The sequence below is a fragment of the Solanum verrucosum genome, unplaced genomic scaffold (genome assembly GCF_900185275.1).
Source record: "Solanum verrucosum unplaced genomic scaffold, falcon-dt-bn FXZP01000115.1, whole genome shotgun sequence".
In the NCBI taxonomy this organism is placed as follows: Eukaryota; Viridiplantae; Streptophyta; class Magnoliopsida; order Solanales; family Solanaceae; genus Solanum; species Solanum verrucosum.
In genome coordinates, this window is record NW_026020680.1 from 1,333,518 (window position 1) to 1,401,940 (window position 68,423).

The 68,423-nt window shown below is 29.3% G+C and overlaps 5 protein-coding genes across 5 annotated transcripts in view; 3 read left to right on the forward strand and 2 right to left on the reverse strand.

The window, feature by feature from the left end:
• Positions 1–39,222: 39,222 nt before the first annotated feature.
• Positions 39,223–41,544, forward strand: LOC125812199 (CASP-like protein 1E2). The gene is made up of 2 exons (XM_049491724.1): positions 39,223–39,500; positions 40,847–41,544. The coding sequence occupies exons 1-2, from the start codon at positions 39,259–39,261 to the stop codon at positions 41,187–41,189; spliced, it is 585 nt and encodes a 194-aa protein (XP_049347681.1). The 5' UTR covers positions 39,223–39,258; the 3' UTR covers positions 41,190–41,544.
• Positions 41,545–43,391: 1,847 nt separating this feature from the next.
• On the forward strand, positions 43,392–44,183 carry LOC125812197 (uncharacterized). The gene is made up of 2 exons (XM_049491722.1): positions 43,392–43,696; positions 43,821–44,183. The coding sequence occupies exons 1-2, from the start codon at positions 43,394–43,396 to the stop codon at positions 44,181–44,183; spliced, it is 666 nt and encodes a 221-aa protein (XP_049347679.1). The 5' UTR covers positions 43,392–43,393.
• Positions 44,184–46,061: 1,878 nt separating this feature from the next.
• Positions 46,062–47,603, reverse strand: LOC125812185 (UDP-glucosyltransferase 29-like). The gene has a single exon (XM_049491706.1). The coding sequence runs from the start codon at positions 47,343–47,345 to the stop codon at positions 46,233–46,235; it is 1,113 nt and encodes a 370-aa protein (XP_049347663.1). The 5' UTR covers positions 47,346–47,603; the 3' UTR covers positions 46,062–46,232.
• A 1,778-nt stretch (positions 47,604–49,381) lies between these two features.
• LOC125812193 (E3 ubiquitin-protein ligase MIEL1) lies at positions 49,382–53,802 on the reverse strand. The gene is made up of 12 exons (XM_049491717.1): positions 53,734–53,802; positions 52,936–53,023; positions 52,630–52,686; positions 52,500–52,532; positions 52,328–52,405; positions 52,145–52,188; positions 52,008–52,048; positions 51,024–51,106; positions 50,857–50,948; positions 50,688–50,757; positions 49,702–49,743; positions 49,382–49,595 (listed from the first exon to the last, which is right to left on the reverse strand). Exons 1-12 carry the CDS (start codon positions 53,781–53,783, stop codon positions 49,470–49,472), a joined length of 804 nt encoding a protein of 267 aa, XP_049347674.1. The 5' UTR covers positions 53,784–53,802; the 3' UTR covers positions 49,382–49,469.
• Positions 53,803–67,949: 14,147 nt separating this feature from the next.
• Positions 67,950–68,423, forward strand: part of LOC125812196 (uncharacterized) — a 1,704-nt gene continuing 1,230 nt past the window's right edge. Inside the window, exon 1 of the mRNA XM_049491720.1 lies at positions 67,950–68,423. This exon is cut by the window's right edge and continues 162 nt beyond it. Coding sequence (XP_049347677.1) covers positions 68,105–68,423 — 319 coding nt within the window. The 5' untranslated portion in view covers positions 67,950–68,104.

A 68,423-nucleotide genomic window follows, 5' to 3' on the forward strand; every position in this document is an offset into this window, starting at 1 on the left:
AATAGGAAACTCACTATATCAATTATTGTTTTCTTAATAGGTGTATCACTTTAAAAGTGGACAAGTAATTAGGGGAGTATTAATTTTCACTGAAATCTTGTTATCCCAAAAACTCCACTAACTATCCAGTCGATAAAATTTTCACACCTATACCACTACTCTGCACTACATAACTTCCTTACACCATCAAATCATGAAATTAATTATGATACAATCATATACATATAACTAATGTAATTAGAAGAATTGGCGGAAAAATCTTACATGAAGTCACACCTTCCTTTTTCCTTTACGACCTTACGCCTCTACTATTTTCTTTTCTTCGACATATTATTTTCTATCCTAATTTATTTTCTCTAAATTAATTATCAATCAAATTTCCTTAATTCCACTAATTTTATTAGGAAAATTGTATGAAATAGCAAACATTTGATTCATATTAAATGTTATAGCTATAGTATACTTTATTTTCAATTTACATCTACTGTTTCACATAATTTGCTATCTACCGGGATACACTATTTTGTATTTAACTTAAATAAAAAGGCGAAAGGTATATTTGTATAAAGATATATACAAATCAAAGCAGTTCTTTTCTATCGCTATTTACACCATTTTCTCCTAAAATCTCTCACCCAAATTAGTTTCCTCTCACCCATATTATTTTTGAATTATGAATTTTCGATTTCTCTTCCCATTTACACAATTTTCTCCTAAATTTTCTCACCCAGATTAGTTTCCTCTCACCAACATTATTTTTGAATTCTGAATTGTTGTCATTACCCTCCCAATTGTGCTATTTAAATTTCAGGTAACCGTCAAAAACATGTTGAAATCAACTTTATATTTTTTTATTCTTTGTATTTTTTATAATATTTTTAAATTTTTTTCATGAATTTTCATCTACATATACAGATTCAACTAATACAAATTTTTATTTATATGCATATACAACTGAAAAGCACAACAAAAAGAATATATACTTATACAAATTACAGCTAATACTATTTCTTATTTGCATATAGATTTCACATATACATTTATACAAAGAACACATACATATACAAATTACAGCTACATGTACATATACAATGGACAAGCCTAACAAAAAAACACATATACATATACAAATAACATATAATAGACAAACACAATTATCATAATTAAAGACGAACATCACTATATACATATACAAATATAGAACAAACTGAAACATTTTATATACGAATTATCCAATTGTATAAATGAATTTATACAAAACTGACCAATTTGTATATAAATTGGATGTATTAAGCAAATTATACAAATCAAAAGCTCAATAGCAAACATAAATATAGCTATGGAGCGCAATTATCTAAATTATAGCTATAGAGCACTAATATGGATATTATCTTTGTCATACCTAAAATTTTCTCAATTTTATTTCTACATATGGGCCAAGCGACATAGAGTTTAAATAAATTTCAGACTTGACCCATTTAAAATCAACTAAAAATTAATTATTTAATAAATACCCACCAACTAAATAACTGTAGTTAAACAAATAGTTCAAAATTCTTATTTCAAATTTATGAGAAGCTTCTTTTATGAAAGAAATAGATCTAGTGTTCAAACGACCTTACGGATCGTTACAGAGTCCGAAAATATACTATGTTTGCGATTATAAATGGTATGGTATCTGATTTGATAAGTGGTGGTTACTAGGTCAAGTTGTTGGCCGTGAGTGTGGTGTAGTTTAAATATGAGACTAATTATAGTTGTCCAGTGTTAGAACATATTTGATAACGGGGGATTTGAGTTGTGTAGGAGGGTCTTATGTATGGTTTTTTAAAATGGGTTAGGGGTCAGGGTGTTGGCATGGAAACGTGAGGAAGATTAATAGGTTGGTTAACCGAGTCAGTAGTGCTTTGTAAGCGGAAAATCTCTATGTGATAGAGGGGTTAGGTTATAATGTGATATGAGGAGACATGACTAGTAGGCTTGGAAGCCTTAGAGTGGAAATGTCGAATGTTTAATGGTAGAATTGGCAGCGGAGTAGGGTAGGAGACTGACATTAAAGTGTATTAATTTATGAAAATTATACCTGAGACGGTAAAAATAGGTGGATAAAGACTTGTGGTGGTATAATCTTATTATTGCATGTTCCTTATGAATATCTATTTTATATTTTGTGGCAAGTTCGGATCGACGTATAATGCATATATATATACGTGTTGTTTGTTCCCATCTGTATGGATAAACCTTAAATTACAAATAAAGTCCTTCCTTTCAAAGAAGAAAAAAATAACTTAATAGATATGGAACTCAAAGTACATCATATCATTCTTAACTTAAAAGCATAAAAAATTAGATCTTTACATGTTTTTTAGTAAGTATAAAGAAAATTTAAAACTTACATAATTTCATCAGTAACTGTGAGCATGGACACATGGCTTAAAAAGCTTAAAAGATCTCTTTGGTAAATAATTTGATAACATGTAAATCTTAACACAACAAGGATAAGGTGAGGTCACTCATTCCAATGAAACTCACATTTAATATTTATAAACAGTTAATTAAATACTTTATAGACATGACTTTGTGAGAAAAGAACTTTAGTAAGAACAAGTCTTAACCCACTTTAAAGCTTTAACAACTTAGTCTACCTCAAATAATGAAATCAATACTTATCTTAATCTCAAGAAAATTTAATTCCGCCAAATTCAACTTTTGGCTAACTAACCCAGTATTTGTGAGGTTCTTAATTTCTAAAGAATCGTTTGGTAGATTGATATGAAATAATTTGTTTATGTAGTAATTTTTTCATTTAATTACTTGTATACGCCGTTTGGTAGGTAAATAGGAAATAAGTTATATATATATAATCAATACAACGTTTGATTGGCAATTTAGAAATCTGCATAACTAATAAGTTATGAGGGATTCTATGTATTATTTTATGCATGCATGATAGAAGGTTGAATAACTAATACTACATGTATAATTAAGATCATGAGAAAATCAAGTGAATAATATATCAAAAGACTCAAAACTTTGGGAGGAGCTCATATCTAAATTTTGGGATTGTTTAGAGGAGATTTGAGTTAGTTCATGAGATCAAAACAAATTGGTCTGCAATGTATATTTTATTGTATAGATAATGTATATCCAATGTATACTCTAGTGTATCAACAATTTATATAAATGTATATGCATGTTTGATATATAGTTATACATCATTTACAAATGAGTATATACCATATATATATGTCGACACAATACGTATACATATGGTCATTTTGTTGAAAATAATTGTTGTTGCTTATACATATATCGCTAAGTTTAGATTATTTTTTATGTAAATAAAAATTTAGCTATATTTGGTACAAATAAAACTACTTTATTGTATATTTATGAAATTATCCTTTAATTATTTTTTATGTAAATAAAAATTTAGCTATAGTTGGTACAAATAAAACTACTTTATTGTATATTTATGAAATTATCCTTTATTTTTAGATTCCCTTTTTAGATTGCTGAAACGTGAGTAACACAAAGGTGGGCCTGGCCCATTTATTAAACTAATTATTCCTTAATCAATTGTAAGTGTAAATTTCATATATGGCATTTATTATAGTACTATTTTCAGGCTATAGCAGTAGATTTAGACTTTTAAGCTATAGCATTAAAAATTTCAGGTTATAACAAATTCACAAATAAAAGAAATGTTTTATTAATTTGAAAAAAGTTTAAGAAAAAAAAAAAAGATAAATGAAAATTTTAAAAAAAACGGAATTATAGATAATAAAGTAAAAAATTGAAAGTGTGGCTTGTAATATAATTTGAAATTTATTGTAGATAATTAACGATTAGCATGAAATAAGTGATTCAAACAAATTAACAATATTTTTATCCTTAATTCACTCAAAATCAGTTAAGATAAACTAAAAAATCAGATCATATCATTTTTTTGTAGAATTAATAAATAGCACGAATTAAGGGATTTAAACTAATTAAGATTATTTAGTATCCTTAATTCACTCAAATCAGTTAAAATCAAATAAAAATTCAGATTTTATCTTCTTCTTTTTTCAACGTTTCTCTCTCTTCAATTTGCAACAAAAAAAAATCAACGTTTCTCTCTTCAATTTTCAACAAAAAAAAATCCCACATTCGAGTAATTGAAGTTTTTTTCATCTTTGAAAATTCTTGATTTTGTTGTGATGGACAAATACGTATCAGTTTTAATCAAACATGGTGAAAGATGGGATCCTTCGGGTTAGTATTTATTATTGTTTAACGTTTGTTTTAGAATGATAGCGAAATGAAACAAAAATGATCAAACTGATGATTAATTGAAGGTGGGATCATATTTTGTTAACTGTTGATATCATATTATGTTTACTGTTGTGAAATGTAAAAAATTTAGTGTTTTTTTTGTTTATTTTGTATACGGTTGTTATTTTGTGAAATTATAAATTTAATGTGATTTTATGAATAAATTTGATAGAATAAATTAAATGAAATTTGTATGAAAGTGTGCTAATTATTCTGTAAAAATAATTTAATTATAATGTTGACGAATTTATGAAAATTTATTTTATTTGATAATGAATTTGATAGTATAAGTCGAATGAACTATGTATGAAAAGTGTGTTAAGAAATATGTAAAAAAAAATTGGAATTCTTGACGAAGTGTATTACAAGTGTTTTAAATGGGTATTAAATGTGAAATTGTTGAGTTTATATTAGTTTTGTTATTTCTGTATAAAGTTGGGTGACAATAATTAATTATTTGGGACGAGAAATGTATATAGTTTGAATAAATAATTGTTTTGTATGAAATGTATATTAAATGAGTATGAAAATGTATAAATTTGGTATGAATGATGATTGTTGTATGAAATGTGTATTAAGTGAGTATTAAATGTGAAATATTATGTTTTGTATGAAATTTGTTTTGTAATGTACTGTCTGAATGATATTTGTATGAAAAAATAATGCGAGTGTGTATAATTTTGTTGTTATTATAATGATTTTTATGGATGAAATTTGTATTGTCTTTGGAATGAAAAGTTAATATTATTTAACATATCTATAATTGATTTGTATAATGTTAGACTAATTGTTATTTTTTTTAATGAAACAGAGAATTATATTGATTTTCAAATTAAATGAATTATATATGAAAGAGGGTTGCTGATGTGAAATTCAAAAGGTCCAAAGTTACTTACAGTAAATGTTGTCAAGTTGGCCACAACATAAAGCATGTTCAAATTATCCTGTGCAAAACTAATGACTGTTTATTTGTTTAGATTATATATAATTGTTATTTTATTTTGTCGTTTAGATTAATGTTTTGTTTTGATATGAAACATAATTGGTTTGAAGTGCATTATAAACTTAGTGTTTAATATACCGTTCATTCTTTATACATTGTTCATTCATTAATCATACAGATTGCATACTGTTAAAAATAAATTCCAGCTTAATACATAAGATAGTGTAAATATTAGTGATAATTATAAAAGGTAATTATGGTATCCTGAGTATTTAATTTAATATAAGTTTACATGGATATTAATTTGGTTTTCAACTAGTGTCCTACTATAAATAAATTTAAAACAAATTGCAGTTAGTGTTTCATTCCACACTAACTTCAGTTAGTGTCATACACATATTAATCAAAATTTCATACACGTTTTATCCAAACAACATGTATAAAAATTGATAAATTCATATAATCACACAATTTATACCATTTGTCTATCAATATTATATCACAATTCATACAATATCCAACAATAAAATATTAAGCTCATAGGCATACACGTATTAATCAGATTTCATACACGTTTCATCCAAAAACATGTTTAGAATATAAAGTAAGCATACTGTGATTTTTTCTAATTTTTTAGAAAAAATCAGTAGTTTGACAAATCATACCATTTTCATACCAATTTAATAATTTATACCATAAACACAGTTAATAGACAATCACACCAATGTTAAAACGCAATTCATACCATTTGTATACCATTATTATATCATAATTCATAAAATTTTCAAAATCAAAACATTTAAGCGTAGTCATACACATATTAATTAGATTTCATACAGATTTCATCCAATAAATGTACAGTTTGGAAACACACTGATATTTTCAAAATAGTATCTTGAAATTGTAATAGGCAATCAGTAATTCATATGTAAACGGTATCTGCCTGAAAGAAAACATATGATATTATATATCATCAATACTTAAACACAAAAAAATTGTCCAAAAGTTTTAAAAAAAATAACTTTTTGTTGTTCTTCATGTTGATGGTTTTGAAGATGCTCCAACTTCTACATTTGTTTTTTTTTCTTTTTTTCTTTTTGATTTCAGTAACAAAATCAAAATCGGAATCAGAAGGGGTTTCAACAATTTTCCCCTTCCTCTTCTTCCCCTTTTGATTTGCAGGGGTGACCTTTTTTTTTCTTCATTTTTTCTCTCTCTATCGCTCCTTCAACTTAGATGAACCATCCATCGCCGGATTTTCAACAATTTTAGGCGAGGGAGGGGGGGGGGGGGGGGTTTGAGTTAATATATTAAAATTTGAAACATGAACATCATCATTAGATGTTCCTTCACCCAATCTGGGACTTTTTTGAGGCGTTTCAATGGGTTCTTAGACATAATTTTGTTGGGAAAAAAAATTTGGACGAAAGATTGAATGTTGGTGTAATTGGCTAGTGAGAAAAATGGGAGAGAAGAAGGTGAAAGTGGGGTGATAGCGTGTATAGTTGGATATGTGTGGGGGAAGGGTGGTGGGATTGACTAATGGGAGGTTATGAGTATAACATTAAATAAGAAAGTGTAATCAATGTAAAATCCCTATAATTGTGTAAGAGATAATTATGGGGTATTCTTTATTTAAATATTTTAATAATAATATAAAATTATAAAAAATTACTTATTTAATAAAGTAAAATTTAATTAATTTAAAAATAATTAGTGATATGTTATAACCCGTAATTAAACTGTTATAAGCAAGAATTTTTTAAAAGTAGATTTAAAACATGTAACATTAACTCTTAAATGTGTATATGAGGTGATTTTTCCCAATTGTAAATATGAAATTGACCCGTTAACTACTTAATTAATTCCCTATATCATACTTTGTCTATATGGGCTTCACAATATTTTCCCCTTATATGATAATCGTCCTCGAATGTTAAATCCAAGCTATACATACTAAAATAGCTCATTAGACACCTTACATTTCTTGCTAATTGTTTTTAGGAAACAAATCTAGGATTTAATTTTTTTTTATCTATCTAAACCTCATGATTCCCTTTATTGGTGACGTTATCAAGAAAACATAGTCACCCTCCTTTAACTCTAAATATTTGGGCATACGATGTATAATCATTCCTCATATGGGCTTCAACAAAAAAAGTTAGATTGAGCCTCAAATAACTTACTTTAATGGTCTTATTGTGTATTAAGGTGTGTATTGCTAATACCATAGATGTTTAGGTATTAGCAATGTAATGGTTTTAATTAGCGGTGTACAAGTCAAATCGTAAAGTCAAACCAAACCGACGAACCAAATCAAACCGGAAAAAAAAATGATTTGTGGTTTGGTTTGGTTGGTTTGGCGGTTGAAAAAAAAACCGACCACTCTTGGTTTGGTTTGGTTTGATATTAAAAGAAAAAAAGTCAAACTGAACCCAAACCAAACCGAAATATAATATATATATATATATATAATTTATTTTATTTATAGATAAAAAATATTATTTATATTCTACTTTGTTAATATATTTTAAGTTAGTTTATAGTTTTCAATGTTTATATATTTTATTTCAAACTTGGGCTTATAAAATTTTGTAAATATTATATATATAATTTTATTTTATTTATACATAAAAAATATTATTTATAATCTACTTTGTTAATATATTTTTAGTTAGTTTATAGTTTTCAATGTTTATATTTTATTTCAAATTTGGGCTTGTAAAATTTGTAAATATTTTATTTTGTATTAAGATTCGAAGTTACAATTATATTAGTAAATATTTCATTTTGTATTCAGTTTAATTGTATCCTTTAATCTTTTTAATTTAACATAATGAATGTTGATATTCAAAAAAAAATTGTACTCATGTGAATTTTACCGTCTTTACAAAAATTTCTATTCATTTAACATTTCTTAAGTTTAGCTTATCACACATGTAAGTGAAAATATATTTGATCTCTTTTTCAAACACCGTATAGTTGTAAAAAACTGAAAAAACCGAAAGAATCAACTAAAACCGAAACCGAAAAAACCGACTTTCTATGGTTTGATTTGATTTTAAAATTTAATAAACCGACATAATTGGTTTATATTTTTTTTAATGAAAAACCAAACCAAACCAACTTATGTACACCCCTAGTTTTAATGCACGCATTAACTCAATAAAAGACTCAATTGCCCCTCAATACCTTTTTTATATATTTTCCACCATAATAGTGAAAGGGTTATCTTTGTAAATAATTTTTTTAATGCATTAGACCAAACAATGCATAAAAATAATCTATTTATAATTAATGCAAGCATAACTAATATGCATTGTTAATGCAAGCATTACTAATACACTATATTTAGCATTATTTTTATACATTCTACCAAACGACCCATTAAAGAAAAATACTTGGGGTAAAATAGCAATAGTGATACTTTTTGAATGTGAAGGACTACAAAACTTATGTATTCTCCCTTGTAATTAAGTATCTAATACAGTAAAGTAAAGTAGAGTAAAATAAAGGAAAGTAGAGTAAAGTAATATGAAAAGATATTTAATTTTTCCTTTCAAATTATTGTACTGATATTTGCAAATGGCATGAACTTAGGTCTAATTTAATTTTTAAGATTAAGATGTATGAGTTCAAATTCATGTTCGAATCATAAAAAATGTTATTTCTAGATTTGAATATGCATAATTAAGATGATTTGTTTTTTAATATCTATTTATGTATAATTTATTATTATTTTACTCTCTTCATCTGTTTTACTTATCCAGATTGAATTTTATATGTTTCTTGACAAATAATGATTGAGACAAAATATTTTATAATATTAACTGATATTTATTTTGAAAAATAATTTAAAGACTTGAAAATCACACATGCATAGCAAATATATAGCCATTACTTCCTCATACTATAATAATCTAATAAAGAAATAACATCCAATAGTATCTAGAAGGAATGAGTGATGCTATGATTTGCATTACAAGTCTCTTTGACAGTGAAGCAAAAAACAAAAATGAAACCTTTTGAGTTACAATGCACCAATCTTTAGATGGTTAGATGTCTCAAAATAGATAGACCGCTCTGCAAAATGCTTTGCATATGTATTCTGAGTTTACAGCTAAAGGAATGATTCACACAACGTGGTGGTGGCTGCATTAAAGGAAGTAGCTTGAGAGAGAGAGTGTGTGTGTACTATTTGTTTGGAATGATTTGCTCCGTGCGTTTTCTCTCAATTTGGCAAAAGAAATTGACCAAAAAGCCAAGGTAGCTAGCTACCTCGCTCAATAACTCCTCCTGTCCGTCATGATTATATATGAGGAGAAGTATAAATTCAAATCTGTAACAAAATTACAAGATAAAGGCCACGGATGGTGTTATCATCAGCCGGCACTGAGAAGCAAGAAACATCTGAGAGCAATACCTGAAAACAAATTTCAAACATACCTATTGGTATAAGAATATCGTAAAAGATATACTTGTGAACCATTGCACCAAGAAATTTCTACATTCATTAGGTTGGTCCTCTTGCTAATCATTCCCTAAAAATAAATTATATAGTTGAATAATGCCAGCAAAATAAGATTGAAAAAATATATAAAATTATAAGTGCTAACCGTATCAAACATCCGGATCTTCACAATAATTTTCTGTTTTTTCTCTTACCTGTGGAGGATGAAAAAGACCTGGAGGGAGGGTGCATAAGAATCAAACCCAACTCCTTCAAATATTAACTTGACGTCTTGATAATCCAATCATCATTTTGCAATTAATTTGTGAACAACAAAACTACTCCATCATGTTGTTCCACAAGAAACCAACACTAACAAACTTCTATGTCTATAGAAACAAAGATGTAAAAGAAGCACATGAGAATTGAGAAACTTACCCAGAGAAAGATGAAGAATGGTAAAGAACGTCGAAGGAAAGAGAATAAGAGGAACGAACAATTCTAAGCGTTCTAAAATAGTACGTAGTTTGCTAAAAGAGAAAGTAACATTACATGATTCTGATTGTGCAAAAAAGTTTTGGTTGTAAAGGACGTACAGATAACATAACCCAACAAATAAAGCATCTTATCTCAAAGATATATTCATCAAGAATCAACAAATAGTCTACATAATCAGTCACCCCTTGCTCCCAGGCGAAATAAAAGAAAGCGTGTTACTTTGAAAACAGAGCTACTCCTCTCGTTGTACATTTGAAATTCGCATAAATAAATGTCAAAATCTTGAAAGTAGCGACAACAGTGGATGGTACTCATCAAATAAGCCTATCATTAAACAACTTGACTGCATTAAGCATATACAATTCATCCAACACCTACCAACTTTGGCTTCTTCTTTGTAAATTTTGCGCAAACTTTCATCATATTTGTGCTGCTCCGCTCCTCTGCTTGTTCTTGTACTATTTATAGTAGATTCTTATTCTTTCTCTTTCCTTTTTTATCAGCGTTTTCTTCTTCTTCTTTTTTTGTGTGTTACTTTCTTGCAGTATCGTTCTTCCTTTTTTCTCTGCATTTTTTGACTTTTTGTTCTCTCAATTCCTAGTTATGCTGAATTTTAATTTTCAATTTGATGACACTCATTAAATATTGATAATCACTCTGACTAACTAAAAATCCACTACGAAGTACTATTGGATAGAGAACCAAAATGCTGAAATTTAGTTTATAGCAAAATTCTCAAGTTCCTAACTATATAATTTAAGCGTCAATACATAACTTCAATATTAATTGTTTTTTCTATTTCTCCTAACCTTCATTTTGTGTGAGCATACTTCCTTCTTATGCATCTTGATTGCCTTAGAAAAGTTCGGTACAATTCATATTCTAATTCTAATGGAACATTGTTCATACTTGAAAAATTCAAGGTTTGAAACTATAAATATTAAAGAGTAACCTTAACAACTTAAAGCTTAAGCTAATTCATAAAAATGGTGCCATATACTGACCTCTCAAACATTAAATAAGAGTGTTCTTTGATAATTTCTTCTCAGGAACTCCATAAAAGAAATGAAATTATCTAGAAGACACTCATAGCATCCATAAATATCAGAGAAATAATATTCCCACATCTATTATAAAAACAGGACAGATCAAGTAAATGAAATATACATGAAAGGCAATGAAAATGATTTCAAAAGTCATTCTTTACCATACCGACGTATTGCTTAATAATATTGCCTAGTAATAGTAAATAATATACCTACTGGGTTGTTGAATGATATGCAAGTCATAACACTCCTGCGTGGAAAAGAAAAAGAAACAAAACTTGTTTTAGTTATTTTAGGCATATAATCAAACATCTTAGTTGCATACAAATTGCACCGATGCCATGATTTTTTCATCAATTTGAAGACCACTCTTTGCTTTGGGCACAGTCAATAAAAGAAGAAATCCATTAGTTAAAAAATATAGAAGGCAATATGGTCCGTGAGGAGTTCAGCTAAAAACACCTATAAGGACATTACTCTTGGAGATTGTATGACTTTCTAAGTGTCTTAAAGTTGTGGTTTACTGATTTTAATATAACTTGATTAACATATGGTCATCACATCTATTGTGTCGTAATTGTCCGCAAGAACTTGAAAGTTAAGTTTTCTGAGGTACAATTATGCAAATATATCAATAAAAAGAAACTAATTAGAGATGTGTAATCAATCTAAAGACTAAAATTTAAAACATAACTTGTCTCATTATATTAACTTTCAAATAGTAAAGTATCAGCATTTTCATTCCACAATGTTATGTCATTTACCAAAGTCAAGAACACAAGGTTGTAACTGATTGCTAGGGAAAAACTCATGTAGTTTGTAATCACTTTCAGCTGGCGGAAGAGAATATATTTTCAAAGCTACTCATCTATGTAAGGCTAACTTAGAAATTTAATTCAAAAAGAGAATGTATTATCTTCAGATATTGTTTGTCCTTCCTTGACAGCTTTTTTTGTTTCACTTTAATCAATTGAAAATTCCTGAAATCTAGTCCTTTAATGAATTTTGAAGTTTAATTAAATGATACAGACAACTACTTCGATGTTGTAGTTCATAGATGAGAAAATATAGTACAAATCAACATAAATATACAACTTAATGGGGTTCAATTTATGTTCTTAGAAAAAGAAATCAAGAAGCCAAAAGATTGAAAATATTAAAATACTACTTACTGTTCATAGGCATTCAGAGCATAGCATCTATAATTCCTACAGTGAAACCAGCAATAAATCTTTCCAAATGATCAGTAAATTCGAGCAAATGCTCTCTGTATTTTTTTCATAAGAACATAAATTTGATAGCCTTAAATAGAGCAGCGCATAGAATACGACAAAATTCATTTTTCAAAATTTGTTCATGCCTTAGACTCATTATCAGTAAATTTGAGTAGGTGCTCCCTGTATTTTTCATAAGAAAGAAATTGGTAGCCTTAATGGATTCACCACTTTCTTCCACCCTAGTGAACTCTTCCCTTCTTTGAAGGACCCTAGTACTGTCAAAGGCGACGTCTAACCTCCAACATATCTGTGAACTTTTTCCTCTTATCTCACATCAAGTAAAGCAATATCATACAACTTTATCAGAAAACACACCTCTTAAATTCCCCATTACTACATCAACAGAAAATGATAACTCTAAGTTCAAACCACAATAATATATTTGAACTCCGGTTTCTAAATTCGAGAATACAGATCCTATTGATATCTGACATTAAATATTTTTCTCTAAATGACACATAAAATATTTATTGTAGAAAAGGAAAAAGTTCACAGCATATCCCTAAATATTACCCAGCACAACAATATCTCCTAAAATATACCTGAAGATCTCACAATAAGTAATCTACATTATACCCAGTTGAATTCTGAGGTCTTCATTGGTGTGGGATCGAAATTTCTGGTTACCTCTTATAATGGAATTCAAGACTGCAAAATTGAGAATAGGACTAACACAGGAATTATGTACATGCAACATACTTATAACCACATACCCACAAAACAGCAAAATGAAAAGCAATATCAAAACAATAGAACATATAATCAACAAAATAGGATCTAAACCCAAAAAAAGACTTACGAAGTCCAGTAGATTTCACCGCTCATTGAAGAAGATGATGAGAAAGTGATCAGAGGAAAAAAAAGAGAGCGGAAAAAGCAAAGTGAAAGAGGGAAAAGGGGCAGAAAGATGGAGAGAGAAAAAGTGAAGGTTGAAATACACTTGTTAAACAAATAGATCATCAAAATTTTAAAAGTGCTTACACGTAGTTCTAGCAATTGTCAGTACAATTAATATTTCTTTTAGTACAATACAACAATGCAGAGTTTGTCCTTTCTTGAATTGAAATGGGCCCAATACAGAGTACAACTTGCATTGAATCAGGTACAATTAGTCACTGCTGTGTTGGTCCTCTCTTGTTGGCTTATAAATAAGAAGAAGATAAGAAATAAGAAAGAAAGAGAATATTAGTAGTATTATTTATTACATGGAACTAGGCTTCCCTCCTATAATGAATTTCTTAATTTCCTCCTGTGGTACCTTATATTTCTTACACCTATCCCCTCAAAAAATTAATAGACTATATTAATTTATTTAACTAAGTAAATTTTGACTTAGGTAATTATTCTTCTCTCTCCCCTTTTTCTTTTGTTTTGCTCGCATATTTTTCCATATAAATATAAAAGAACATTTTATGAAGTTAAAAGAGTACAACATGATCAATATATAGTAGTTGAAAACTTTCACAAAAGCTTATACCATCCAACCAATTACTACTAAGTTAAAAGAGTATAATATGATCAATAGACCCACTACCTTACAAAACTCTTAAGAAATCTAAATAAATAGATTTCTATACAAAATCTTACTCCCTCCGTCCCATTTTATATGTCATCTCTTTCTATAAATAGTTGGTCCATAATACTTGTCATTTCATAAAATCAATGCATAAATTAATATATTGTTCCTTTTTTACCCTTGTGAGTTATTAGCATTGAAAACATACATTTGATCAACGTAGAAAAGTTAAGCAAATGATTCATGTTCATTGGTTAAATTAATTAATTAAAATAAATTAATTCATATTCATTGATTGAAAACTTGAGATCCAAAAATCTATCTATATATAAAAGGAGAAGAAAAAGTGTCACATGTCAGCACCACACTAAATCATATTTTTTTAAAATTAAAATTAATTATGTGTATTTATTTATTTTTAAAAAAAAAACTCTAACATTGTGGTCCTTTTTTTTGTGGAAATGTATATTTTAAATTTTAACCATCTTTCCACAATCTCCTCATTTAAAGAAAAACAAAAATGTAGATAATAATAATAATAATAATCTATATATAGATATATAATTAATCTGAATGTTATAAAAATCAGAAAAAAACTTACCACAAAAAAGAATTAAATTAAAATCTAACAATGTAAAAATAAAAAATATTTTTTTTAAATAAACCCTTAAAAAACATAAGTCATCAAATATTGAAAATAAAAACTTATAAATAAAAATAATTGTTATATATTTTTAACACGTTTTGGACTCTTAAAAAATTTATAAATGTATATTGTCAGCACTACCAAAAAAAACAAAATTTGTAAATTATTAAAATTAATTGGAATTCTAAAAATAAAAATAGAAATTTCAAACACTAAAAAGAAAATTAAAAAATATTTTAAAAAAAAAGCTCAACGTTGTGGTGCTTTTTTATGGAAAGGTATTTTTTAAATTTGAACCATCTAACTGTATATTTTTTATTTAATAATAGTGAGAAAAAAAATTAACTGCACATTAACTTTCCACTTCTATCCTAAAATAAAAGGAGTGGTTAGTGATAAAATATTCAAACAAACAGATAATTCTTTCCCAATCAATGTAACTGTTTTCCAAAAATTTCTTTATCCTTCTTTTTAAGAAGGCACAAATTTATGATCATAATCGAGTCAAGAGAAAATGATTGAGAAAAATCAAGAGAAATTGAACAATTAAGTGAGCAATTCATATCTCAAGAAAGAGAAGTTCGTTGCAAACTATGGTACTGAACAGACTTTGTGGTAATTATGGGAAAATCTCACTTTTTTGAGGCCTATGTGTTTTTTCTTCCTATTTTGTTAGGAAATATGTTGTTTTTTATGTACTATATAGAGAATTAAAAAAATGATAAATAAATTATGAAAGAAATTGAAAACTCTCAAAAATGAATGTATTATTTTGTTTTTTTTTAATTATGTTGTGACTATGGATTATTTTTTGATTTTTAATATTGAGTATGATAATATTTAGATGTGAAATAATTTATCTTTAGGTTGAATATTTACAAGATTTTGCATATATGCTTGAAAGTTTTTTAAAGCAATCATGAATTCACGTAAGTTTTATCTTTATTTTTTTAAAAATGGAAGCAACCAAGAAAGTAAGTTTATTGATCAAAGCATAAAATCAAAAGACATCAATGAAGATAGTTCATGAAATAACATTAGTGGACTAGATAGTGACGATGAATCTCTCAGTAACATTGAAAAATTACACGAAGATCATCTCCATATTTCAATGTTAATCTTTCACTCTTTCAACGAGTAGATAATTAGTCAAAAACTTTTAAATTGAGCATTTTTTTCCAGGAAAATATATACATATACGTATGTACATATTAGAAATTAAATATATTATATTTTAAATAATCTGAAAGTTAATTATATGTTTTATAAGTCCATTACTTTTTGTTTTATTTTTTAATTTTTAATACTTTTTTTATACTTATTCATATATATATGAAACTTCAGATTATGATCACTAATTTAATAATTACGTAAAATTAATTTTACATAATCTATTAATTAAAATTAAAATACAATTTACAAATTTTAATCAATCTTTTTTAATCTGTATTTAAAAAATAGACGGAAAAAGAATGCTTATTTTAAAAATATTTATGCAAAAAAATAGTGAAAGCATATATAAAAGGTGTTATAATGAAGTTTATTAACATTATCTACTTCTACTAAATTACACGTAAAAAATATTAAAAAGAAAAAACTAAAAAAATTCTAACCGTAGACGTTAACTATCTACTTCTAAAATTGTTTTAAAAGCTGTTATAATAAAGTTTATTAAAATTAGTTTATAAATAACTAAAAATTAAATAGTTTGAAATTGCAATTTAAGATTATAAAATATAAATAAAAAAAGAAATAATTTAATTAAAATTTTAAATTTGAACCATCTAATTGCACATATAAAAGAGGAGAAGAAAAAGTGCCACATGTCGGCACCACAATAAATCAGATTTTAAAAAAATTAAAATTAATTATGTGTATGTATTTATTTTTAAAAAAAAATCTAACTTTGTGGTCCTTTTTTTGTGGAAAGGTGTATTTTAAATTTTAACCATCTTTCCACAATCTCCTCATATAAAGAAAAAAAAATAATAATAATCTATATATAGATATATAATTTATCTGTATATTATAAAAATCAGAAAAAACCTTACCACAAAGAAGAATTAAATTAAAATCTAAAAGTGTAAAAAAAATAAAATTATATACCCGTAATAACATAAATCATCAAATATTGAAAATAAAACTAATAAATAAAAAGATAATTGTTATATATTTTAACACGTTTTGGACTCTTAAAAAATTTATAATGTTTATTGTCAGCACTAACAAAAAAAAAACAAAATTTGTAAATTTATTAAAATTAATTGGAATTCTAAAAATAAAAATAGAAATTTCAAACACTAAAAAGAAAATTTAAAATAAAATAAAAAATATATTTTTTAAAAAAGCTCAACATCGTGGTTCTTTTTTTGGAAAGGTATTTTTAAAATTTAAACCATCTAACTGCACATTTTTATTTAATAATAATGAAAAAAAAAGAAATATAAAAATATTTTAACTGCACATTAACCTCCCACTTCTAACCTGAATAAAAAGAGTGGTTAGTGATAAAATATTCAAACAAACGGATAATTCTTCACCAATCAACGTAACTATTTTCCAAAAATTTCATTATCCTTTTTGAAATTAGTTTATAAATAACGGAAAATTAAATAGTTTGAAATTGCAATTAAAGATTATAAAAAATAAAAAAATTAATTAAAATTTTAAAAATATGTGTAAACTTACTCAGTAACCACCACAAAAGATAAAAAAAATTTAATAAAAACTGTAAACTCAAATAAAAAAAATCAAAAAAAAAAGGTCAACCTCTGCCCCCAACACAATATACATATACATGCGTAATCTCAGACACATTAAAAAAGGGCAAAAGCTTTTGGAGAGAACAATTAAGAAAAATAATTGATTTCGAAAATATTAAGACACATTCGTATTTTTAGATTGCATTGTATCATTATTAAAATACATATTAACTAATAATAAATAAATATTAACTAAACTTATATTGAATTGTTCCATGCATAATGGAGTCTTTTAAAAACAAAACTTATATTGAATTCACAAAATTAATTTAAAAAATTTAACAATTTAAGTTTTATAAAATAAAAATTTTAAATCTAATAATTACTAATATGGACAACAATGAATTTGAAATACATTCAGTTGTTTCCACAAAAATGTAGGCAACAATGAATATGTTAAAATAATAGTATTTATAATTAACATTAAAATAATTTTAACTGTTATTAAATTATTTTCAAACTTTTGAGAAATATTTTCTTTAACATTTATAACTTTTTTTCAAATATATCATCTCTCAACTCTTAATGTGCCTATTTTTATGGAAATGATTAATTACATTCCCATAATATATGGCTATATAATCTAATGTAATGCTTATTAGTTATAACTATCACATATTTTTTCAACTCAAAAATATTTTTTTTTATAATTGAAGAGTATGTCCTCCTTTTTTATATATATAAAAAATATTTAGCTTACTTAGATAACACTTAGAGGAGTAGAAGCGTAGACACTTGATCAATATGAAATGAATAAAGAGATGTCATGTATTTTTGTACACAACTTTTAAATTGACCATTAACATGAGGAATTTATTATTCAGATAAATATTTTAAAATCATTATGAAATTTTTTTGAAAATGAATAAATTATTTAGTTTACGCAAAATCTCTCCATTGAAAGAAAATAATAAATAATTTTTTTTTCATCTATTAATTTGAGAGAGTGTACCAACATATTCTCTTAATTCTTTCATTCTTATTTATTTTTAATCATAATATATTTTTGAAACGTTTGTATAAGAAATATATAATTATAATATTTAGTTTTATAAAAAATGTTATTTGATGATCGTGCGCATGCATTTATATGATTTGTTCCTTTAGTTATATAAAAATTTATGATAATAAGTATATTGCATGAAAAATATGATGATAATTATTATATTTTAATAAAATCAAAATGATTGTAATATATTTGAACAATTAAATAATTTTTAATAATCTCCGCGCAACGCACGGACACGTATACTAATATTAAATAAGAGCAAAAAAATAAAGTTACATCATTTCTTAGATTCGAAATTGCCAAAAGACAAAAATCAATGTAGATAGTAGGCACGGGGGACGGGGGGATGTAGGTATTTGAATGAAGGTGGGGAAAATGAGAGGATGAAAAGCACTTAACTTTAGTGAGTTGGGGTTTTAATTTGTCCAATAGGGAGTGATCATGTAAAAAAATATAATAAAAAGGTGCTATGTTAGTTTTAATTGTAAAAATGAGCTAAAAAGTGTATAGAGGTGTATTTTTAGCTAAATAAATAAATGAAGAGTATATTTTAATCAAAAATATTTTTAACTTTTTTCCGATTCAAAAATATATATTTTAATATTGTGGGGCGTAAATAGTAATAGTCAAACAAATTATCTTTTGCGGAAAAAAGGACCACTTTGAAATATCATTACTTTGAACTTTGATAAGCACCATATTAGGTGTGAATTATCATCCAATTTGCTTGGCTAAAAGTTTCATGCTTTGACATAAATTAGTTTTCAACTCCTTTGAGATGCTTCCCCTAATCCCCTCTCACTTCTCAACTTTTGAATAAAGCAAAGAACGTCTTCTTATTAGAAGTTATAAACTATTATTATTATTATTATTATTATTATTATTATTATTATATTATTATTATTATTATTATTATTATTATTATTATTATTATTATTATTTATCATTTCTTTTATTTCTCAAACTAGTAGTACTGTTTCTTTTTTTTCCAGAAAATGATGACTACATTAGTCGGAGGAATGCTTTTCGAATTTTTTCATGGATTGATTAAAATTTTTGAATAATATTTTCTTTACAAAAATAAGCTCTTTTGAAATGAAAAAAATGATTTTATAACTAAAATAGAAAAAAAAAATCACAAGTAGCATTTCTTATTAATTGTGTTCTACTCACCCATAGCCTCCATCCATCATTCCACACCGCTACCTTCCACCCTCACCTCCTATAGTATATTATTTTTAGATTAATACATTCTCTTTTACTTGTCATAATTTTTTTAGAATTAAACAGTATAATCTTTGATCAATATTTTACAATATATTTTTCATCACATGAAAATGATTAAATTTTAATTCATAATACTTTTCATATAATTTTTAGATCTCTAAATTTTAATTTTAAAATATCAAAATTTTATTAAATTTAAATATAAAAGCTAATCAAATTAACTCTCGATGATTGCATAAACACTATCTTCTTCAAAAATTTCACTTATAAAATTATGATAAAATATATTATTAAGATTCGTATTTAATATTTAATTTGTGTGTATGAATACGGCGACCAAAATGTAGAGATAAGGCATGGGAAATTGATATTTTGTACTCCATCGTGTGAAAAAATCTGTGTATTAAAAGCCTTACAACTCAAATAGTTGACCAGAATATGTGGTTAATGGTCAAACACGACGACAAATTAATTATTTTCTCAGTTTTATATTTGCTTAACTTTTGTTATTATAATGTTCTTTAAAAAATTAATTAATTAATATATTTTAATAAAAATATCTATTTTTAATAGATGAGTTATTAATAAAATAAAATGTACTAAACCATTAGTCTAAATCAATTGAGGACACTCGATCCCTCCATTCCATTTTACATATACAATATGCATTTTACAAGCACTAATTAATTAATTGATTTGCTAATTATTCATTTTTACTTTTAACAATTGAAAGAAGGGTCAAATTGTCCTTAAATTATGTGATAGGAATAAAAATGTCATTCGTTTATAGTTTGGCTCAAAAATGTTCTTACCGTCAATACTTTGGTCTAGAAATGCCCATATAGTTACTAAATGGGTCAAAAATCCCCTTTTTTGAATAATTATATTATTATTTTTCCTTTTTAAACACATAAACTTCCTAATTAAAATATTAAAAAGAACCATGTTCTTGTTTTCTTTCTTTTAAAATCACTTTAACAAATAAAAATGTAGGAAATATTTTTTTTCTTCTTCATCTCCTTTTATCAATTAAAATAATTTCATGTACCCTTTCGACATATAATATATGTCATATATAAAATATCATAATATATCCACCATTAATTTATATTTATATAACAATAAAAAATAATTATAAAAAAATAAGAAATATTTTCATTTTTTATTTTTTTCTGAATTGAAGTAAGATAAACATTCATAATTTAAAAAAATATTATTAGAAAAAAGAATGTGTTAAAAAGAAAATAAATAATATATTTATTTGGAAAATGAGTATTTTTGACCCATTAAATAACAATAAGGACATTTTTGAACCAAAGTATTGACGGCAAGGGGATCTTTGGACCAAACTATATATAAACGAAAGGCATTTTTATTCCTTTCACATAGTTTAAGGGCATTTTTGACCCTTTTCCCTTGAAAACTTAATCTAAGTACTACATATATACTGAAATTTGAGAAAATGTTACTTAATAATAATGGTTTTCGGGAAAAATAATTAATCTTCCTAATTTTTTAGAGTGATTAAATAAAATGAAAAATTATCATTAATATACTGAATAAGTAAAATAAAATGCTGGGAATAGTATATCTCTTCGTCCCTTTCACAATAAGTATTGAAGACTCTTTCGGGTAAAATTCTATTTCCTCATGAGATATTTGTGGTTTTAGCATAATAATTTTTTTTTAAAAATATTTGATGTATTAAAAAAATAAAAAAAATTTCTTAAGTTTCGTTTCTTCTTTCAAATCAACCCTTACTTTATAATCAATGGTGGTATTAAATATCTTCCTTAATTAAGACGTGTTTCTTTACCGACGAAGTCCAACTAAACTTGGATTCGCACTGGGAAGTCCCACATTAGGTGGTAAAGTGCTCCGGGCCACAAAAGACTCTTTTTGCCCAATATCTATATAAACATATACTTCCTCTGTCCCTAATTACTTGTTCACTTTTGAATTGACACACCAATTATGATACAATCATACACATATAACTAATGTAAATAGACGAATTGGCGGAAAAGTCTTACCTGAAGACTGAAGTCACACCTTCCTTTTTCCATTACGACCTTGCGCCTCTACTATTTTCTTTTCTTCTACATATTATTTTCTACCCTAATTTATTTTCTCTAAATTAATCATCAAACAAATTTGCTTAATTCCACTAATTTTATTTCTACATATGGACCAAGAGACATAGAGTTTAAATAAATTTCAGACTTGGCCCATTTAAAATCAACTAAAATTAAATATTTAATAAATATCCACCAATTAAATAATCGTAGATAAACAAATAGTTCAAAATTCTTATTTCAAATTTATGAGAAGGTTCTTTTATGAAAGAAATAGATCTAGTGTTCAAACGACCTTACGGGTCGTTACATTAGATATCAATTTACCCATCGTTCGTTCTCAAAGAAGGCAAGGGTAAGAAAGGGTACCTGAATCGACAAAAAATGTGTGGATATCTTCTGTGCATATAATCCTCAGTCTTCCAAGTGGACTCCTCAACCAGACGATTCTTCCATTGGACCTTCACATATACAATATCATTTTACCTCAATTTTTATAGACCTCCCTATCTAGGATAGCTACAAGCTCATCTTCATAAGACATATTCTTATCAAGTAGGACCAAATCCCAATAATAATGTAGTTTCATTACCATGATATTTCTTCAACATAGACACATGAAACGCTGGGTGCATTTCTAGATAAATTTCACGTTTTCTAACGATTCCCTCAAAGTATCAGTACACAAGGTCTAACCTCAAATGCATCAAACCAACCAATTGGAGACCTACACATCCTCCCATACAATTTCTCAGATGGGTCCATATCAATACTTGAATGATAAGTATTGTTGTATGTAAACTTAAATAACAACAAAAATTATTCTCAATAACCACTAAAGTTTAATAGTACACACGTACGCAACATGTTCTCGAGGACCTTGACACAACCATCAAGATGAATCTTTTCTCATATAACCATGATAAAATTCAGAATCAATACAGGCTACAACCAGAAGTGAACTTGAACCAACCACCACACACTATAATGCACAAGCCATCACAGATCTTATCAATATTTCCTTCACACAACATAAACTTTTCACAAGCTTAAGTTATAAAAAAATTGATCTTCAGACATCATGTACTCATCAAGGGAGAATCAAACTTATCCAACACACAAAAAAATGAAATGATTAATTAACCACCCATCGAGCGATATATCCAAGCATACACAACCTCTAACAACACTGTCGAAATTCTAGATTAGTAGTTGTGATTGCAGACAACCCTTAAGAATGATAAAACTAGACCCAATGATCTCCACATTCAATCACACATAATCGGAACATGACCTCGATGACTAGATGAATATTAACATTGTTGGAAAACTATAAATTCTCATGGTAGCTCTTCTATAAATTCTCATAAGTAAAGTGATATATGTAGAACCACTTGAATACTGAAACAACTCCAAGACATTACCAAATATGTCATCTGAGATAACCAAGTCTGCCCAAACATCCTATTGAACCAAGAGAAAATCAAAGGATCGGTACATCCGATCCACTATTAGAGATCCACCCACAAAAGTGAAAACACGCCTAGGCATAACTAATGAATCATACTCCAAACCATATACAAAACAAAATAGGTAGTCACATAAGAATGTACGGAACCAAGGTTGAATAACACTAAATGTTTCCTCTAAAGAGCCCATATCAAACATTTCCATTTAGTTGACTTCATTTCTTAGATTTTTAGCTACCCATAATCCACTGGTCTGGTCCCCATTACAATCGTACCAAAGCATACATATTATTCACATCATTCCACTAAATCCCAAACTCTCACTACTAACAATCATCATAGCCACTCCGACCATTTACCTTACTCTAAACCAACACTTTTAAGTGAAACCCTTCCTTAGGTCCTTTAACAATCAAAAGTAACAAATTTTACAATCCAAATCATGCATAAGTCATTCCAAATGATCAATACCCAATGCAATCGATCATTTCTTACCTTAAAAATCCATACCTTGACAAAACCTACCACCACAAATGTTGACTTACAATAAAAAAAAAATTTGAATTGTGAGTCCAATTATGTAACCAAATTCCCTTATCTATCAACATTAGCTCATCATTGATCGTCTCTCCATCGACCATACCATATCCTTCGCTAAAAATCCAACTATACTCATTACCAAACTCAAAACCACAAAAAAGCCTATCATCACACTCGAGTTGAACGTCTCTACACTCATTTCTCAAGTCTCATCCACTAGTTTTTAGCCAATCTGATGAACACATGACCCTATTACCATCCCCAGAGCAAAACAGATAAAATCACATGTCTCTTAACCCAATTCTCAATCCCTTTGAAGATACCTATTTAGTCCCTGCAATCAGAGAAAATATTCGTACTCTCACCTCTTTTCAAAGGCTACACTATATATAACTATTTTTTTCATTATGACTCTAGCTCTTTTAAATTCTATTTGAACGGTGTCCTAGCATCTCCTAAAACTTTTCATACAACCACGTTACTCATCAAATAGTAGAAAACCATCACCTTAGATACTCGCAAGTTGTTATTTCTATACAAAATTTGTTTAACCAACTTATATAGTTGCATCCCAATAGCAATCCATCATGAACTCTTATAACCATCATGCTCAGTTAGCCTTTGCCATCACCACGAAATCAAACTTCAATATGACACCTCAAACCCCAATTATACCAATCAAAACCAAAAGACTAACCCAATTGTATATGCACTTTCTTACTAAAATCTTAATTCACGCAAGTATACTCATTGGACCTTTCTTTACCCATAAGTTTGGCAATCTGTTATCAATCCACTCCTTTGGAGCTTAAGATAAAATCAACAGTTCTCATTTAGAATCATCAATATACACTTCACAACCTAAATGCATTAATACCGTACAAAGATCCACCACTAAAATCTTTCTTATAAACAATGATTAACCCAAGCATCCGTAGTAATAAACTAGTTGGTTTCTCAAATTTGAAGGCAACATTGAATCTCATTATCTGAAACACTTGACAATCGACGTATTCGTTTCCACATAACACTAGTACCACACCGTGAAAGTCTGTTAGATTCATCACTAGAATACATCATACATATCGAGAAGATCATACCCAAAGCCCACATATTTCTACCTATTAAATAGCTGCAAAACATTATCAAATACGTTCTGTCTCTAGCCCAAGCAATTTGCATTATTTCTTAGATCAGGTTGATAACAAAAGTAACACACTTCATAACTCCAACCAAGTAATCATCGATATCGATGTAGTAGTCGTATAATGACCTTTTTTTATTTATACACTCAATCTATAAAATCGTAGTAGAGATTCTGATTGGCGCAACATAATTTAATCATTCGTTAAGCAACCCATACATATTATGACAAATTTACTAACTGTATTTTCCAAAGTAATGGTGTTCAACAACTAGTTGTTCCTTACGAAAATTCTTGAATGTTGTCACCTTGACAAAGTCGTCTGGCTTCACTCCCTCTACCTCCATCATAAAATTAACCACTTCCTGAAAAGATCTTGTTGAAGCAGCCACCTATAAAGCTTGAATCTACAAATCTTACCTCAATTCCTCCACAAAGCAGCGAATCCGCTCTTCTGGACTGAAGAAAATGTAAGTCGTATATCTAGATAAAGCACAAAACATTTCTCTATATTTAGGAACTCATCTCTCCTTCTATTCCTCAAAGTCTGGGGTATACTTCTCCATGAAGAAGCTAGGAAATGTTGCCTAAGTCATAATTAGTGCATTTACAAGTCGACACTCAACATGAGACCGCCACCATATTTCGATGTCTCCCTGAAACCGGTATGTCATAAAGTCAACACCAAACCTCTCCATTATCTTCATCTTATTAAGTAGCTCATGTCAATCAACAAGGAAATCATAAGCATCTTCATATTCAATACCCATGAAGAATGGGGATTTCAACTTTAAGAACTTAATGAAAAGATCATATTGGTCACTAGTTATTGCATCCCCACACTGAATTAAGGAAACATGTTTATTTCCAAGTACGCATCCCCTCTTGCTAATATTGGTCTTGTCAATTCCGTTGCTCTAGTTCTTACCATATGTGAAATAGAGTCAAGAAGGTCAAATACCAATTTGTATCACCTAGATATCAATTGGATTCAAATAATCGCACGAAAGAAAAAGGAATAGAGTTTTCCTAAAGTCCTATAGCCTTTTGAAGAAAAGCAAAGGTGTCATTGTACCATTCCGCAAGACTGTGTGATTAGATCATTGAACCTAAAGCTCTGATATCAATTTTGTCACGACCCAAAACAAGGCATAAGAGGCACTCACACTTAACCTCCTAGGTGGGCGAACCAATGAATTCAACCCCAATTTATATTTATCATTCAACTTACGAAATACTAACTATAATGCGGAAGCTTAAATCTTATTAATATAAGAAACACAAATCCACTAACGTCTATTAAATATCATTTCCCAAAAACCTGAAAGTCATCACATCAACGACATCTAGTCTCCAAACACTAAGTCTAAGAGTATCAAAGACACAAAAATAAATAAATAAAGTAGTTTGTGTCCAAAAACTAAGGACATCATATCATGACCGAAAGAATCCAACACGAGCTAGAATGAATAGTTCACCATGGAACCCGATGTGTTGGAGACTAGCTATAACTGAGGGTGAGTTGAAGTCACTGCACTCCACAAAAGAAAATGAAGAAAATATAAGTAGGGGTCAGATATCATCGGCCGACTCAAAATAGAAACCAATATGCATAAAGTAATAATATGAAATCAACTATAGCACTTAGCAGGTGGCAAACAACAAACAACGTGAACAAGTGACAACCACAATTAAGCAAATACATAATTAGTCCAATATCAAACACACACGAAGACTCATGCGTCCACACCACGCTAATTTTAGAAATGGGTTCTTTGAGATTGAGTATATTAAGTTAATTCAATATGTTTTTCATTAATGTTACTATGTCAGAACGTGACACCTGATCCTATAATATCGTGCCGGTTCGTGGCACCCGATCCAAGTATATCATACCGACTCGTAGCACCCGATCCAAATATATCATACCGGCTCGTGGCACCCAATCCAACCATATAGCTAAATCATTTGTCATTATTTATCATCTTTTTCCACTCCCTTAACAATATTTCATTAAGACTTCTTTATTCAGGGCTTCACTTTAATAGAATAAATTAAAGATTATGGATTTTTGCGGTCTTGAGATTACAAACCGATCACAACAACACATGAATTATCCAAACCACAACAACCAAATACATAGAAAAATTCACAATATCACTCATTGACTATCACTCACTATTAAGAGTCTATCTATCGCATAGGATAAACCATAACCTCCACCGAAGAACTGAAGTTAAGCAATCTACTTTCCCCAACGCTTTTCCTTTCCTCAATGCCTCAGAACGTTTTCAATCTATGAAGTATACAATACTCATAAGTAAACGTGCTCAATTCTATATTTAAGTTTCAACCGTGATCTCAATTAATAGGTCAAATCCTATATTTTTGAAATTCAAGCTTAGGGTTAAATCTTAATTCCTACATTAAAAGCTAATGATGTTCATATAATATAGCCTAAGTCGACCAATCAGTGGTAATTTCCACGCCTACCATCACAACTTTAACGTTTTTCAATCTCTCCTCCAATTCCAATTATAGTAATATTTACTACTCTCTCTGTCCCTAATTACTTGTCCACATTTTTTTTAGTTGTCCCTAATTACTTGTTCATTTTGACAAATCAAGAAAGGACAAACTTTTTTTCTCTATTATACCCTCAATTTATTACTTTGGAAAATGTAGAACTTTTTGAAAATCTTAAATTTTTAATTCATCCACTTCATAACTAATAGAGGTAAAATAGGAAACTCACTTTATCAATTATTGTTTTCTTAATAGGTGTGTTACTTTAAAAGTGGACAAGTAATTAGGGGAGTATTAATTTTCACTGAAACCTTGTTGTCCCAAAAACTCCACTAACTATCCAGTGGATAAAATTTTCACACCTATACCACTACTCTGCACTACATAACTTCCTTACACCATCAAATCATGAAATTAATTATGATACAATCATATACGTATAACTAATGTAATTAGAAGAATTGGCGGAAAAATCTTACATGAAGTCACACCTTCCTTTTTCCTTTACGACCTTACGCCTCTACTATTTTCTTTTCTTCGACATATTATTTTCTATCCTAATTTATTTTCTCTAAATTAATTATCAATCAAATTTCCTTAATTCCACTAATTTTATTAGGAAAATTGTATGAAATAGCAAATATTTGATTCATAGTAAATGTTATAGCTATAGTATACTTTATTTTCAATTCACATCTACTGTTCCCCATAATTTGCTATCTACCGGGATACACTATTTTGTATTTAACTTAAATAAAAAGGCAAAAGGTATATTTGTATAAAGATATATACAAATCAAAGCAGTTCTTTTCTATCGCTATTTACACCATTTTCTCCTAAAATCTCTCACCCAGATTAGTTTCCTCCCACCCATATTATTTTTGAATTTTGAATTTTCGGTTTCTCTTCCCATTTACACAATTTTCTCCTAAATTTTCTCACCCAGATTAGTTTCCTCTCACCAACATTATTTTTGAATTCTGAATTGTTGTCATTACCCTCCCGATTGTGCTATTTAAATTTCAGGTAACCGCCAAAAGCATGTTGAAATCAACTTTATATTTTTTTATTCTTTGTATTTTTTATAATTTTTTTAAATTTTTTTCATGAATTTTCATCTACATATACAGATTCAACTAATACAATTTTTTATTTATATACATATACAACTGAAAAGCACAACAAAAAGAATATATACTTATACAAATTACAGCTAATAATATTTCTTATTTGCATATAGATTTCACATATACACTTATACAAAGAACACATACATATACAAATTACAACTATATGTACATATACAATGGACAAGCCTAACAAAAAAACACATATACATGTACAAATAACATATAATAGACAAACACAATTATCATAATTAAAGACGAACATCACTATATACATATACAAATATAGAACAAACTGAAACGTTTTATATACGAATTATCCAATTGTATAAATGAATTTATACAAAACTGACCAATTTGTAAATAAATTGGATGTATTAAGCAAATTATACAAATCAAAAGCTCAATAGAAAACATAAATATAGCTATGGAGCGCAACTATCTAAATTATAGCTATAGAGCACTAATATGGATATTATCTTTGTCATACCTAAAATTTTCTCAATTTTATTTCTACATATGGGTAAAGCGACATAGAGTTTAAATAAATTTCAGACTTGACCCATTTAAAATCAACTAAAAATTAATTATGTAATAAATACCCACCAACTAAATAACTGTAGTTAAACAAATAGTTCAAAATTCTTATTTCAAATTTATGAGAAGCTTCTTTTATGAAAGAAATAGATCTAGTGTTCAAACGACCTTACGGATCGTTACAGAGTCCGAAAATATACTATGTTTGCGATTATAAATGGTATGGTATCTGATTTGATAAGTGGTGGTTACTAGGTCAAGTTGTTGGCCGTGAGTGTGGTGTAGTTTAAATATGAGACTAATTATAGTTGTCCAGTGTTAGAACATATTTGATAAGGGGGGATTTGAGTCGTGTAGGAGGGTCTTATGTATGGTTTTTTAAAATGGGTTAGGGGTCAGGGTGTTGGCATGGAGACGTGAGGAAGATTAATAGGTTGGTTAACCGAGTCAGTAGTGCTTTGTAAGCGGAAAATCTCTATGTGATAGAGGGATTAGGTTATAATGTGATATGAGGAGACATGACTAGTAAGCTTGGAAGCCTTAGAGTGGAAATGTCGAATGTTTAATGGTAGAATTGGCAGCGGAGTAGGGTAGGAGACTGACATTAAAGTGTACTAATTTATGAAAATTATACCTGACACGGTAAAAATAGGTGGATAAAGACTTGTGGTGGTATAATCTTATTATTGCATGTTCCTTATGAATATCTACTTTATATTTTGCGGTAAGTTCAGATCGACGTATAATGCATATATATATACGTGTTGTTTGTTCCCATCTGTGTGGATAAACCTTAAATTACAAATAAAGTCCTTCCTTTCAAAGAAGAAAAAAATAACTTAATAGATATGGAACTCAAAGTACATCATATCATTCTTAACTTAAAAGCATAAAAAATTAGATCTTTACATGTTTTTTAGCAAGTATAAAGAAAATTTAAAACTTACATAATTTCATCAGTAACTGTGAGCATGGACACATGGCTTAAAAAGCTTAAAAGATCTCTTTGGTAAATAATTTGATAACATGTAAATCTTAACACAACAAGGATAAGGTGAGGTCACTCATTCCAATGAAACTCACATTTAATATTTATAAACAGTTAATTAAATACTTTATAGACATGACTTTGTGAGAAAAGAACTTTAGTAAGAACAAGTCTTAACCCACTTTAAAGCTTTAACAACTTAGTCTACCTCAAATAATGAAATCAATACTTATCTTAATCTCAAGAAAATTTAATTCCGCCAAATTCAACTTTTGGCTAACTAACCCAGTATTTGTGAGGTTCTTAATTTCTAAAGAATCGTTTGGTAGATTGATATGAAATAATTTGTTTATGTATTAATTTTCATTTAATTACTTGTATACGCCGTTTGGTAGGTAAATAGGAAATAATTTATATATATATAATCAATACGACGTTTGATTGGCAATTTAGATAAAAAAAATTTAATAAAAATTGCAAACTCAAATAAAAAAAAATTAAAAAAAAAGAAAAAAAGAAAAGGTCAACCTCTGCCCCCAACACAATATACATGCGTAATCTCAGACACATTAAAAAAGGGCAAAAGCTTTTGGAGAGAACAATTAAGAAAAATAATTGATTTCGAAAATATTAAGACACATTCGTATTTTTAAATTGCATTGTATCATTATTAAAATACATATTAACTAATAATAAATAAGTATTAACTAATTATGAATACGTGGCTGAAATAATTGTTCCATGCGTAATGGAGTCTTTTAAAAACAAAACTTATATTGAATTCACAAAGTTAATTTAAAAAATTTAACAATTTAAGTTTTATAAAATAAAAATTTTAAATCTAATAATTACTAATATGGACAACAATGAATTTGAAAAACATTCAGTTGTTTCCACAAAAATGTAGGCAACAATGAATATGTTAAAATAACAGTATTTATAATTAACATTAAAATCATTTTAACTGTTATTAAATTATTTTCAAACTTTTGAGAAATATTGTCTTTAACATTTATAACTGTTTTTCAAATCTATCATCTCTCAACTCTTAATGAGCCTATTTTTATGGAAATGATTAATTACATTCCCATAATATATGGCTATATAATCTAATGTAATGCTTGTTAGTTATAACTATCACATATTTTTTCAACTCAAAAATATATTTTTTTTTATAATTGAAGAGTATGTCCTCCTTTTTTATATATATAAAAAATGTTTAGCTTACTTAGATAACACTTAGAGGAGTAGAAGCGTAGACATTTGATCAATATGAAATGAATAAAGAGATGTCATGTATTTTTATACACAACTTTTAAATTGACCATTAACATGCGGAATTTATTATTCAGATAAATATTTTAAAATCATTATGAATTTTTTTTGAAAATGAATAAATTATTTAGTTTACTCAAAATCTCTCCATTGAAAGAAAATAATAAATAATTTTTTTTTCATCTATTAATTTGAGAGAGTGTACCAACATATTCTCTTAATTCTTTCATTCTTATTTATTTTTAATCATAATATATTTTTGAAACGTTTGTATAAGAAATATATAATTATAATATTTAGTTTTATCAAAAATATTATTTGATGATCGTGCGCATGCATTTATATGATTTGTTCCTTTAGTTATATAAAAATTTATGATATTAAGTATATTGCATGAAAAATATGATGATAATTATTATATTTTAATAAAATCAAAATGATTGTAATATATTTGAACAATTAAATAATTTTTAATAATCTCTGCGCAACGCACGGACACGTATACTAGTATTAAATAAGAGTAGAAGAATAAAGTTACATCATTTCTTAAGTTCGAAATTGCCAAAAGACAAAAATCAATGTAGATAGTAGGCACGGGGGACGGGGGGATGTAGGTATTTGAATGAAGGTGGGGAAAATGAGAGGATGAAAAGCACTTAACTTTAGTGAGTTGGGGTTTTAATTTGTCCAATAGGGAGTGATCATGTAAAAAAATATAATAAAAAGGTGCTATGTTAGTTTTAATTGTAAAAATGAGCTAAAAAGTGTATAGAGGTGTATTTTTAGCTAAATAAATAAATGAAGAGTATATTTTAATCAAAAATATTTTTAACTTTTTTCTGATTCAAAAATATATATTTTAATATTGTGGGGCGTAAATAGTAAAAGTCAAACAAATTATCTTTTGCGGAAAAAAGGACCACTTTGAAATATCATTACTTTGAACTTTGATAAGAACCATATTAGGTGTGAATTATCATCCAATTTGCTTGGCTAAAAGTTTCATGCTTTGACATAAATTAGTTTTCAACTCCTTTGAGATGCTTCCCCTAATCCCCTCTCACTTTTCAACTTTTGAATAAAGCAAAGAACGTCATCTTATTAGAAGTTATAAACTATTATTATTATTATTATTATTATTATTATTATTATTTATTTAAATATTATTTATCATTTCTTTTATTTCTCAAACTAGTAGTACTGTTTCTTTTTTTCCAGAAAATGATGACTACATTAGTCGGAGGAATGCTTTTCGAATTTTTTCATGTTTGATTGATTAAAGTTTTTGAATAATATTTTCTTTACAAAAATAAGCTCTTTTGAAATGAAAAAAATGATTTTATAACTAAAATAGAAAAAAAAAATCACAAGTAGTATTTCATATTAATTTTGTTCTACTCACCCATGGCCTCCATCCATCATTCCACACCGCTACCTTCCACCCTCACCTCCTATAGTATATTATGTTGAGATAAATACATTCTCTTTTACTTGTCATAATTTTTTTAGAATTAAACAGTATAATTTTTTATCAATATTTTACGATATATTTTTCATCACATAAAAATAATTAAATTTTAATTCACAATACTTTTCATATAATTTTTAGATCTCTAAATTTTAATTTTAAAGTATCAAAATGTTATTAAATTTAAATATAAAAGCTAATCAAATTAACTCTCGATGATTGCATATACACTATCTTCTTCAAAAAATTCACATATAAAATTATGATAAAATATATTATTATGATTCGTATTTAATATTTAATTTGTGTGTATGAATACGGCGACCAAAATGTAGAGATAAGGCATGGGAAATTGATATTTTGTACTCCATCGTGTGAAAAAATATGTGTATTAAAAGCCTTACAAATCAAATAGTTGACCAGAATATGTGGTTAATGGTCAAACACGACGACAAATTAATTATTTTCTCAGTTTTATATTTGCTTAACTTTTGTTTTTATAATGTTCTTTAAAAAAATAATTAATTAATATATTTAAATAAAAATATCTATTTTTAATAGATGAGTTATTAATAAAATAAAATGGAGAACGTACTAAATCATTAGTCTAAATCAATTGAGGACACTCCCTCTATTCCATTTTACATATACAATATTCATTTTACAAGCACTAATTAATTAATTGATTTGCTAATTATTCAATTTTCCTTTTAACAATTGGAAAAATGGTCAAAATGTCCTTAAATTATGTGATAGGAATAAAAATGCTCTCCGTTTATAGTTTCGCTCAAAAATACCCTTATCGTCAATACTTTGGTCTAGAAATGCCCATATAGTTACTAAATGGGTCAAAAATGCCCTTTTTTGAATAATTATATTATTATTTTTCCTTTTTAAACACATAAACTTCCTAATTAAAATATTAAAAAGAACCATGTTCTTTTAAAATCACTTTAACAAACAAAAATGTAGGAAATATTTTTTCTCTTCTTAATCTTCCTTTATCAATTAAAATAAAATAATTTCATGTACCCTTTCGACATATAATATATGTCATATATAAAATATCATAATATATCCACCATTAATTTATATTTATTTAACGATAAAAAATAATTATAAAAAAAATAAGAAATATTTTCATTTTTTTTTTCTGAATTGAAGTAAGATAAACATTTCATAACTTAAAAAAATATTATTAGAAAAAAGAATGTGTTAAAAAGAAAATAAATAATATATTTATTTGGAAAATGAGTATTTTTGACCCATTAAATAACAATAAGGACATTTTTGAACCAAAGTATTGACGGCAAGGGGATCTTTGGACCAAACTATATATAAACGAAGAGCATTTTTATTCCTTTCACATAGTTTAAGGACATTTTTTACCTTTTTCCCTTAAAAACTTAATCTAAGTACTACATATATACTGAAATTTGAGAAAATGTTACTTAATAATAATGGTTTTCGGGAAAAATAATTAATCTTCCTAATTTTTTAGAGTGATTAAATAAAATGAAAAATTATCATTAATATACTGAATAAGTAAAATAAAATGCTGGGATTAATATATCTCTTCGTCCCTTTCACAATAAGTATTGAAGACTCTTTCGTGTAAAATTCTATTTCCTCATGAGATATTTGTGGTTTTAGCATAATAATTTTTTTTAAATATTTGATGTATTAAAAAAATTGTTAAGTTTCGTTTCTTCTTTCAAATCAACCCTTACTTTATAATCAATGCTGGTATTAAATATCTTCCTTAATTAAGAAGTGTTTTTTTACCGATGAAGTTCAATTAAATTTAGATTCGCATTGGGAAGTCCCACATTAGGTGGTAAAGCGCTCCGGGCCACAAAAAACTCTTTTTGTCCAATAACTATATAAACATATACTCCCTCTATCCCTAATTACTTGTCCACTTTTGAATTGACACATCAATTAAGAAAATAATTAATGACATAGTGAGTTTACCATTTTACCCCTATTAATTATGAAGTGGATGAAAAGTTCTACATTTTTCAAAGTAATTAATTATTTAATTGAGGGTATAATAGGTAAAAAAAAATTGTTCTTTCTTGATTTGTCAAAATGGACAAGTAATTAGGGACAAATATAAAGGAAAAATTACAAGTAATTAGGGACAGAGGGAGTATTACATTTTTACCTAACCTGAGACCTCTTAATTAAGAATGAATGAGTACTTACCACTCCACCACAATCTTCGTTGGTAATTAAGAAGTGTTTGCAATATTCTTGATCAACTGACGCTATTTGTTTAGAATTTTCAAATTTCAGGTTCGATTATTTGGTAATTGGTAGTTAAAATTTTAGATTTTGATTTGGTAATTCGGTAATCAGTAAATCAAACTTCGATTCGGTATGATATTCGATAATTCTATATTGAAGTAGTAGTTGATTGTTTTATAAAGTTAATACTATTGCTCCAATTATATCTATTTTTCTATGTGGAGGCACAATATATTAGAAGATCAAGAAAAGCAATTTGGCACGACTAAAAGACATATAAGTATTTGGGTTGTTTATCTTTAGTCTTTAACTTTCTCTTTGAACTTGTATTAATAAAAAATAGATATGTTGATATATGATCTTCATTAAGTAAATAATTCGATATTCAGAAAATACTGAATATCAAGTAGTACTAATGTTTCATACAAATTCCCGAATACCGTAATTCTAAAAGTTTACTCCCTGAATACCATATCGATCGAATACCAAATTACCGAATATCAAATTATCAAAAATTTCAAATTGATTCTCGGTATTTTATGCTCAACCCTAAATGACGCCACTAGTTTGTCAATGAAATACAAGATCATTAATAATAGTCACGAATTTAGAATTTTCACATAAGAATTAAAATAAAAAATAAAAAATAGAGTGTTTGAATTTGAACTTGAAAACTTAAAATACATTTTGAATCATACAATCACTGAACCAACCTCTAATATTTTTGGATTTAGGAAATTTGAATTTTCTTTATATATATATAAATAAAATTAAAAACTATCTAATATAAATAATGTAATTTTTCATCGCTATACGGTTAGATCCGCCCCGCCCTGACTAGCATTTCAACCACATTTTACCAAAAAATAAATAAATAGATGTTATAGTTATGTTGAGCTTTCCCAGCTTGTATTCATTGTCCCTTTCTAGTCGTTGCGCAGCATTAAAGTGACATTCATATAAAATGGTCCCTCTTGTCTCTTCCTTTTAACATTTTTCCTAATCAACTCAATAAATCATCTTCATCTCAAATTTTTTATGATATTGCTTTTTTATATCACGTGGTTAATTTCACTACGTAAAAGTTTTGATATTATTATTATAACATAAAAATGAATTACAAAATCATTTGAAAAATTGATGTTATATATAGTCATTTGTATCTGTTTACACATACTCCCTTTGTTCCTAATTACTTGTCCAATTTTGAATTGACATATCTATTAAGAATACAATAATTGATATAGTGAATTTACCATTTTACCCCTATTAATTATGAAGTGAATAAATTAAAAACTTAAGATTTTCAAGAAGTTCTACATTTTTCAAAGTAATTAATTGAGGGTATAATAGGTAAAAAAAATTGTCCTTTCTTGATTTGTCAAAATGGACAAGTAATTAGGGACAACTAAAAAAGGAAAAGTAGACAAGTAATTAGGGACAGAGAGAGTACTTCTTTCGTCCAACAATAATTGTTCATTATACTAAAAATAGTTGTTCAACAATATTTGTCCAATTTAGAAAATCAAGAGATAATTTATCTTTTGTGTCTATTTTACCCTTGCTATTAAATATTATTTATCATCTAACACATTTTTCAAAGCATTAAATTTAACAAATTTAAAGAATAAAATCGTAATATTACCAAATTCCCAAAATTGAAAATTAAGAGATTGAGTATTTAATATCGATTCAAGTAAAGATATTTTCGTTAAGATCAAATAAGGAATTGTACATTTTATCACCCATAATATTGTGGTATTATTGGTTCCCACACCTACGATTAGAGACTCCAAAAATATCAACGTTAAAATAAAAATAGAGTAAACCTTTATCTTCTACTGCATGTGCAAGTTAGTGTTTTTGTGACATCACTAATCATAAAGTAAATTATTTTGATTGACAAAATGTAATTTCATGATTTTATTATTATTCTAAAGTAGTTTGTGTAACGCTTAGTACCAATAAGTGAAAATAATCCTTTTATCTCTTTTTATGATATTGTTGGATTTAATATAAGAGTTTAATATATGTTTTTTTTATCATATATATCAGCAATGACAAATTAATTAACTCTTTTCTGATTTATTAAGTGATTAAGATGTTCATCCAATATAAAACGGTGTTAGTATCAATTTAATTTCACTCATTCATCGTTGTTCTTAAAAAAGAGCTAAACAGAGAAGTATTATGCTCCATAACTCATAATCAAAGTTGGCGTTTTTTTTCTTTATTATATTTATTGTCAACTAATAATAATAACGGAAAGTGAAATGTCAAGCATGACCGCTGATGTAATTAATACGACATTACTGCTAATCTATTCCGAAATATCGTAAAAAAATATCTATTTTAATTTATTTATCTTATTTTTTTGACAACTTTTTAAATTTTTAACTCTAGCATGTACCTTATTTAACATCACAAAATTAAGGGATAAGGGTCTGAAAAATATTCCTACTTTGGTCGAATTTGCTGTTGCGATACTAAACTTTCATAAGGACCTATTACCCCCTAGACTATTTAATACCGTATTTTTTACTCCCTGAACTATTTAATAGTGTATTTTAAAGGTATATATGTGTCCACGTGGACACATTACTATTTATAATTTTGCATTATTTTTTATGTCCACGTGGACAAATATATATGTTTAAAATACGGTATTAAATAGTCTAGGGAGGTAATAGGTCCTCATGAAAGTTTAATATCGCAACAACAAATTCGACCAAAATTGAGATATTTTTCAGACTCTTATCCCTAATATATATATATATATATATATATTTAAATTTGTGTATATAACAACTTTTTTAAATATTCTGCTATACCAAAATCAAACGAACAAATTAATCGAGAGGAAATAGAATAGTACAGACTATTGCAATTTCCAGTTGTCAAAATATGTGATAATATTAGAATTTTAGAATAGTCAAAAAGATCTCTTGTAACGTAAATGCAAAAAAATAAATGTGAACGTCATATGTGGCCTACATTAAATATTAATTGGTTTTCTTTCCAACTTATTCATACAGCTAGCCGATCGGCATCTCCCTGTGTATTAAATTACACTATAGTCCGAAAAAAGGTTCTATACAACCCTTTAATTGGATAATTATACTAATATTACATTAAATAGGGTATACATATAGTTTATTTATACTTGGATAGGAAAGGTTGTGTCCGTATGAGTTCAATACATGTTACTTTCTTTGTTTTAATTTATATGATATTGTCAATTAAATTTTTTATTTATTTTTTAAAATATTTAAAGTTGTTAATTATTATGATTAATAATAATTTTTATGATATTTTCAAATAATATATATACGTTATCTTATTGTTTCAATGATTTTTAAATATTTTATATTGTTAATCATTATAATTTATAATACTTTTTACGTAATTTTCAAATAAAATATTTATTACTCTTTCTATTTCAATTTATGTAACACTGTTAGAATTTCAAGGGTCGACCAGTCTCAATTATTATGATTTATAATACTTATATATGTACTGAACATATTAAGTTATTCATTATTGTAATTTACAGTACTTTTAACATAATTTTCAAATATATAACATAATAATTAAAAAAAAAGGTAAAACAAATAAATCAAAACGAAAAGAATACTATATGGCCCCCACACCCGCGCCTTCGGCTACAAGCACAAAGCTCAAACAAACATATTGTATCATAGTTGTGTGCTTATAGCCTCTTATATATAAGAGAATTTCAATTAATATTTTTTTTCTTATAGATAGTATATAATTACTCAACTAATTTGTACTCGTGTATTTGATACAAATTAGGAAAGCAACCTTCTAATACTATATGATATAAAATGAGTCAAAAATTGTAGATTAAACTGTGAATTTTTCATTTGTTTCTATATTGTTAATATAATTTTATATTCCACCGTGTTATCTCCAACCCAAAACCTCACACGTCGAGCCACTAATCTAATAATAAAGCCAAAAAAGTCATATATACAATTAGGCACTAGCTTCTTTTTCACACATATTTTAATTTCTACATACCTTATTTTGTATCCCCACTTGACATTCTATCTACTATATATAAACCCTTCATCACCTTCAATAACAACACCTCCCATATTCACTTTTTTTTTTTATTATAGCTTATCTTGATTATAATTATAATATTATGGAGACAGAAAGTTATACAAACGGAGGAGGTGTTGCAAAAGAAATTGGGATTGCTAATAAGCAAACCATAAGAGGGAATGATTTTGTCTTGAGATTTTTGGCATTTGTACTAACACTTGTGGCTGCCATTGTGCTTGGAGTTAGCAAACAAAATGAGCTAGTGCCTGTCCAATTGGTACCAACTTTGCCGCCTATCAATGTTCCGGCTTCCGCTAAGTGGAGTCACATGTCCGCCTTTGTGTAAGCATTTAATTTTGATCGTGAATTCAGATATGAAATTTTTATTTTTATTTTTTGAAATAGAATTTTATGTGTTTGGAAATTATATGAAAGTATTATAAGGGATGATAATTGATAATTTTTAAAAGACGATGAAAATATTACGGTAAAAAAGAATTTGTTTGACTTTTGAAATTCTAAGAGAACAACGGAGGGAGTATCTTTCGTTTGGTATTATGATATTTTTTATCTAAAAGAAATACAAATATGACAAGTTATTTTTGCTACTATAAGCTAATTTTGTATATGTAATTATACTTTAGGTAAATCTCATGAATAAAAGATGCAAGAGGCAATACTCTCGCCATTTTTAAAAAATATATATATTGGAGATTTATTTTACTAAATTAATTTTATTAATTCTGTTTCCAGAATTTATATTTGGCTGCTACTATCATTTTATGTTATTATTTATACTCTTTTTATTTCATATTAATTGAATTTTTTGAGACTTCTTTTATTGTTCGAAATAATTGAATTGTTCAAAATTCAAGATGAATGTTTTGAATTTTTTTTCCATATTTTCCCTTTCCTTTTAATGAAGTGCGATACTTTCTAAGAGATAAATTGCATTACTTACAAAATTATATTTTTTATTTTAGAAAGGACAATAGTGAAAAATATGAGTTTAAATTATGTCTTTTCTTCTCACAAATTTAATTGATATGAAATAGAGGGAGTAATAAAGATAATATTGAAAAAAAAAATCTCAATTTAATAAATTGAATAAGTAAAAAAATTACATTTTTAATATAAAGGTCAAATAAAATGAAACGGAGGAAGTACGCCCTTGCTTCTTGCTTTCGAGCCGGAGCTTGCTGGGTAGTGAAGTGGTCCGTGAAGGTTAAATAAGACTTGTGTTTGTTTTGGCAAGAAGTAAATGAATTGGCAGTTAGATCGTCGACAGGCAAAAATATGTGATGGCAACAAATATCTTGCCTACCTAAATTAGACTTTTTCTACTCCCTATTAATTACAAATGTTATTGGAAGATAGTGACTCATATTAATATTATCGTTGAGAATGAAATGTTAGTTGGGTTTATATAATTTATTATATAGTTGGTAAATTTTCATTATTATTATTTTTAAAGTGTTTTGATTGGTGTAGACGGTATAAATATTTCTTGTACCGTTTTTGACTCAAAACTAGTTTTGATTTGGGTCAAATTGATGCTTCCCTATTGAGCCTAGCTACTAGATAAAATCAAAATTTTAATTAAATATTACTATGTGATTAAAACAAGAGTGTTAATATTATATAATTAATGATTATTAATTTTTTGTAAATTTTAAAATAAATTTCAGGTACTTTGTGATTGTGAATGCAATTGCATGTGCATATGCAGTTATCTCCTTAGTCCTTTCATTGGCAAATAAAGGAAAAGCGAAATGCCTCTCTCTAACAATCATTTTCTTCGACCTCATCATGATGGCTCTTCTCTACTCCAGTGTCGGAGCGGCCGCGGCTGTCGGCCTCATCGGATACAAAGGGAACACCCACGTCCGGTGGAACAAGGTGTGCGACGTGTTTGGTAAATTTTGTGGACAAGTTGCGGCGGCAGTTGTCATTTCACTCGTTGGTTCTATATTGTTTTTGTTGTTGGTGTTGTTTGCTATGTTGAACCTCCATAAGAACAGGCGTCATTAGCAAGTTGGTTCGAACACTATTGTTAAAAAGTATTTGTCTTGTAAAATAGTCTTTCTACATACGAAGTTTTATTGTATTGTATTAGATAACTAGGCTATGGTGTTTTCTTAAATTTAATTAATACTTGCGTGTTTGGTAAATCATCATTTGTAGACCTAAGTGTGTTGCATTTCTGGTTTCAGTAAATATAGTAGCTTTATTAAATTTGTTTAATTTTTGTATATTCTTGAAATTGGAAGTGTGATTTTAATTACATCATCATATATTAATCTTTTTATCATAAGGATACCATAATGTAATATAATGATCTTGATGTTACAATTTGAATTACAAAGTCATAAGTTGCAAATTTGAATCCAAATGATCACACTAATTGAATGGCCTCCCTGTTTCCCACTTAACTCTGTATATATAAAATAAATAGATTTCAATTGCACACATATTTTATGATGTTCAAACAAGTCACAACTTTGACATTTTATACTTAAGGTGTTGCATGTTTGGTTTGGTTAGATAAAAGATAATAATTTTGAGATTAAGTGTGAAATTATTTTATCCGGTACACTCGATGAAATTGTTTTATCAATAACAAATCTTGCAGCAACATTTAAATAAATAAATAAATCTTTCACTCAATTTAGATGGATTACTCAAAATGAGAATGCAAATTCAGGGTTAATAAAAATGATTAATCCAATTTTTTATTGTTGTTTTACGAAACAGACCGTTAATTTAAATAACTTTACATCATCATTGGTGTTGTAAGTTTTAAGTTATGAAGTTGACCCTTTCAATTTAATTTAGAACTGATTTTATAATGGACTAGGTACTAAACAAACTTTTAAGGGGCAAAGAACTTACCTAGGGCTATCAATATGGGCTAGTCTACTCCATTCGGGTTAACCCATACAGACTTTGAAAATTGAAGGTCTAGGTTGGGTTAGCCCATTTTGGTGTGGGCTAGAAAATCGTCGGCCCAGACCACAAGTACGTGGGCTACGGGTCAGCCCTCTTTTTTTAAAAGTATATTTTTTATAATTTTTTAAATTTAAAAATATTATCATAAATATTGACAAAACAATATTACATGGTGTTCGTGTTACTACTTGTTAATCAAATCCACAAATAAAATTATCTTTATAATATTTATTAAGTTTGATTTCAAGTAAAAAACATAAATAGAAATATTAATCTAATTGTTTTCCAATGATCATAATAAAACACAAAAACTATGACAATATTTCATAGGTTACGGCCTATGTAGTGATTCCCTAGAAATTTTAGGGAATTTTAATTTTATGTAGTACATAATTTGTATTTAAATTGTAATATTTCAAACTTTAAACAGATTTTGAGTTTAGACTCTTGTTATTTTTAATACCCTATTTTATTTTTTTATTTTTTTTATTTTTAATTAATTTTTATTTGGCCCATGGACCAGCCCTATCCATATTTCTCAAGCCTCACAAATCGGCAAGCTTATTCAGGCCGAGCTAAAAAGCTATTTTCTTAAATGGGCTGTAAAAATCATAGTCTAGCCCTATAAAATCACGGGTTAGATCAGGCCGACCCAACGGGCCTAGCCCATATTGACAGCTCTAAACTTACCCATATCTGATGTATAAAAACTTCAAACTAATTCAATTTTCATGATTAAACATTCTCAACTTAAAAAGCTTTCATCTTATATAAAGAGTGATATTTTGTACTTTTAATAATTTTATATGACTAATTTTTAATTTTATTTTATTTCAAGAATGATATCATTTCACTTCACATTATTCTCCATTTCTTATTGGCTGGAGTGGAGAGAGTATAAAAGTTTCACTTTTCTTACAGCCCAAGTACCACTCCCCCCCCCCCCCCCTACCCCTATTACCCCCACTTGAATGTTTGTTTGAGCAGAAATTTTACACTGTAAACAAACCAGCAAATCTTGTAAATCCTTAGGACAATCATCACCGTTGATCAAATAATGGACAGCTGAGATTCAACCAAGTGATCAATCACCATGCAACAGATATACACAGAAGAAAATTTTTAACTGCAACAGAATCAAAATATGATCATTCGTTGGTGCAAAACTGCAAATATCTTGTAACCGTCTTGTTGGGGGTAGGGGGTGGGGGTGGGGAGGCCTATATGTATATATATATATACATATACATATACTCCATTGATACAGTAATAGTAGTGGCTGTGTGATGAAAAAGAGTGTAGAAATGTGGCAAGAGATGATGATGAATGAAGAAGCAGAAGAGGAAGAAATTGAGAGATTATTTATGGGTGTTATGGGAGGATATAAAGATGCTTTCATGCCGCCATTGACAGATTTTTCCACCATTAATGAGATGGGTACAAGTTCATCAAATGGGAATAAGAGGCACAAAAAAGAAGCTCCTCTTGCTGATGATACTATGCACAAGGAACGTAACAGAAGAGGGAAAATGGCTGAGTTGTACTCTCTGCTTCAATCCTTAGTCCCAACTATCTCCCACATACATAAGGTCATATATATCTATTATAATTTGCTTCAGATTCGAACTCTTTTTTGTTCAATTTCGTAGAGGATTCATATAGAAGTACCCAACTGATTTGGAATTGCAATGTAAATTGATTTGAAAATTTCAGGCGACGAGAGAGAAGATTGTGGCGGAATCTACAGATTACATCAAATGTCTTGAGGAAGAAATATTGAGGTTGAAGAAGTCATTAGTGGTGTACAAACCAGCTTTATCTCAATGCAGAAACAGGGTTTCTTCTGTTAATGCTACTGTCTCGAAAGGATTAGCATTTTTCGGGATCCAATTTCAGCTCACACAAGGACTGATGACTAACATCTTCTCGGTTCTTGACAAGCATCAGGCTGAGGTTTTGGCTGCTAATATCTCTGTAAGTGACCATCAGCTAACAACATTGACAGTCACAGTAATGATAGGAAATAATGAGAGTAATATCGTAGAGACTATTCGGAGAGAATTGCTTCTTTTTTAGAATTGTGTTTTGTGATTTATAGGCATTGGTTGATGGATGAAGTTTTTCGAGATCTTTTTTGTGTTGTTGCTGATTATGTATTTATAGGAAATGCATACGAATAGTTCAACAGATGTATTGGATTGAATTCGAAAAAAGTGAAATCAAAACACAAATGTTACAGAAGGAACATATTTTTTTTATTTTAGTATATTATGTTTCAATTGATGGTATTATCCTCATTTATCTGCATATCATGAACTCGATGTGCCATTTCATTTCGAGTAGATCAGGAATTACCTGAGAGCTGAGAATTTGATAAAACCTCAAAACTTCGAGTGTCTTTGCGAGGACCTTTGTTTTATTCCTGCGAGGACGTAAGTATGTTGTTTACTATGTTTCGATTATGGCACTATTTTGTTGTTGTTTTTGCTCCCTTCTGGTAGACTTTGTTCTGCTTACATGTATCCTTCTTTTTTGTACCTGGATTTGCTGTCAAGTGGGATTTCACTTGGTATGTTGTTGTTGTTGTCGTCGCTTCTCACAGAGTTTCGCCATCACCCTATCAATCTCCTCATCTGCTCTGATTTTGATCTTATCACCCATTGTTCTTAACTTTTTCCTTCTTTCCCCGTCTTCTGTAAAACCACATATGTTATCGCTCTAGTTATTTCGTGTGCCTTAAGCCTCACATCATCTACCTTTATAACATCTACACCAACATCAACTAACTCCACCAGCCTAGTATTTATGTATTGATCCAACTGAAGTGTCATGGCAATAATAGGGACCCCGAAATTTATATACTTTCCATTACAGAAAATCCACAATGAGCAAAAATTCTAGCATGAGATGCCCATCCCTCCACAACTAATCCTCTTCTTCTAACCCTGTCAAGATAGTCTTGAGGTAGTGTCTCTTCAATACTTGTTTTATCCCCAACTGGAAACTTGATTATCCATATGAAGTTGATATTGCAAGGCTCTAGTCCTTGTGCAATCTCTCTCATATCTTCCGTATTCAAAAAAGATTCACTTTCAAAGGAACAGTTGAAGCGGGATCCTTCTTGTTTAACCATTGGATCATCTCTGAAGATTCATCTGTGTCAAGGTCTCTAACAAACAATTTCTCCAAAAACCTTTTGTCATTATGATCTCAGTAGATTGCTCTCTGCAATCAAAGAGATGAATTGATGAGGACTCAACACGATGAAGCTTTGTGCATCTCATAGTCCTTAAGAAAAATGGATGAAGAATGGAATTGAACTCCTCAATGCTTGAACATACAAAGGAAGAACACATTAGTTGTAGCCCCCATAATTTGGGAATGAATTGAAGGAGATGTTACGGGACATTGCCATTTCCACAGACCATGTAAAATTGAACATGATCAGTTGTGGTTTATGAAACTCAAGAATGTCGGAGAAGGCAGGGCACTCCTCTACAATGGTAGACATGAGATGTTAGACAGTCATACTTATTGTATGGTTCTCATTTTCCAATGGATATGCTAATATATAACTTCTAGCAGGCTGACCTTAAGAGGTGTCATTAAAGTGAATTCTGTTTGTGGACTTCCTTAACTTTGATCTTTAAGTTCTATAGAAGTTGTTGAAGCATTAATCTTCTGGTTCTTCACTTCTACTTTTTTTTTTGTACTTAATATACAATCCAACAATGAAAAACCTTTTTAAAAAAATGTTCTTGTCTTTCACTATCAATTTCGTTGTAATCAATCTTGAACAGTTGAACTAGAATTGGATAGACCAGAATCTGTGAGGCACCTAACTAAAAGCTACTTCTTTAAAGGAGGAAAATGGAATCTATCGTGAAGAATTTGGGATGAAGACAAAGACAAGAGTACAATGTAGAAGAGATAAGAAATTCGAGTGCAATCTGTAATGTCAACAGAAACATTTTTATCATTTCCATATAATCGAAAGTAGAGAAACACCACAGAGATTTTTTCCAGGACAAGAAGAAAAGTATATTTCAATTATTTCATGCATAAAAAGAAAAGAAAATAAAATAACTCCATTTTTGTGCTCTTCCTTTATGTCATACTAAGTGTTCACTGCTTATTCTTGGTAGAAAGGTCCAACAACTTGTTAACAACTTGATCAAACTCTTCTTCTCCTTTCTCTCTTATCTTTTTCCTCAATTCTTTCACCTTTGCCTTCACATTTTCACCACCATTCTTCTCCATCACCACATTTCTTATCACTTTTGCTGTCTCTTCTTTATTCAGTTTCCCATTTTGATCATCTCTCACAACCTCCATAGCTGTCCCCAACTCGACCGTCATTCTTGAATGAGTATGTTGATCAAAATGCATAGACATGGTTATAAGAGGAACTCCAAAATGTAAACTTTCTAGTATAGAATTCCATCCACAATGGCATAAGAATCCCCCAGCACTTGGATGCTCAAGAATTCTTGCTTGAGGTGCCCATTTTTCCACAATGACACCTTTTCCTTCAACTCTATCAAGAAAGCCTTTTGGTAAAGCATTTTCAATGTTAGTTTCATCACCTAATGGAAACCTAAGTACCCAAATGAAATTCAATTCACTTAGCTCTAAACTATGAGCTATTTCTTCGATTTCCTCTTTGGACAAGAAATATTCACTTCCAAACGAAACATAAACACAAGAGGACTCATCCTTCTTGTCTAGCCATTGGATAATCTTGGAGTTCTCTTCATTCTCTGTAGTTGTTTCCATTTCACGAATAAGTGGACCTACCGGTACGACTTTTTTATTGCTTAGAGTCGAGAGATAATCAACATACTTACCCTCTATTTCATTACAAGAGTTGATCAAAATGATCTCATGGGATTTTTCCAGCCCATTGAAAGCAACATTAGGTCCTATGGAAATGTTCATTTCTGCGGTGAGTTGGAGTTGCTTTGCCTCATAATCCTTGAGGAAAATTCCTGAGAATGGAAAGTCTCTTTTGCCAGCATACAGATAATGGTGATAGAAGAAAGATACGGAAGCAGAACCAACGATAAGGAAATGAATGGCAGGAATTTTTCTTGAAGAAGCAAGCTCTGGTGCCCATGTTTGAAACCCATCAAAAATAAGCAAATCAGGAGAGAGAGAATCAAGAATCTTGGCAAAGGTAGAACCAGCTTCTCCAAAAGTTTGGATCAACGTTGAAAGGAGGTTTTTTCGGTACGCCATTGGTGGTGTGTTGGTGGCTAGGAAGTTGTGGTGATGATGGTAAAGGGAATTCTATTAGTTGGATGTTTTTTGGTAGATATTCTTGATTGATGGAATTGAGAATGATAGGTGTTGAACAAAAGTAAATGAAGAAAAGATTGGTTTTGGAGAGTTTCTTGGCTAGTTCTAAATAAGGGATTACATGGCCATGAGCTAACCATGGAACCATTAGAACTTTCAAAGTTGTAGGATTAGTGTCTTGTATTTCCTCCATGATGGAAAAGCTCCCTCAAGTTTTTTTTTTTATGTTTAGATATTTTTTATGGATAGAGGAAGCAATGAAGTTGTTACTTATCTAAATGGATAAAGGAAAGAATTTAAGGGTGTGTTTGGTATGGAGGAAATGGATAAAGGAAAGAATTTAACGGTGTGTTTGGTATGGAGGAAAATATTTTCCTATTTTCTTTTGTTTGGTTGCAATAAAATGTTGGGAAAACATTTTCCTAAACGACTTGTTTTCCTAAAATCAGCGGAAAACGACTTCCGGCGGAAATCATTTTCCGGAAAAGAAGTCGACGCGCAACACAAGCGAATTTCACCCCAGCCTACGCCCTTGCCCACCCTCAAACGTAGTGAAGGAGCGCTGTTTCTCCATTATTTCTCCAGCTTGTTCCTCTCCAAATTTAGGGTTTCCATTGTTGTTCTTCTCATTCATATTCCTGCAAGAATTTCGAAGGTATGCTTTCAATAATTCTTCAAAATATTCATCTTTCACTTGCTTTTCTGCTGAAATACTTGCTCATGTGTTTGAATTTGACTTTACTTGGTGAATTTATGCATTGGATTCGATATTTTTTGGTAAATCTATGAATTGTGGCCTTTTGCTTTCGATAAGGATGAGCAAGCATGTGTTTCATTGTACTATGCACAGTTGAAATATGTGTGTGGTGTACAGAGATGAGCAACTGTGCACAATAATGTGAAAAACTTCAAGTCTCAACTGTATAGTGTTAGCTAGAAGCATGTACTAATGTATGGCACGCTGTTTTCAAGTTATTTTTTTGATTAAAACGACAGTTTGATACATAAAATATATTCATCGTAAAATTAGAGATCTTATTCTAAAGGGAAGAACTTTTATTGTGAGGAGAAATCATTACAAGTTACCTAAAACAGAAGCACAATAGGATTACATAATTAAGTTTAGATATGTAGTGTTAAATAACATTCCAAATTACCTCTATATAGAGATTAAGGATATCTCATTAGAGAAAGAGTGTGCAGATGTTAGAGAGACTCCAGTAACTAACTCAACCTTAAAAATCTTTAATACTTGAGTATATGGGCAGTTTGTACGCATCCAACTACAGCTCTAATCTTGATCTAAATTGTACATATAGTTGAACATTAATATATAACAAATGTATACATATACGAAGTTCGTATCAGTATACACTGTCCCAAAAGAGTAGTGAGTGTAACGGTATTCTACACTTGACCAACCACTCCCCTGCCACAAACACATCAAAGTCCTTCTATCTCCTATCTCCTATCTCGTATCTCCTAACTCCTGTCCTGTACATTCAAATGCAAGGACTACTCATTTATAGCTATGCTTTTCGTCTTTCTTAACATTGGTGCATCTTTATCATTTTCAAGAAATATTAGAGATGTGATTTCAGCATTAAGATTATTATACCAATGTAAGTGAATAGAAGAGAAAGTGTGAGAATATCAAAGACTTCCTTTTATTTTGCTGCTGGAGGAAATGGAATCAACTCCACAAAATAGGTAACTACTAATAATAAATTGGTTCCTTTCTCAATTTTGTAGCTCAAAAGTAGTCCCTTGGAATATTATGGCAATATGTGTACATGGTGGCATAAATAGTCCTGAATCAACTCATTTGAGTTTTACTCTCACATCTTTAATTTGGAGGTAAAAAAATCATGTCACAAATGCTTCCACATTGCAAAAAGAGTGAAGTTGTGTTGTAATTTGCAATGGCCATGAATAATGCAGAAATGACGCCAAAGAATAAATAGTAGTAATCATGAAGGTAACACCATAAATTTCTTCTGTTTCACGTCCGCTGCACCAGGTTTCAGCAGCACAAACAATCAGTTTTTCTGGAGTAGAAAGTTGCTATTGAGGAAGAACGGGAGGTGCAATCATACGGGTGTTGTATGATTGACAGTGTCTGCACTTCTGCCCGATTATGTGGAAGTATACTTCAGTTGTGTCATTACAGTCATTACAAAGAATCCAAACCTACGAGTAACAAGTTAGGTGAGTTAACGCCCTTGGTTGCCCTCTGTAATTAACACCCAAAATAACTAACACATCACAAATATGGGGTCAAAGGAAAAGGAAGTACCTTCTTATATCTAAGATCCTCAGGCATGATTGTCTCTTCAATCTGAACAACGGAAATTTTCACTTTTAGCATAGGACTTCAATACAGCTAGGTAAATAGGACTCTTTTTTTGAAACTTGGTAACTTTAGGTAAATAGGACTCTTGAAAAATAAGATTAGAGAAAACTTAACCCCCCAACCCCAACAACCAAAATAACAAACAGTCTGAAATTGCTAAAGAATTAAGCATTATGCTGAACCATACCACATGGTTCAAAATGCATCCTGTATTTGGCATATGATCATTGCAGACAAAACTCAAACATTTTCATTAAATGCAAGAACTAGATGTCAGGGTTCTCTTTTGTTTTCCTCTTTTGCCTTCGAAAAAGAAGGTGAACTGGCACTCTCTTTAGTCTTTACCATAATCAACTAGATTTTTGTGGACGATAGAACAATAAAAAACAATGTTGTTCCAAGACAAACTTATTTAACTGAAAAGAGAGGAGAAAAAAGGTCTTATAGCCCTCTGAAAATGCTATGCTTACACACAAGACTACCCCTCTTCCCAAAAACTTTGCAGGGACTACTTTAGGACAAGGGACGACCGCCCATAGGGGATTTACTGCACAAGGCCCCCTGCAGAGGAAAGATTTTATCCCAGCGAATACAAGATACCCAGCTCCACACAACATAGGCATTAGCACATGTTCGGGAAGAACATAGAATAGTAGAAGATCAGTTCCCAAGTGATTTTGCATGCACAAAATTTTTAATGAAAAGATTATGCATCCTCAAATAATTGGACAATTTAAGCATTTCGTACTGATCAAGATTCAAGAAATTGGACTTCAATCATAGCACTATAGTTCTTAGATCAGATTCCTTTAAAACAAAAGTAGTTTTAGAATACGTATAAAACAGAAATCATCCATGAAAAAGTTCACTAAGCATGCAAGCAATTCTATGATGAGATGCACCCTCGGAGAATAAATGTTTAAACCTACCTCCTCATCCATTCTTTTCCAAGCTTTGGTCATGTCTAGAGTTGATCTAGAACATATCGGACAGCAGTATCTTAGTTTAAAATAAATGGAAGTCAGTTAGCAAAAAACTTGTTATTCAATCGAACAAGACTCAAAAAACAACATAAATAGATAAATACTAAGTGATTACTTGTCACGCTTTATCATCTCGTGGTAGCATTCTGTATGCATTGTGTGTCCACATTTCATTACAGTTGTGTCTTTCAGAGAATCAAATAGAAACTGCACTTGAAGAATTAGAGCATTATGAATGACAAGAACATTCAAAGGCGAGATCCACAGGGGTATGTAACGTACCTCATAACAAATGGGACAATGATGCCGCATGGAGTCCTCCACGCACAAGTGGTTATTACGCAGACTAACTGAATAACAAGAGTCTGCAGAATGAAAGCCAGAAATAGGTGAAGAAGCAAATGTAGAAACAAAACAACAAAAGAATCCACAACATTATGTGAATGTCCACTTTGTGCAACACTAAATTAGAAAGAAGAAAGTGATATTTTCACCATACGATTGACAAATTTCCTAAGAGAGCAATGTAAATTAAAATCGGAAGGCTTTGCTCACTTCTCTTACTATAGATTCTCTATTTGCATTGTCTAACCAATTATATAAGAAAGAAAAAATTTAGTCATGACAACAGGTATGTTCAATAAGCCAACTGAATAAAGTATCAAAACACTGAGGACAACACTCCTACATTCCACTACTTGAAGGGAGAAAAACAACAAATTAAAGAGAATCTTAATGTGAAGTTTATATTACATGTGATATCGAGGGTATCATCACTTAACAATCAACAATAATGCCTCTAAAAGTGTAAAATAAAATCATAACGTTAAAGAATCAAAACTACATTCCTTCTAACTAAGAAGATAGGTCTGGATACTCCCAGATCAAGAAGCAGGACGAGAATTAGAAGAGGAAGCTGAATAAAGAAAATGCAGCTGCACTAAGATGTGCTATATATCCTTCCTAGTCAGTCCTTTAAGACTATGTTATAAGAAAAGGAACCTGATTATTCAGATCATGATCATTAAGTTTTAATTACTTATAATCCTTTCTTCACCCCCACAAAACACCGGTTGATAGAGAGTAATTATTAGGAAAAATAGCAAACAAGACTAAACCAATTGGAGTTACATAGTATAGTCTCAAGAATATCTCATTGATTAATTAACATGTTAGTGACGAAAATATTAAAGAAACACATGAGAGAAAGAACAAGAATTTTCCACAAAGCTTTGAATAAAAATGTTAAAAAGTTGTGATGCGCACCACACTTGTTGCAATGAAAGAAGTTCTCGCGACCACCAACTCTGTGCAAGGAAAACATGTTAGGGAACTTTGAAAATAGAAGATATTCACCACATAAATCAACAAATTCCCAGCGATATAAATGTTTGTAAACTAACCTGCAGATTCCACAATCATCACAATGAAACTGCCCTTTGTCTATCTGTAACAGGGGAGTCCAGCATAAGTATTTCGGCAATGTAATGGCTAAAAGGGTCTAAGCCCCAAAAATAATTATGACATCGCCGCGTTTCAGACGTAAACAAGTTAATCACATATTAGTAAAAGGCACAGTATATTACATCATCATCATAGAATTTGCAGACTTCACAAAAGTATTCCCCCATATTGACACCACAATTCGTACAAACGTGAGCAACCTGAATTGAAATAGAAAAAGACATTGTAGCATCAACTCAAGCAATACCAACGAGAGAAAGAAGGTGTGAATGCAAGTCAAACGACAACACGTACTGGCTGTTCGGTATCACAAACTGAGCAGATGACCTGAAATACCCAAAGAACACATATCTCATTATCAGAAACTTTCAACAATTAAATGTAACAGATGAATAACTGGAAATGGAAATAGTAGAGACATAACCTGTGTGACATCTTGTCGAACTAGTTCATGCCTATCAAAAATCTTACGCAACATGCTCTGTTGAAACACACACAGATTAACTTCCATTAGACAGATACTCCCTCCCTCCCAATATATGTGACAACTTCTGGATTTCGAGAGTTTTTTCATCAACCATAATATTTTAATGTTAGTTTCCAAATATGTAAATTTTATTTCAAAAGATTCCATGTCAAAATTAAAAGGTTTGACTCGAAATACAAATTGTGCCACATAAATTTGGGACAGAGGGAGTAACATAAAAGAAGTCACGAGCAAGTAAGTTACCGTGGCTTCATTGTGACAATGTCTGCAGTCAAAGACCTCATTGCAGCAAGGGGCTCTAATCTTGCATCTTCTCCTATAGTGCTTGCATCTATCAAAAAATCCAAAATCAGGACAACTAAGAGACTGTAAGAAGAAACACTAAAAGGCAGATAATTGAGATATAGAAGAAATTTGTGTTGATTCAACTGATAGTTATTATCTCAGAAAATGATTATTCGAAGAAATTAACTTTCTAAGATAATACTCTCTCTGTACCAATTTATGTGGCACATTTTGGATTTCGAAATTGAAACAAGTCTTATCTTTCATATATATTTTAAATATTTTGAATTGTCAATTATTGTGACTTAACTTTTAGTAGTTTACAAACATATAAATTTCATATGCAAATTCTCAGTAAAACTTAAATTATTTCAGTCTCGAAAAACGAAAAATGTTACATAAATTGAGACGGAGGGAGTAACTGTTAACTGAATGAGCAAGATGACAAATCAACTAGAAGAAATCTACTTGAAGATAGACACCAATGCAAAACTTAGATTGAAACTTACACTGATAAGAAAGTTTGAATGTTGATTCACCTACACTACTCAAGTTAGACGTTAAATTAACTATATGAGTTTAGCATCTAAAAGAGTTAAAACACAATCAGATCGCCCTCAATACATAAAATTCCACATAATCAAACAGTTTTAAAAAAAATCATATCAGATCATCTCACCTGCAATAAATAAACATGAAAAAGGGAAAATATTTAGATACTAGTATTGAACATGAATATAAAAAAAGAGATGGTACCCATAACCCATTTTGCCAAAATCAAGGCGTTCATTGCAACAACCTTCCATTTTTGCAGAGAAAATAGTTACACCAACACCACCACCCACCTTATGGAAAATAGAAGAAGAGAAAGAGAAGAAAGCTGTGGGTGGTGGAGAAAAAAATGGCTCAAAACCCAAAGTGCAATCAAAGTACAAAGAGTAATACTACCATCTTCTCAACTGGAAAGACCCACTTATACTTTGGGAATTTAAAAATTGCGACCATGTTATTAAGGGCAATGTTTGGAACGTAATATTGGTAATTGAATTTGACGTAATTGGTGTAATTATATTTTCTGTCATATTTGGTTGACATGTAATTGTGAGCATGCTTTTAATTTCTTTCTTTTATTTCTATTTTTAATTTTTTCGTTTTAATGTATTTTTATTTTTATTGTTTTAAATTCTTTTTTATTATTTTAATTTTTTTTAAATATTTTTATTATTAATTATATTTCATTTCCTTCTTACTCTCAACATTTACTTCATATGATTTCATGTAATTTTCGATATTATCTAAAATAAATTATTAATATAAGTTTGTTAGTATTATAATTTTTAAATTAAAATAGAATTTATTTTTTAATAAAGTTATGACTTCACATTTTCTTTTCTTTTAAATTATATTTATGTATGTTAGGTTGAATTTAAAATCATAATCAAAATCCAGGTAATCAAGTACCACATAAATGGAAGTGAGGAAGTAGTAGAAATAATAATAAAAATACTAAAAATGGAAGGGTGGTTATAGCTCAAACCCCAAAGTTGAATAAATCTGAAAATGTCTTGTAGTCAAGTGGACACATTTTCTTATCTTATGGGGATGAATAATTGAGATTAAAATAAGATATGGGGATACCAAAAATGGAAATAAGTGGATATGCTACAATTTTGGGATAACGTGCGTGGGGGTGGGGTATGGGAGACAAAAGGACAGGCGCCGGCATTATTAGCAAATGGGAATGCAATGAGTAAAACAAAAGATTTAAGAGTAACTATTTCTTGGCATTTACACAAACAAGTGTAGTTGGCTGACAGTCATATCACATGGTGATCTCTATTGGTTGATCTAGCATTGGGAGATGATCCCTTAATATGCTCATTAACTATAATTAGTATAATTAAGTGGTCAGTATTTTTTCATTCTCAATCAGAGGTCTTGTTAATTTCTCTTAATGAAATTTTCCATGTTGCACTATTTTGGTTTGATACGTCCACCTACGAGACTCACCTTTGACTTTCATCTCGGTAGGTGTATTATTATACAGGTTCGAGTCCTATAGGTATAGTTTTGATAATTGCGCTTCAAAGTTATAGTTCCATTTGATATGAGGTTGTGGTTTGTATATTTCGTTTGTCCGTTTGTATATATTTCACTTGTAAATTGAAAATGATAAGTATATACAAATGGAGGTTGTGGTTTGTATATTACGCTTTTGAATATACAAACAATATAAAGTATATACAAAATATGTATTTATACATGGAGATTTTTCACGTATAGCCACCCAAAATAACTTAATTATACTTCATAGCAATAGTTTGTTAATTACGATTCGTAACTACATGTTAGATGGGGGAGAGAGGCGAGCGATATTAGGAGAGGGAGGAGAGAGGTGAGCGAGAGAGGACAGAGAGTGGAGAGAGGCAAATTGTATATGTATACCTGTCAAATAATTGTGTTAATTGTGTATATATATGTGTGTGTGTGTATGTAACTGGTATACATATGTATTTGTATATTTGGCGAGCGAGAGAGGCGAACTGTATATGTATATCTGTCAGATAATTATATATATGTAACTGGTATACATAAGTATTTGTATATCTAGAGAGCGAGATTGGGAGAGGGAGGAGAGAGGAGAGCGAGATTGAGAAAGGGAGGAGAGAGGCTACTTGTATTTGTATATATGTCATATAATTGTATATATATACATATGTATAATTTGTATTTGTATATGTATAAGCGACGTAATTACAGTTAAAAGTAAGTTGTGAGCCGTAATTAATTCAAACTATAGCTATGTTAGCTAATTAACTAGTATATGTTTGCTTATCTGTGTGATTTTCCCTAAGAAAAACGAGTAAAAAGTAAAAAATTAAAGAGAAAAAAACAATTGAGCCCTTTTTTTCTTTTCATCCAATAAGGTTTGTTCTTCACGACCCACCTCACCACCTTTACCAACAGGCCCACCCTTTCTTTTTCCTCACACCCCATCACCCTCGTCGCCGCTCTCAGTCACCACCTGCACCACTCCCTTCTTCGACGAATTCTCCACCTTCTTCTCCTTCTTCGAAATCCTCTACCTTCTTCTCCTTCTTCGAAATCCTCCACGCCCACTATATTTCTCATTCTTCGAACCCCCCACCTGCACCCCCTCTTTCTCCTTTTCGAATCCCGCCGCCCACCAACACCTTCCTTACCCCTTTCTTCTTCGTATTTGGCCCCCCGTTTCCCCCCCCCCCCCCTCCCCTCCCCTCCCCTCCTCTTCTTTTGTCTTCTTTGAAACACTCCCACACGCATTCCTTCATTTCAACTTATTCTTATAGAAGTAATGAACAAGGAAAAATGAAAAAGTCAACAGCTTATTGTTGCTTCAAGATCCTATTTATGAAAGCGTTTGTTGATTGTGATGAACTTGAAGCTTTTTTTATTAAAAAAATTATAATTTCTTCATCTCAAATTAGTTTTTCAATTGTTATTATTCACTTATATTGATAATGTGACTTAAAAATTGAATGTTTTCTAACCTTTGATATGTAGAGTTTGATTATATTATTTTGAGATTTTTTATTTATTTTTATAATCTTGGATTAATCCTCTTTAATTTTTTATTTTTTTTTACCTTTCTAAAATTGTATAAATAAAAAGAAACATTTTTTAAAAAAAAAACTCAAATAAATGTCAAAAACACACCTAAATTATCCTATTTTTTTAATTTCATACCTAAACTATGGAAAGTGTGAGTTTCATACATAAATTATCACTTCTCAGTTTGAGAAACACACATCAGTGGTGTGTGTAATGCATTCTCTCTTTTATTTAAAAAACATTGACACATGACATTTCACATAGATAAAATATTTCACTTTGACAAAAATTAGAAAATAATTAATTAAAAATTAAAGTATTCTATCCCAAAAAAATATTTCATAAAAAAAATAAAATTTAAATATTCTTACCCCACTCCACCACCTCCTACCCGTAACCCCCCCCCCCCCTCCGTCCAAACCACTCACTCATTAACCAAAAAAATTGTTATTATTTTATTTTACAAAAATAAAAATTCTACCCCATCTTATTTAACCCCCAACTTTTAATTTATTTATTTAATTTTTTTTTAATATTTTTCTCGTTTTGTGTTAGTATGTACATATATTTTCAAGAATTTTTTTCTACTTATGTACCAAATATAACATAGATATAAATTTTTAAAAAGTCTTGCAACGGCAAGTGAAAAATATTTTTGATATGTTTATATCTAACCCAAAACGAGAAAAAATTTGGAAGCAGAGGGTTAGGTGGAGTAGGTAGAATTATTATTTTTAAAAAAAAATAAGATAATATCTAAATTAGTATTTGAGGGGGGGAGGGGGGGAGGGGGGAGGGTACGGTGAGAGGAAGTGATGGAGTGGGTAAGAAAAATATTTTACATTTTATTTTATAAAAAGAAATATATTTTTTGGGATAATAATTTTTTAATCTTTAAGTACAACTAATACTTATAATTTATTTATTTTTTGTCAAGGTGAAATGTTTTATCCATGTGGAGTGTGATGTGACGATTTTTTTAAATAAAAGAGAGAGTGTATTACACACACCAAGATGAGCGTATTATAAAAGAGAAAAATTGTTTTTCAAACTAATAAGTGATAGTTTAGGTATAAAACTCACACCTTCAATAGTTTAGATATGAAACTCAAAGAAAAGGGATAGTTTAAGTGTGTTTTTGACACTTAATAATTTTCAATGTGGCACTGACATGTCGATGACGTGGCGTGTGTGGAATTCACTTGTCATTTTGAGATTGATATTGTAGTGTTAGGGTTGAAAAAAAATCAGTTCAAAGATGATAAAGGGTATTTAAACGCATGTGTAGTTTAAGTGCAAAAGTAAATTGTGCTGTCAAGTTTAGAATTTTTTAAAATATATTTTCTCATAAGCTTATAAAGAACAATAATACAATTCAACAAATGACTGGATCAATAATATCTGAGTATTGTTGCTTCAACTTTTTTTTTGGTAACTGACATTTCTAGTAATCACCAAAGTTGTTGTTTACAAATCCATAGCAATACTAACATAGATTGTTATCTCAAAGTGTAAATAAACTCATATATAAATTGGCAAGTCTACAGAATTATCTAAAATTTAAGCTGATGGATGTTTGTCTTGACTTGAGGGCTAGCTCGGACATTACGAATGTAGACCATCTCCTTTGCAAGTTCCTCACATTGACGCCTTGTATATTCAAAGATCTTCCTATTTTTTCCCATCCATACTACATATGTAATCTCATCATATATCATTTTGAAAATCTGAGCATTCAGTGATCTCCCATTCACGCACAATATGGTCCATGCTAGGTGAGTGTTCCAAATTGTTGCAGGATTCCATTGCCATTGCAGCCAAGTCATAACTCTTCTCCACACCCCTTGGGTAAATTCACATCGAACAAATAAGTGATCTCTTGTTTCCTCCTGTTGTTGAAGCATTGTTGATCAATATCTAACCCCATGCCTGAAGCCTATCAGTTTTGTGTAGTCTATCCTGTAGTTGCAGCCACAGTGTAAATTTAGCCTTTGGTCTTGCATTGTTGCCAAATAGTAGGAACTTCCAAGCAATTTTTGGATTGTCTCCTAGTAGCTTCTGATAAATATATTTTTATGCTTACAGAACTTAATTGTAGTGCCTGAATCTGTTCCAAAGTTCTTGTTGCCAGGATCTTCCTTATCATTCATGATGCCTGAGAAGGTATAGATGTTAATACCACCGTATGAGATTTAATATAGTATGTATGGATCCATCTAATCCATAGTTTATCTTTCTTGTGAGCTAAGTCACATACGGTTTTTGCAATAGCTGTCTTGTTCCACAATCGAATGTTGATCAAGTTTAAACCCTATATGGATCTTGGAGTACAAATTCTCTCCCAAGCCACTAAGATTTTTTTGGTGATTGTGTTGGTTCATGGCCACAGAAAGCTTCTACAGTTAGAATCAATGAGGTTGAGTACTTTGGGAAAAAGGACAAATATATCCCTGAACTTTCGTAAATGGTATCTAAATACCCCTCGTTATACTTTTAGAACGATAATGCCCCTATCGTCTAATTTTTGGAGCGTGTATACCCTTTGGACTAACAGAGGGACACGTGTCACGATCTTAACAACCTATCCAAACGTATTTAATTTTTATTTTCAATTAAAAAATCGACCCGAATAATTAAAAACCCACCCAAGTAATTTAAGACCCGCTCCGAAATTATAACCAAGTTATCAAGAGAAGGAGATCAAGAACTAATCATAAAGCAAAATTCAAAGTTTTCTAAAGCCATGTTTGCATTAAATTCCTTGGAAATGGAAATTCATGTAGGAAAGCTAGGTAATCCTTGAATTGCCAATCAAACCAAGAAGCTTTGGTTTGGTACGAATACCAGTACCAATTGACTCTTGAAAAATGCAGGAAGTGTTCCAAAAGGTCATTGCAGTATGTGATGCTTTCCGTGTGTGGCTGCTGAATGTATTGTTGATTTTCGATTTTCACAGATCTATTTTCTTGGTTTTCAGCCCTACAATCTTTATTTTTCAAAATTTAAGTCATCTAAAAAAGTTATTGACTTTTGTTTTGTGATTATAAATCCATTCGAAGGTCGCTGGTTCAATTCGCTGGAGTTTACTGATTCGATTCGCCCGAGGTCGTTGGTTCGATTCGCCGGAGTTCGCTGGTTCGATTCGCCGGAATTGTTGGAGCAATAGTGAGGGAGGGATGGGTGAGTGGTGGTCAGGTTTCATGATGGATGAAGGATCGCTACCTCACTGATTTCGCTGGAGCGTCGCTAGAGTAAGGGAGGTTGAGTTCAATAGCAATTAGAGGTGGTTTTGTACGTGGAGCTTCGCCGAAGAAGATGGAGTCGGGGCAGTGGTGTTGGATATCTATTCTTGGGGTGTATGGTTGTTGGAACTAGAAAAGAAAGATAAAATGGGATTTATTTGGGTGGGTCTTAAATTATTTGGGTGGGTTTTAATTATTCGGGTCGGATTATTTAATTGGAAATAAAAATTAAATAAATTTTTGATAGGTTGTTAAGATCGTGACATGTGTCCCTCCTTTAGTCCAAAGGGTATACATGCTCCAAAAATTAGACGGTAGGGGCATCAACGTTCTAAAAGTATAACGAGGGGTATTTAGATACCATTTACGAAAGTTCGGGGGTATATTTATCCTTTTTCCCGAGTACTTTTTATGGGATGATGAATAGTTGTGACCAATAAGCTTGAATACCAAATATAACAATTTGGATTAGTTGCAATCTTCCAGCATGAGATAATTTTTTGGCAGTCCAAGAAGAAATCCTTGCAACTATTTTCTCAATCAAAGGGGTTTATTGAATTATTGAGCGCTTCTTTGTAGAGAGAGGGATGCCTAAGTATTTGAATGACAGTTTTCCAGCATAGAAACTAGTATGATGTATTATCATGTCACCTTCTATGCAGGGGCGGACCTAGGTAGAGCCCAGGGGGTTCACCCGAACCCCCTCGTCAAAAAATTACACTGTATATATAACGTCAAATTCTAATTTTATGTGTATATATATTAAAATGAACCCCCTAAGAACAAAGGACAGACTTGGCTCAATGGATAAGTGGTTCATGTAGTGCCGCTATGTCATGGGTTCAAGTCCCAATGGCAACATTTTTTCCCTTTTTTAATATTAGCTTTGAAAAATGGAACTTTTGGGCTTAGACCTTCTTCTTCTTTTTCATTATTTTTTCCTTTTATTCCATTTCTTCTTTTTAATTTATTTTTATTTAAATTTATTAGACACATTCTTTTTATTTTTATATTTTATTCTTTTTATATCTATTATTCATTTAGTTTTTTTTCATATATGTTTGAATAACTTTTTTTTAAAAATGATGAATTATATTTAACTTGAAATTGAGATAGAAATATAGTTTATTTTTAAAAAAATGTAAATTAGATGTAATTGAATGAAGAAACTTAAATATCGTTAACGTCCTTTTAAAAATATTAATTTAATAGAATTCATGAAATTTTCTTTTATATTTTTAATTCTATTTTAGTGGGATGAAAACTAAACTTATTTGATTTATTCGTTATTTATTTATTTTTTTACAAATTATGACTAACCTAGTAAATTGAACTATATGAACTAAAAAAATTGACGATGATATTTATTTATATTAATAATATGCATTATAATATTAGTAACTCTATTCTTACACACTTTTAGAGAATCTTGACGATTTTCATAGTAATATTTGATTGAATGGATATTAATTTAAATTTTTTAAAAAGTGAGATATAAAGTAAAACATTACAAAATAAAAGTATAAAAAGCACAAGAAATTTTAAGAATGCTCGATGGAGCATGATAAAAGTAAAAAGAAATGTTTAATACGGTATGATAAAGTGAGTTAAATTTAGCATGATAAGGTAAATATTTTTCTTCCCCGTCTCGCTCCCTTTTTCATCATTTAATTTTCATGTGTTTTAGGAATTAACTTATGTAATACAGTCGATCCACTAAAATTCTTATCAATGCAACTTTGTTCTCGATATCTTTGATTAGCATAGTCTTTACTTTTATGAACCAATGAAATATCTATGGTTCTTGTACAAAGAGCATGCCGAGGGGCTACTACGCTCACCGCGCACTTGCATTACCACCTGAACTTCTTCTTTATACTTCGAACCCCCTGAGCAAAAATCCTGTGTCCGCCACTGCTTCTATGTTTGATATACCTCCAAAATAAATAGAGCATTTAAAGCACTCCATCAATGTTGTAATAGAATTAAGGTCTCTTCTGGCAAACGTAAGTAAATCATCCGCAAAGCATAAATGAGAGATCCCTAGTTTAGCACATCTAGGATGGTAGGAATAGTTTTTGTTGTCTTTGAGGGTGGAAAGTGATCTACTTAAATACTCCATGGCTATGGCAAACAAGAATGGTGAAATGGGGTCCCCCTGCCCTGCTTGAGTCCTTTTGACAACATTAAATGGATTAGATGGCTCTCCATTTTCATCACAATATAACTCACAATCTGTACACATTGCATGATCCACTGTATAAGTTTAGCTGGGAAGCATAATCTTTGTTTCAGAAAGATCCATTCAACTGAGTCATAAGCTTTTTGCAGATCAATATTGACCATACATCTGGGGGAGGTATGTTTTCTTTGATAATCTTTCACTAACTCAGTTGCTAAGATGATATTGTCAGCAGTTTTTCTACCAGGAATGAATTCTGATTGAGTTCACTTATGTTATTACCTCCTGTAGTCTAGCAGTTTGGATTTTTGCAATGATTTTATACAGGACTGTGCAACAAGCAATTGGTTTGTATTTTTTCACTGATATAGGGATGGCAATCTTTGGTACCAGTGTTATACAAGTACAGTTAATAGCCTTGTGCATGTTGCCTGTAGTAAAAAAAAACTCCCCAACAGCCTGTAGTACATCCTTTTTCACCAGTAATCAGGATTTTTCTTCAACTTTGGTTTCAAATACAATTTCAAGTTGCTAGTTCTGAAATTGTAGGTTCTTGTGTATGCGTTTTTTAAGAATATAACCTTAATTTGACAATAGTGTAATCAAATACAAAACTTGGTTATGAGTCCTTTCTTTTCTCTTTCACAACTCCTGGCCTCGATTTTCGCCTTTCATCTTCTAAAAATCCGATATTGTGATATGGAGTAATAATCAATCCGGATATGCAATGATCTTGGTTACTTCTCAAAGGAATATTTTCTTAATGATTTCATTCTAACTCATTCTTCTAATTTCTATTATCAAGTGTCTCCAATCCTAAGCGGCCACGTGTACTTAATAATTTTCCCTAATACAAAAATAAACAACAAGGTAATGGAGGAGGAGAGGTTCTAACGAAAGTCTAGTTCAACTTTTCAAGCGCATTGTACCAATTTGTAAGCATCACTTCTTGTACTAGGATATACTCCCTCTGTACCATATTAGTTGATCATTATATTAAAAATAGTTGTTTTATATTGTTGTCCACCTTATTAAATCAAGAAAACATTAATTAATTTTTTTCTATATTACCCTTGTAATTAATTATTTTTTAAAAGTGTTCACATTTGTTTGTAAAAATTCAAGAATATTTTTAAGGAGTAAATTACTAATAAAATTACCTTCTTATGTTTGATTTTTTTAAAAACCGTGCCAAATAAAAATTGATTAACTAATCTATATATAATTAGATAAAAGAAAAGTGATGTGGCACCTCTCTTTGGCCAAGTTCCTATCTATCTTTTTTCTCATTTTTTTCTATTTTATTATTATTATTATTATTATTATTATTATTATACAAAATAAACAATTACTACTCCATTTATTCATATTCTTTAATATAAAAACTTAATTGTCTTCATTTTCATTACTCCCATGACTTTTGATTATCATAACTTCTAATTCATATTAATAGTCATGTTTATGATATCTTTTGGTATTCCATATTATGGTCCTATAAATAGAGGCATTAGAAAATTTTGCTACAAAAGAAATGATCAAATTTATATGTATAGTAGAGCTAGGGATTAACTTGGTGAAGTCATCTCATCTTTTTGGCCAAGAATCTCAATCTTTTTTACAACTTTATAAAATATTATTTTATATCTTAATATTTACTTATATGAGATTTGATTATTTTATTGTAGGTATTTTTTTTTTGTTGAATGGAAAAATTTCATCTTTTTCATGACATCTGATGAACGGATCGAATTTTATTTATATGTAAGTCGTACTTTTATTATTTGAAATTTATTGTAAAAACTTGACAAGAAATTCAAGTAATGCAAATTTTATATCAAATGCTTAATGTGAAATTGCTACAAAATCATTTTTTAATTTCCTTTAATGTAAAACTTAATGGTCTTTATTTTCATTACTCATTTTTTATTATTATAACCTCTAGAATAATTAATAGTCAAATTTATGATATTATTTGGTATTCTATGTTGTAGTCCTATAAATAGAGATATTGTAAAACTTTGTTGAAATGAGCACATTAACATTTTAAGTTGTCAAGTTTTCAGTGCTCATTATGTTGATGCTTTGGAACTTGAAAGAATAAGATGAAGACTATTGAATGGTGATTGTGGGTTGTGGAAGTGGACATCGACAAAAGCTCGGAAGATTGTACATTGATTTTATATTTGTTTTAAATGTTTTAATGATTAAATCGTAGGAATGATATTGTATTATTTATTTATTTATTTTAGTTATTTCATCTCTTCATTTTGTATTTTATATAAAGTTTTGATTGTTGTAAATTTATAGAAAAAATTGGTTCAAAATAGTAAGTTATGACTTTGTTCGACATAAATATCTCTTTCTCCTCTTTTCTTTTTTTGCCTTTAACTTCCTCAAAAATGTCTAAATATAATTTTCCCCGTGAATTTTCAATTACAAATCCTTCACTACAAATTTTAAATAACACTAAAACCCACACAATAATGCCTTAGAGTCTCTTGAGTTTTTCATCTTTACTAGATAATCTTTAGCTCAGAATTCTATTTTTTTATTTTATTTTATTTTTACAATTTTTCTATTTTTTTTTTGTTGAATAATAAATATATCAATTAATCGTTCTTTCATATTTTTAATGCAAAACTTAATAATCGTTATTTTCATTACTCTCATATTTTTTATTACCATAAACTCTAAAATAATTAATAGTCATATTCATGACATTATTTGTTATTCATATTATAGAAGCATTGTAAGATTTTGGAGAGATGATCACATTAGTCTTTTAAATTGTTATGTTTTCGATACTTATTTTATTCATATTTTAGTTTGACTTGAAAAAAAAATGAATGCTATTTAATGGTGATCAACTTGTGGGAATGGATGTCGACAAGAACTCGAAAGATTGTGTATTGATTTCGTATTTTTTCCTTTTTATTTTTCAATGATTAAAAATTATAGGATTAATGTTGCATTTTTTTGTAGTTCTCTTTATGACTTCTCTTTGTTTTATATTTATAAAGAAAATTTAGTAAGTTTATATTTTCTTTTGGTTCAAAAAGTAAAAAGTAACGTATTACTTTGTTGAAGGTCATCTAACTACTAACCAAATATTTTTCTCTATGAAATTAATTAGATGTCTCAATAAATATATATTGATATCTATCGTCTTTCATAACCGCGCGAAGCATGGACAAAATTACTAGTATGGAATATAAAGGTGGTATACGTTTGTATGTAATTAAATTTTCTAATTGCATTAAGATGCTTCTTTGGAAATTTTTATGTTTGTACGTACCGGCTCTAAATTAGAGACAAAAAGATAAGGATTGAAAAAATATATTGTTAATTAATGAGAATATTTAACTATGGAAGGGGAAAACGACTATATTGTTAATTAATTAATTAATCTAATATACATGTGTTGCTTTCTCATTAATGAAAACAAATTCAATCTTATTTTTATATATATTATATAATCTTTTGGAAATAATTGATGGTACGTTGAGTTAAATGAAGTTTTTCTTGGAATTAACTTCACATTTAACTCTACCTCTTAATTAAACAAGCCCCTTAAAACTCATTTAATTTCATGCCAAACTTTTGGTCCTCAATAGTCTTGATCCTTAATAATAAAGTATATTGCTTAATTAAGAGAAAAATTCAAATGATACTCCTTAAAATCATGATACTAGCATATTATTATTTTATTTTTTTAGGTGAAGTCAAAAATTTCACTAGAAATATTTAAAGATAATCTTAGATTATTCATCACCAAATAAAAAATTAGTTACTGAATGACTACACTTTTCAGAATCCTCTATATCAGAGTGACCCCATGGGACGATCTAATCATCTAAAGTTCAAGCTCGATCCATTAGATTGTTCAATTCTTTTTTAAACGATATAGTGAAACATCATCGATTTTTTTTGGCACAGCTTTTTTTGTGTTTTCTATCGATCTGTCCTCTATTTTTGTGTAGTGATTCATGCATTTGTTCATGGTTCCATCCTTCTCTGAGATTGTACCAAAAGACTTAGAAATTGGGTTCTCCACAACAATTGATATAGGGAAATACATAATAGTTAGTATATGTTTGGTAAGTACAAGTTATATGTTGATTCTTCTCGGCCTTTAGTGCATCGAGTGCCTATATGTTTCATTATAGGGTTGTTTAAAATTAAATCGAAATCGATAATTCGAATCGAAAAAAATTTATTGGTTTATTGATGATGGATTATTGATTTATTGATGATGGGTTATTGGTTTAGCGGTTGCGGTAACGGTTTTGATTTTCTTTTATTATCGAGTTATTGGTTCTTAATAGTTTGAAGTTTTTTCTTAATGGGTCAATCGATAACCCTATAGTAAATTAAATAATTATATTTATATCATTTTGTATATAATGTCCTTGACTTAGAACTTAGTTTCATACTTTAATTTTAGGTTATCTGAAACTTGCGGTTATTCTACAGTGTGATAGTGTTTACTTTTGAGCAAAATGCATTCTGACAACTAATGTGCATGGTTGATTTGGTTTATCACCTTGTTTCTAAGTGATTTTTTGTGACAAATCTTAATGATTAAATCAATAACGATAAACTAATAGCCAATAAGTCAATATCTTAATAATTTAGCACTACAAATCAATAATTGATAAATCAAACCAATTAACTTGAAAATCGAATTGAACCGACTGATACGGTACGTCGGAAATGCATTAGAGAATTGACAGCTGATTTAGCGGATATTTCAACATTAATTTCATAAATTAACTATATGTCCACTTTCATACGGCCGGCCGGCAACAACCTTTTATTTGTAAATTGTCTGCATGAATTGACCCTTTCAAACATAACAACTAATTTGTTTAATTCATACCCAAAATTCCCAAGTAGTGGTTACCCATTAATGTACTTATTATTGAAGTAAATTAAAACAATAAGATGCAATTTATTTAAGTATATCTTTTTTATAAAAATAATAATAATGATGTACGTATGGACATTGACTTATCTAAGTATTCAGCATGAGGAGGGGTGTTCATGAGTTGATTTGGATTGATTATTAGTTAAAATCAAAACTAAATCAATTTTAATTGATTTTTAAAATTAATAAAAAAAAACAAATCATACTAATCATAATACATGTTTATCGATTTGGTTGTTATCTATTTAAGTTCAATTTGATTGTTATCGATTTAAGTTTGATTTGATTCGCTTGTTTTAGTTATTAATCATATACGAAAATAAAAGAAACGATTTATTCAAAAGAAACAAAAAACATTTCATTCATAAGGAAATGAATTGTATTTTTGTCATTTTGGATCTTAAAATTCTTATATGAGAATTCCAATTATATTTAACTTTCTACTTATATTGTTAGTTAATTCAATGTACTAAACAACATAAATTTATTGAATAATGCATAAGCTATCGATATAATTGCACAATTAAAAGGTGCATCATACCATTTCTTTTTCTCTTTTTTCACTAGAGTGTTGTAATCATTTTAGCATAAAAAGTTGTTCATAAAAAATAATATATTATGTATACAATTTGTCAGTTTGGTTCAGTTATTTTTTTGATTTATTTTAATAAAATCAAATAAAAATCGATCTATTTAATTGTTTGATTCAATTTTTCTATCTGAATTGGTTTTTACCCAAACAATGAAATCCATTGACTTGGATATGACTGCACTCACAACATTTAATTTGGAATTTATAGATAGATGTAATGTAAACGAAAAATGTGTGTGTATAGTATATCACACACTTGATTAACTTTAAATTTTGAATTCGGTACTATAAATTTGGCAATAGAATATTCCATTGGACATGTTTAAAAATAAAAATTGGAAATTCTCAACCTTGAAAAGCCAACGAAAAAAACGGTTTTTCTATTATAATAGAAACCTCAAAGCCCCGCCAAGAAAAACCAAAGGGTGAAAAGAAAAAAGAGAGAGCCAATAATTTTCTCCATCAATCTTCCTCTATCTTTTTTTTTTTCCTTTGAATCCCAAAATCAAAGGAAAAAACAGAAAAAATATCAATACCCCTTTTCCCCTGTTTTTTTCTTTTTGCAAGTTCCTCCAATTCTTTATAATAAAAAGATGGGTTGTGGGGAATCAAAGCACGCAGTTGCAACGGAGAACGCCACCATTCCTAAGAACAAGAGATCATTGAGTTCTAAATCTGAATCCACAAAGAGTGAAAATGTCGTAAAAACTGAAAATGGGGTTGCAGAGATTGGTAGTGATGAAAAAGTGGAGGAGGAGAAGGAGTTGATTGCACCGAAAGTGGTGGCTGTGGAAAAAGAGAAGTCTGAGAAGAAAGAAATGGTGGAATTGGAAAAGGCGAAAGAAGAGAAAGTTGTAGAGACGAAGAATGAAACAATCCATGTTGCTGTTGTAGAGAAGAAGAATGAAAATG

Bases quoted from the DNA above. Each gene is read 5' to 3' on its own strand.
- LOC125812185 (XM_049491706.1), bottom strand. From the start codon at position 47,345: ATGGCGTACCGAAAAAACCTCCTTTCAACGTTGATCCAAACTTTTGGA.
- LOC125812197 (XM_049491722.1), top strand. From the start codon at position 43,394: ATGAAAAAGAGTGTAGAAATGTGGCAAGAGATGATGATGAATGAAGAA. The intron at 43,697-43,820 runs GTCATATATATC...TGAAAATTTCAG, and splicing joins CTATCTCCCACATACATAAG to GCGACGAGAGAGAAGATTGT.
- LOC125812199 (XM_049491724.1), top strand. From the start codon at position 39,259: ATGGAGACAGAAAGTTATACAAACGGAGGAGGTGTTGCAAAAGAAATT. The intron at 39,501-40,846 runs GTAAGCATTTAA...AATAAATTTCAG, and splicing joins AGTCACATGTCCGCCTTTGT to GTACTTTGTGATTGTGAATG.
- LOC125812193 (XM_049491717.1), bottom strand. From the start codon at position 53,783: ATGGAAGGTTGTTGCAATGAACGCCTTGATTTTGGCAAAATGGGTTAT. The intron at 53,024-53,733 runs GTACCATCTCTT...ATTTTTTGATAG, and splicing joins TTTGGCAAAATGGGTTATGG to ATGCAAGCACTATAGGAGAA. The intron at 51,107-52,007 runs GTGCGCATCACA...TTCATTCTGCAG, and splicing joins CTTTCATTGCAACAAGTGTG to ACTCTTGTTATTCAGTTAGT.